The 63,658-nt window shown below is 38.4% G+C and overlaps 1 protein-coding gene across 2 annotated transcripts; it reads right to left on the bottom strand.

The window, feature by feature from the left end:
• Positions 1-6,778: 6,778 nt before the first annotated feature.
• Positions 6,779-51,336, bottom strand: LOC130888157 (zinc finger protein 431-like). Of its 2 annotated transcripts, XM_057791042.1 has the most exons (5): positions 51,233-51,336; positions 22,259-22,290; positions 12,562-12,688; positions 12,302-12,362; positions 6,779-11,141 (listed from the first exon to the last, which is right to left on the bottom strand). In XM_057791042.1, exons 3-5 carry the CDS (start codon positions 12,593-12,595, stop codon positions 9,479-9,481), a joined length of 1,758 nt encoding a protein of 585 aa, XP_057647025.1. In that variant the 5' UTR covers positions 12,596-12,688; positions 22,259-22,290; positions 51,233-51,336; the 3' UTR covers positions 6,779-9,478. The 2 variants fall into 2 exon arrangements, with proteins under 2 accessions (XP_057647025.1, XP_057647024.1); XM_057791041.1 differs by lacking the exon at positions 22,259-22,290.
• Between the last annotated feature and the right edge of the window lie 12,322 nt (positions 51,337-63,658).

Below are 63,658 nucleotides of genomic sequence, written 5' to 3'. Positions count from 1 at the left end.
TTTTCTTTGATCAGTCCGTTTATTTTCTCTATGTTGTCTTCAGAATCTGAGATTCTTTCTTCTATCTCTTGTATTCTATTGATTATGCTTGTTTCTGTAGTCTCTGCTCGTTGACCTATATTTGCCATATCCAGCTGGTCCTCAGTTTGTGTTTTCTTCCTTGCTTCCATTTCAGTTTTCAATTCTTGGACTGTTTCCATTACCTGTTTGATCGTTTTTTCTTGGCTTCCCAGGGTATCATTTACGTATTTACTCATTTCTTCAAACTTTTTGTTATACTTCTCATCCATTTCTATGAGGGCGTTTTTTACATGTTGTTTAAGGGACTCTATTGCTTTCAAAAAGTCAGTTTTTTCCTCTTCTCCTGTGATAGGGTGTTCAAGTCCTTGTGTTGTAAGATCATTGGGTTCTGGTGTTTTCATGTTGTTTTTCAGATTGTTGGGTGAATTCTTGCCTTGGCGTCTGCCCATCTCCTCTTACCGATGCTATCTATTGGGTTTGATTTAATTGTAGCGGGGCAATCTGTTCTCAGTGCAGGCTTCACTGTTTCTTGCCCGCACTATCCTGTATCCAGTGCCTCCGCCGCCCGGGCCTGCCTGCACGCCGGTGCCTCTGCCGCCCGGACTTGCCTGCGTGCTGGTGCCTCCGCTGCCCGGGCCTGTCTGTGCGCCGGTGCTTCCGCTGCCTAGGCCTGCCTGCCGGGCCTGACTGCCGATGCCTCCGCCACCCGGGCCTGCCTGCACGCCGGTGCCTCTGCCGCCAGGACTTGCCTGCGTGCTGGTGCCTCCGCTGCCCGGGCCTGCCTGCACGCCATTGCTTCCGCCGCCTAGGCCTGCCTGCCGGTGCCTCCGCCACCTGGGCCTGCCTGCGCGCCGGTGCTTCCGCCGCCTAGGCCTGCCTGCCGGGCCTGACTGCCGGTGCCTCCGCCACCCGGGCCTGCCTGCACGCCGGTGCCTCTGCCGCCCGGACTTGCCTGCGTGCTGGTGCCTCCGCTGCCCGGGCCTGCCTGCGCGCCGTTTCTTCCGCCGCCTAGGCCTGCCTGCCGGTGCGTCCGCCACCTGGGCCTGCCTGCGCGCCGGTGCCCGCCTAGGCCTGCCTGCCGGGCCTGACTGTCGGTGCCTCCGCCACCCGGGCCTGCCTGCACGCCGGTGCCTCTGCCGCCCGGACTTGCCTGCGTGCTGGTGCCTCCGCCGCCCGGAGAGTGGTTCTTTATTGAGAGAAACGATTGTGCATTTTTCATGAAAGCTTCTAAGGAAGCTAGTACACATTCAAAAGAAAAACCTATCCTTTTATCTACAGCATTTGGAAAGTAATTTAACACTCCATTCACCTCTAACAATGCCTTGAAGTGTTTGAAGAGAATGCTTCATTTTGAGAGAAACAATTGTGCATTTCTTACAAAAACTGCTAAGGAAGTAAGTACACTTTCAAAAGAAAAAGGTTATCTTTCCAACTACAGCATATAGAAAGTACTTTATCACTCCATTGACTTCTAACAATGCTTTGAAGTGTTTGAAAAGAGTACTTGTCTTTTGAAAGAAAAGATTGTGCATTCCTCACGAAAGCTTCTAAGAAGCTCAATACACTTTTAAAAGAAAGGGCTTATCTTTCCAACTACAGCCTATAGAAAGCAATTGAACATTCCTTTCATTTCTAATAATGCTTTAAAGTGTTTGAAGAGATTGCTTCTCTTTTGAGAGAAATGATTGTACATTTCTCACGAATGCTTTTAAGGAAGTAAGAACACTTTCAAAGAAAAAGCTTATCTTTTCAACTACAGCATAAAGAAAGTAATTAACAATGCATTCACGTCTAACAATGCTTTAAGTGTTTTAAGAGGTTGCTTCTCTTTTGAGAGAAACAATAGTGCTTTTCTCACAAAAGATTCTAAGAAGCTAAATACACTTTCAAAAGAAAGGGCTTAACTTACCAACTAGAGTATATAGAAAGTAATTTAACACTCAATTCTCTTGTAGCAATGCATTGAAGTGTTTGAGAGTGCTCCTCCCTTGAGAGAAATGATTACGTATTTCTCATGAAAGCTTCTAAGGAAGTAAGTACACTTTTAAAAGAAAAAGCTTATCTTTTTAACTATAGCATATAGAAAGTAATTAAACAATCCATTCACTTCTAACAATGCTTTGAAGTGTTTGAAGAGAGATAAATAATTGGATGTTTCTCACAAAAGATTCTAAGAAGCTAAATACATTTTCAAAATAAAGGGCTTTTCTTTCCAAGTACAGCATGTATAAAGTAACTTAACACTCCTTACACATTTAATAATGCTTTGAAATGTTTGAAGAGAGTGCTTCACTTTTGAGAGAAATGACTGTTCTTTTCTCTTGAATGCTTCTAAAAAGCTAATACACATTCAAAGTAAGGGCTTATCTTTCCAACTACAACATATAGAAAGCAATTGAACTTTCCTTTCACTTCAAGCAATGCTTTGAAGTATTAGAAGAGAGTGCTTCTCTTTCCCCTGAAAGCTTCTAAGAAGCTAAATTCACTTTCACAAGAAATTGCTTATCTTTTACAGTAAAGCATTTAGAAAAAAATGCAACACTCCGTTCACTTCTAACAATGCTTTGAAGTGTTTGAAGAAAGGGCTTCCCTTTGGGGGCGAACACATTTGCATTTCTCAAAAATCTACTACCAAGCTAAATACACTTTCAAAGGAAAGGGATTTTCTTTCAAATAACAGCATTTAGAAAAAAATGCAACACTCCTTTTACTTCTAACAATGTAGTGAAGTGTTTACAGAGACTGCATTTATTTTGAGGGAAACAATTGTGTTTTTCACGAAAGCATTTCAGAAACTAAATAAACGTTTAAAAGAAAGGACTTATCTTTCCAACTACAGTACATAGAACGCAACTGAACATTCCTTTCACTTTAACAATGCTTTGAAGTGTTGAAAGAGAGTGCTTCTCTTTTGAGAGAAATGGTTGTGTGTTTCTCACGAAAGCTTCTAAGAAGATAAATACACATTCAAAGAAAGGGCTTATCTTTCCAACTAGAGCATATAAAAAGTAATTGAACATCCTATCACTTTTTTTTATTGTCAATTTCTTTTTTTTATTCTTTTTTAATTAAAATTTCCAACTGCTCCCAGTTTCCCATTTCCCTCCCTCTCCTCCCACATATTGCCCCCTCCCCCCACTCCCCTCCCCCATCCCCACTCCTCTTCTCCTCCCCCCAGTCCATTCCCCCTCCCTCTCGATACTGAAGAGCAGTCCAAATTCCCTGCCCTACAGGAAGACCAAGGTCCTCCCACTTCCATCCAGGCCCAGGAAGGTGAGCATCCAATCAGGCTAAGCTCCCACAAAGCCAGTTCATGTATTAGGATCGAAACCTAGTGCCATTGTCCTTGGCTTCTCATCAGCCTTCATTGTCCGCCATGTTCAGAGAGTCCAGTTTCAACCCATGCTTATTCAGTCCCAGTCCAGCTGGCCTTGGAGAGCTCCCAATAGATCAGTTCCACTGTCACAGTGGGTGGGTGCACGCCTCGTGGTACTGATTTCCTTGCTCATGTTCTCCCTCCTTCTGCTCCTCATTTGGACCTTAAGAGCTCAGACCGTTGCTCCACTTTGGGTCTCTGTCTCTCTCTCGATCTATCGCCAGATGAAAGTTCCTGTGCCATTCTCCTTGGCCTCTCGTCAGCTCTCATTGTCCGCCACATTCAGAGAGTCCGGTTTTATCCCATGTTTTTTCAGTAGCAGTCGAGCTGGCCTTGGTGAGCTCCCAATAGATCGGCCCCACTGTCTCAGTGGTTGGGTGCACCCCTCATGGTCCTGACTTCCTTGTTCATGTTCTCTCTCCTTCTGCTCCTCATTATAACCTTGGGAGCTCAGTCCGGTGCTCCAGTGTGGGTCTCTGGCTCTATCTCCATCCATCGCTAGATGAAGGTTCTATGGCGATATGCAAGATATTCATCAGTATGATTATAGGATAGGTTCATTTCAGGTTCCCTATCCTCAGGTGCCCCAATGAACTAACTGGGGACATTGCCCTGGGCATCTGGTAGCCATTCCAAGTTCAAGTCTCTTGCCAACCCTTAGGTGGCTCCCTTAACTAAGGTATGAGTTTCCCTGCTCCCCTATCCAACCTTCCTTTATCCCCAATCACCCCGATTCCCCCAGTTCCCCTCATCTTCTCCTTCACACTTTTCTCTCCATCCTATCACTTCTAACAATGCTTTGAAGTGTTTGAAGAGAGTGCTTCTCTTTCGAGAGAAATGATTGTGCATTTTTCACAAAAGCTTCTGATAGCTAAATACACTTTCAAAAGAAAGTGTTTATCTTTCCAACTACAGCATATAGAAAGGAACTGAATATTCCTTTCACTTCTTACAAAGTTTTGAAGTGTTTGAAGAGAGTGCTTCTCTTTTGAGGGAAATAATTTTGGGTTTCTCATGAAGCTTCTAAGAAGCTAAATACACTTTCAAAGAAAGGGCTTATGTTTCCAACTAGAGCATAAAAAAAGTAATTGTGTTTGAAAAAATTTCATCTCTTTTGAAAGAAATGCATGTGCGTTTCTCAATAAAGTTTCTAAAGCAGTGGCTACACTTTCAAAAGAAAGTGCTTATCTTTCAAAATACAGCATTTGGAAAAGAATGCAACACTCCTTTCACTTCTAACAATGCTTTGAAGTCTTTGAAGATAGTGCTTCTCTTTGAGTGAAACAAATATGCATTTTCACTAAAGCTTCTAAAGAATTAAGTACACATTTAAAAGAAAGTGCTAATCTTTCAAATTACAGCATTTAGAAAGTAATGATCGTGTTCTTTCATTTCTAACAATGCTTTCAAGTGTTTGAAGAAAGTTCTTTTAGAGAAAAACATGTGTTTCTCACTGAAGAATCTAAAAGTAAGTACACTTTCAAAAGAAAGAGCTTATCTTTCAAACTACAGCATTTAGAAGGAAATGCAACACTCCTTTCCCTTCTAACAATGCTTTGAAGTGTTTGAAGTATGATCTTCTCTTTTGAGACAAACTGATGTGCGTTTCTCACATAAGCTTCTAAAGTAAGATACACTTTCAAACAAAAATGCTTATCTTTCAAAGTACAGCATTTAGAAAGAAATGCAACACTCCTTTCACTTCTATGTAGTGATGAGGTGAGTGCATTTCATCATGCCCGGCTCACGCATGGTTAGCTTAACACCCGAAATAACAACACATAAATTGTATTCATTTAAACATTGCTTGGCCCGTTAGCTTTCGCCTCTTACTGGCTAACTCTCACATCTTGCTTAACCCATATTTAGTTATCTGTGTAGCACCATGAGGTGGTGGCTTACAGGGAAAGATTCAGCATTTCTGACCTGGCAGCTGGCTCCATAGCATCTCACCAACTATGGTCTTTTGGGGTTCTTGATTCATGAAAGAGTCTGCGAGACATTCTGCAGGACACAGTAGAAAGTGACTGAACTGCCTTTGAAATTTCCTACGTCATGGAATGTCTGTTGGATACTATGGGCATGTAGGCTGAAGATGGATGCCCCAATGGTACAGAGGAACTTTGGATGGACTGTCCAGGCAGCAAGATGCCTCTGTCATTTCTAGAGTTTTGGAAGTTGCTTACTTCTTGTTTACTTAGGTAATGTTATATCCTTCTGGAGTCTTTGATGGAGTTGAAGAATGGTTAATTATAGTTATAGTTTTCCTTTGTTATTATAAAAGGTTAAATAGATATAAATATTGTAACTGTAATTATTGCTTGATAACTGTTTTGTTATATGTAATTTTACTATGTTAAAGTTAAAGCCTTTCTTTTATGTTTAAACAGAAAAAAAGGAAATGATGGAGAAGGGTCAATCTGTCTATGTGTTACTTTCATTGGTTAATAAAGAAACTGCCTTGGCCCTTTAATAGAACAGAAAATAAGGTAGGTGGAGTAGACTGAACAGAATGCTGGGAGAAAGAAGCTGAGTCAGGCAGTTGCCATGACTCTCCTCTCCAAGACAGATGCAGGTTAAGATCCTTTCCAGTAAGCCACCACCTCGTGGTTCTACACAGATTAATAGAAATAGGTTAATCAAGATGTAAGAATTAGTCAATAAGAGGCTAGAACTAATGGGCCAGGCAGTGCTTAAAAGAATACAATTTGTGTGTTGTTATTTCAGGTGTAAAGCTAGCCGGGTGGTGGGAAGCAGCCCACCACTCCTATTTCTACAGTTAATCTTAAAAACCATTAGCAAGGAACTTGGTCTAATCTAAAACTACTTGGAAGTTTCATATCAGCTAATAGTGTACAGCTATTTTGGCACCTGGGGAAATACAGCTGTTTCCATCTAACACTTGATTTGTGAAGTATTTCTTTGTATTCATTTGTATTCTTTACAACTCTGTATGAACTGTCACTGATAATATTCATTAAAAATACAGCAGAACAAGGGGTCATCTCCTTAAAAGATAAAAATGCCTAGTAGATTGGGATGTAATTGTGAGATAAACACACTAGATACAGGCAGTGGTGGACTCCCTATAGACACAAGGGAAAAATTGCAATACCACCTGTGAAATTACACACAAAAGCAAAAGATATTCTGGAGTCTCTAACATTCTGGCCTTGCTTAATAAGGCTTCTCATTAGAAAACTTCTTCCTGCTGAGTTGAAACCTTGAATATTAATTGCCATTTGCTCTTCTTATGACATGGCTTCTGACAGGATTCAATACCTTTCTACACATCTGTTAATGAACACTCCATAGTCTTCTTATTTTCAGTTAACACAGTTTTATTAATGAGTAAAGATAACAAAAGGTTTTGTTGTAACCAGTCAGAGTACAGTTGGATTATATTAGGAAAAGTTCCATAATTTGAGATGTGAGTTTTCCTTTTGGAATCTTTTTAGAGATAGAATAATTTTAAATAGTCTTGGCTATCCTGGAACTCACTATGGAGACTAAACTGTCCTCAAAGTAAGAGAGAGTGGCATCTATCTCTAAAGTGCTGGAATTGCAGGCATACAACTCTAAGTCCAGCTGAGATGTTTTACAATGACCTATATTTGAATTAGAGAATTAAATGATAAAATAAAGATTTAGAAAGGATCAATCAATATTCTAATGAACAATAATAATTCCTGAAACTATTAAACTGGTAAACCATTTCATATATTCTCAATAATTGGGCTATTTTATCAATTTCATCCATTTAAAAATGCTTCTATGTGTCTATGCATTTATCATGATGTGTATGTGGTAGTGAGAGGAAAATTTAGAGTTGTCTCTTATCTCTTTCACTATGTGAGTTCTAAAGGTGAAACTCAGGGAGATATTTGGCTACAGGTGAACTCAGTGGCACTTATTTGGTTTAAAAATTATTTATATATGTGCCTTTGTGGGAAGGAGCATATGCTATAGCCCAAGTGTAGAAAAATTAGAAAAATTTCTAGGATTAATATGGATCTCACAGAGATTTAATTCAGGTCATCAAGTCTTTTAAACAGTGCTTAGCTCTCAGAAAGAACTAAAACATTCCATAAAAAAGAAAAAGATAGCAATGTAACATTTTCATTTGTAATTTATTATTCAATTTGTCCTATTTTCATCTATCTTTCCATGGAAATATGTTTACATTCTGAAAACACAAGCTTACTGACATAACAATTCAACTAATCTTATTTGAGCATCAGCCAGAGAACACAGTGGGCAATTTCTCTGGTGTGTAAGCTCATCTTGATCACCACATGAATGGAACAAGGTAGATTTCACAAAGTTGACTTCCAATCTCCACATATGTTTCATGGCCTAAAAACCCATAATAATGTTACACACACACACACACACACACACAGAGAGAGAGAGAGAGAGAGAGAGAGAGAGAGAGAGAGACAAGCACACTTTAAAACAATATCATTATCATTACAAATGGAAAACTGATGGGGACAACAAGATGCATGAAACTTCAAATAGTATATCAATAGAATATCAAGAAATGTTGAGAGATACACTATAGGTTGCTGATTATCTCAGCTCATTACATCTCTACTAAATAGATCAAAATGCTGCTTTGGATAAACACATGAGAAATTTAATGTTTCTTATATTCTCTTCTATTAACTATTATAACATTAATATTGTTAAAATGTGTTGTATAGACAAAATAGCAAACAGTGACATTACATTATCTAACTCCTAGTTGTACTCAGGAAACTGACACATGAGGATCATGAATTTAAATACATACCTATTTACTGACATCCATGCTAGAATGGATAACAAACAACATTTCAGGAAATTTGTTTAAAAACATGAAAATTAAAACCAGGAACAACAATCCACTACCCTTTCACAGACATATTTACTTGGAAAGCATGATCACACACTGCTTGTTATTTAAATAAAAATGGTTCACTTAGGTGATGGGCATCCCATTCTATACATTGAAGAAAAGAAAATTATGGATTATGGTCAAAGTACTAACTGGAGTATTCTGTGAGGCTGGGTCATTTCATCCAGCAATTTGGAGGCTGTTCTGTATGCAAAACTCAGAGAAATTGCAAAACTGGTGCTCTAAAACACTGGATCAGTGGCCATCCATTTCCACTGGAGATTTTTTTTCGGGAGCTCTTCCTTGATCAAAGCTTATTTTCCTTAGCCTAAAATAAATTCACAGCCTCTCATTTCCTGTGAAAACAAAAACAAAACCTGTTCTCCAAAGTAACATATCTTTTGACTTAAATTGCAATGTCAAGACATTTTGAAAATATATAGGTTGTATTAATCCAAAAGCATTTATAATTGTCTTTTAGGAGCTGTTGTTCCTCCTTCCTCTGCAGCCAAACACTTGAAAGAACACAATATTATACAGTATTCAGATTATCTGTGTATTTTCCATGATTATGTAGCTTTTTTTCTCTATTTCTTTCAGTTTTACTTTTAATCTTTGGTTTATCCAGTCGGGGTTTCGCTGTACACCTTTGACTGTCCTGGATACCAGGCTGGCTTGAACTGAGATCCATAATAATGCTTGAAGAGCATGCCAATTTTTTTTTCTGCAGAATAAAGTGGCTGCTTATAAGTTACAATGGCAGAGTTCAATAAAATAACTACAACAACAACAACAACAAAAAAGAATCTTGTTTAATTGAATATAAGTGTTTTGGCTATAAATCTTACCAGATACTTAACATAGATTCCATTCAGTATGAGTTATTTTCCAATCCTCAAAGTCTAATACGTTCAAAGGCTTTAACAGACCAATTACACAAGTTTTACTCTTATACTACTACCATGACTTGCAAAACTTTGTTACACTGACTACATTTAGAGGGTTTCTTTGCAGTATGATCTTTTATGATTTTGAAAATACTGATATATGTAACAGCTTTATCATATTACATGTGTATGTTTTTTCTCCAGAATGTTCTTTTAGTACTCAGAGACTGATTTGAGACACAAAAGTCTTTCCACATTGAGTATATTCATAGGGTTTCTCTATAGTATGTGATCAATCATACCTATGAAGAGAATTCAGTGTACAAAGGCATTTGCAAATTGAGGGCACTCAAAGAGTTTCTCTTCAGTATGTGCCCTTTTATGTATTCGGAAACTGCTTTGAGATACAAAGGCTATACTACATTGATTACATTCATAGGGTTTCTCTCCATTATGTGTTCTTTCATGCCTCTGAAGATAACAATGCCGTGCAAAGCCTTTTGAACAATGAGTACATTTATAGGGTTTCTCTTCAGTGTGTGTTCTTTTATGCCTTTGAAGATAACTATGTTCTGTAAAGGCTTTTCCACACTGAACACATTTATAGGGTTTCTCTCCAGTATGGATTCTTTTATGTCTTTGTAGAACACTAGGATGTGCAAAGGCTTTTCCACACTGAGAACAATGATAGGGTTTCCCTCCAGTATGTATTCTGTTATGCCTATGTAGCACACTGGGATGTGAAAAAACTTTTCCACAATAATTACATTCATAGAGTTTCTCTTCAGTATGTATTCTTTCATGCCTTTGAAGATGACCATGTTGTGCAAAGGCTTTTCCACATCGAATACATACATAGGGTTTCTCTCCACTATGTGTTCTTCTGTGTTTTTGAAGACGACTTTGGCATACAAAAGCTTTACCACATTGAGAACATTCACAGGGTTTCTCTCCGGTATGTGCTCTTTTATGTAGTCTGAAACTACTTTGACAAACAAAGGCCTTACCACACTGATTACATTCATAGGGTTTCACTCCAGTATGTGTTTTTTCATGCCTGTGAAGTGAATTTTGATGTACAAAGGCTTTTCCACATTGAGTGCATAAATAAGATTTCTCTCCAGTATGTGTTATTTTATGCATTTGAAGATATCTGTGTTGCGAAAAGGCTTTACCACATTGATTACATTCATAGGGTTTCTCTCCAGTATGTGTTCGTTTATGCATTCGGAGACTAGTTTGATATACAAAGACTTTTCCACATTGATTACATTCATAGGGTTTCTCTCCAGTATGTATTCTTTTATGCCTTTGAAGATAACTGTGTTCTGCAAAGGCTTTTCCACATTGAGTACATTCATAGGGTTTCTCTCCAGTATGTGTTCGTTTATGCATGTGGAGACTTCTTTGTACTGCAAATACTTTGCCACATTGATTACAGTCAAAAGGTTTTTCTCCAGTATGTGTTCTTTCATGCATTTGAAGAATATTAAGACGTGCAAAGGCTTTTCCACAATGAGTACATTCATAGGGTTTCTCTCCAGTATGTGTTCTTTTATGCATTTGAAGAGTACTGTGTTGTGAAAAGGCTTTACCGCATTGAGTACATTCAAAGGGTTTCTCGCCAGTATGTGTTCTTTTATGTATTTGAAGATTACTGTGTTGTGAAAAGGCTTTTCCACATTGAGTACATTCATAGGGTTTCTCGCCAGTATGTGTTCTTTTATGTATTTGAAGACGACTGTATCGTGAAAAGGCTTTACCACACTGATCACATTCATGGCATTTTGCTGCACTATGGCTTCCTTTATGTATTTGGAAACTATTATGACATTCAAAGGCATCACCATATTGACCACCTTCATAGAGCTTCTGACCACTATGAATTCTTTCATGTCTTTGAAGATAACTGCGATATGGAAAGGCTTTAACCCACTGAGTATATTCAGAAGGTTGTTCTGAATGACTTCTTTTATGCCTGCAAGGATAATTGGCACATGTAATATCTTTACAACATTCATTACACTATTGAATCTTTATATCTGTATGAGTTAATTTTACAAATTAATTTGTTCTAACTATAAAGAGGATTCAGATCTTAAGCTTTTACCCCTTTGTTTGCACTAATGTTGTTCTCCTTCATTAAAGACTGTTTTGCATCTTTGAAGATGCCTGTGATGGAAAGAGTCTTTATTACCTTGCTCACATTTATGGCATCTTTTTTCTCTATGAGATTTTTCACTTATTATAACAGTACTGGAAGAATTCAGACCTTTACCCCAATTATTCCACTGTTAATTTTTTTATATTGTAAGTCATACTACATTTGTAAAGTCTGACAGGACAAAGAGAAGTTTATACACATTCCTATTACTCAATGGACTTTTCTGCACTATGAGTTTGTTGATGTATTCCCAAAGAAGTTGGAAAACCAATTACTTGTAAACTTGCATTATATTCAACAAGTCTACTCAACATGGGGACTACTACATATCTTCTAATTGTTTTGAGATGAAAAAGTTACTTCTTTCCACATCCCTATGATCATATGGTTTCTATCCAGACTGACATAGGATATACCTATTAAAGAAAGCAAAACAAAGGATTTCCACAATACATATACACAGCTTGAATCTCTGTTACTCAGACAGAAATGGTATACTGATTAAGGTTTCTCCACAACAAACTCCCTTAACTCTTAACTCTAACTACCCCTCTCTCACTGAATTTAGCCATCATGACAACTATATGAGTAACCCTAGTTTTACTAGGGATTAATTGCTTATTTAAAGATTTTGGATATATACTTATCACCTATTCAAAATGTATATCTTTTGTAATAAGAGTGGTTTCAAACTAAACAGATTGGAAGTTCTACAGCATAGCTCTGATGTAGCTATGATTTGAGTAGTAAGATCTGTTAAGACATTGTTTCCTTGTCCTCCTTTTAATTGTTTTAACAATTACTAGAAAACACAGTTCACTTACTTGCCATTGAGACATATGATTTTGTGAGGATTAATAATCATTAATACACTTTAAGCTGTCCTTATTTACACTGTTGCTTTTCTTTAAAACCTTCAGATATATTAAAATATCTTCAGAGGCACATTGTATCAGCTTGCACATAAAAATTACCTTCCATATCTTCGAGAACTTTGACAATACTCTTCAATATTATGATCTTCCCACCTGCAGCCTAAAAGACAGTAGCAAGAAATGTATTATATGTTATTGAAAATTGGATATATGTTACTATCTTCAGTGGACCTTAGAACTATGCCTGATTTATTCATCTTATTCTTCCTCCTTCTCAATCACAAATACTGAAGAGCATTAGTAAGCAAAACACAGCTGTTCCATTAATTTAAAATGTGAAGGAAATTTCACAGTATTACCTATAGCAGTGAGGTTCGTATAGGTCTCCAGCATCACATCTTTGTAGAGATTCTTCTGGGAAGGATCCAGCAGAGCCCACTCTTCCACACTGAAGTCAATATGCACATCACTATAGGTTACTGCATCCTAAAATATGCCATACATGTATAAAAAAGGGTAATACTGACAACGTTGTAAATGTGCAATCATATAATTCTGGTACATACTAGATGTATTCTATGGCAGGCATTATAATACAATCATTAAGACACTTTAGAAGGAAATTAAGTAGGAGATTTATCTCTATCATTCCTGAGTGGGATACTACCTGCCATGGAAAACGCTTACTAACAGACAAAGAAAGACAAGCAAACAGATCAACACAACAAAGAAATTTTATAAACAATTACTAACTACAAGAAAGGATGGGCAAGATCAGTGTATTGGCTTATGTCTTTAATTCTAGCACTAAGAAGGCAGAGGCAGGTATATCTGCCTCTGAGTTGAATGCTATTCTAATCTATGCAATCAGTTCAAGGACAGTAAGAAGTAAATATTAAAAATCCACCTCCTGGTCTACAAAACAGCTTCAACACAGCCAGAACTACGCAAACCTTGTCTCAGAAACAAACAAACAAAACAAATAAAATAATTAAGCTAGTAAAATGGTTTAGCATTAAATTGTTACACCTTATGTGATTTAGTGATACCATTAATAATGGTGATGAAGTCATGACAGCACAAAAAGCTGACTGATCAGTTTCAACTATGACACAAAAGCAATTCAAAAAATAAAATCATCATGCTACCAAAATGGCTTAGCATTGAATAGAAATTGTTTCTGCTGTGTCTTACATGATTTACATATAATATAGAATTTATAATAATGCTGAAGGCATGACAGCACAAGAAGGAAACGGGCTGATAAGTTTCAAACACAACATAGTAGATACAAAGAAAGAAAAAATGGGTTGAGGCTAGAGATACTCAAATCCCACTTCTAATGAGTTTCATCCAGAAAGGATTCTCATACTAATGGTTCCACAAGCACCCCAAAAAGAAAGCCATCAAGGATATAGAAATTTAGTCATTCAGTCAACTAGATTCTGAGCCATGTCACTATAGGTTCAACCATGGCTATCAATGAAGAAAATGCATTTAGTCACCACAATGATACTCATAGACTGCAGCAACCACTACACTGCTCAAATGTCCAAAGTCTATTTTGACACTCAAGACTGTGTTATCTTTTAAAACAAGAATAGTTATATATTTTCAATAGACAATGGCAGAGAATATTCCGAATATTCCAAAGGAGAGGAATTGAGACGTAGTAAGAAAAGACTAGTCCAAGGTAAGAATGAAACCATCAAATCCAGTAGCTCTGTGTCAGACACATCAAATGGCTAAGATGGCCCTATCCCCACAACTTTGCATATATCTTTTTCTCTTTCTTTACTCCCACTCCATATATATATATATAAATATATATATAAATAATATATATATATATATATTTCTCCATAAGATGTTTCATAGCTTAAATATCTCACTATCTTATGGTCTCAAAACACAACCCAGGCATCTTTCTCACAGTGTCTTGCAATGAATTCTAAGTCTCCTCAGTGGAGCTCAGATGCTACCAGACACCTACAAAATTGTTGAACTGAAAAAAAGAAAGAAAGAATGTATGGCCTTAAATTTTGCACCTTTTTGTTTTCAGAACCAGTACATTTCAGAACCAGTGATTCCCCCAAATTTGGCTTCTAAGATAAGAAGACAGACCCTGCCTTGCTTAGACCAGAGTTGCAGCAAGCCTCCTATAAGTTGCATCTGGAGACTAGGAATTATTTTACCTAATTCTTCCATTAACTGAGGGCACAGAAAAATAATTTTTTACATTTTGGCAGCTTGCTAGGCTATCAATGTAGACTGTGGCCTTCTCTATAATGGTGATAATTTCTCTGAAAATTTCTGCCACTCTTCAGCCCTTGACTGCCACCTGTTTTTCTCTACAACCCAGAGACATTATTTATTTATGACCCAAGTGTTGCTTTTTTTCCACTGTAGTCCTGAATGAATCATAAGTAATAACCATCCAAGAGATTTAATATTTTATCTAAGAAACCAGATCTTTGCTTTAGAGAAGCTTCTCGGTTTTAACAGGTCCCATTTATTAATTATTTCTATCAGTGTCTCTGCTACTGACATTATATTTAGGAAGTGGTCTCCTGTCCCAATGCGTTCAAACGTAGTTATTGCTTTCTCTTCTGTGAGGTTCAGTGTGGTTAGTTTCTTTGATCCATTTGGACTTGAGTTTTGTGTGTGGTGATAAATATGGATTTATTTTTATTCTCCTACATTTGATATCCAGATATGTCAGCAGCAATTATTAAATACCAGCCTGTTTTCAGTACTGTAGCTCTTCAGTAAAGTTTGAAGCCAGGGATTGTGATGCCACCAGAAGTTTCTTTATTGTAGATGATTGTTTGTGCTATCCAGGGGTTTTGTTTTTCTATATGAAGTTGAATACCGTTCTTTTGAAGTCTGTGAAAAATTGTGTTGGGACTTTGATGGGAGGTGCGTTGAATGTGTAGATTGCTTTTGGAAAGATTGCCATTTTTCCTATGTTAGTTCTACCTACCCAAGATCATGAGATCTTTACATTTTCTGGTGTCTTCAATTTCTTTCTTCAAAGATTTAAAGTTCTTGTCATACAGGTCTTCCCTTCTTTGGTTAGAATTACTCAAAGACATTATTTATTATTTGTAGCTTTTGTGAAGGTTAGCATTTCTCTAATTTCTTTCTCAGCCCATTTATCACTTGTATAAAGGAGGGCTACTATTTTTTTCTTTCTTTCTTTTCTTTTTTTACTTAATCTTGTATACTGGTACATTACTGAAGGTGTTTATGAGTTGTAGAAGTTCCTTGATAGAATTTTTGGGGTCAATTATGTAAACTATCATATCATCAGCAAACAGTGAGAGTTTGACTTCTTTTTCAATTTGTATCCCTTTGATCTCCTTTTGTTGTCTTATTTCTCTAGCTAAGAATCTCAAGTACTATATTGAATAGATATGGAGAGAGTGAACAACCTTGTCTTGTTCCTGATTTCGGTGAGATAGCTTTGAGTTTCTATCCCTTTGATCTCCTTTTGTTGTCTTATTTCTCTAGCTAAGAATCTCAAGTACTATATTGAATAGATATGGAGAGAGTGAACAACCTTGTCTTGTTCCTGATTTCGGTGAGATAGCTTTGAGTTTCTCTCCATTCAGCTTGATATAGGCTGTTGACTTACTGTATAATGGCTTTATTATGTTTAGGTAAAATGGGAGCATGGGAATCATAGAAGAAGATAAAAAGGGAGGGAGGATGAAGGGAGAGGAGTGGAGAAAATTTAAAGATCAATAAAACATTAAAAAGAAAAATTCCCTTTACCACATAATAATCAAAACACTAACCATGCCAAAAAATAAACAACATAACAGGAATTAATCATCATTATTTCTGATATCAATAGTTATAGAAAACAAAATGGTTTGTAAATGCTTCTAATGGTCTTCCTTTTCTTTAACAAAAGAATATTAAAAGCTGCAAAGTAAAAAAAAAATCAAGAAACATACAATGGCACAACTATGAGAATTACATTTGACTTCTCAGTGGAGATTCTAAAAGCCATCAGGGCTTGGACTCATGGGATGTAGGTTCTAAGAAACCATAAATGTCAGCACAGATTACTATACCCAGAAAATTTTCAATTACCATAAGTGGAAAAATATGATATTTAATGATAAAGTAAAAATTAAACAATATCCATATATAAATCCAGTTCTACAGAAGCTATTAAAAGCAAAAAGTCCAACCCAAGGAAGCTAATTACACATGTGAAAACAAAGGAAATAATCAAACATCAGGAAATTCATCTTATGATGCCACAGAATATCCATAAATTCAGGCTTTTGTATTTAAATAATCAAAGATGATTCATATCAGATGCTACTATATATGTTAAACCTGAAACAGGAGACAGTGGAAACAAAGGCTTCTGGAATTGCCCTTAACAATATAGAGATTGCACCAGGTAGACAGATTTTGAAAATTCCAATTTCAAGTATTCATTGCCTCTAGTCCCTCTGCTTCAGGACTTTGAGATCATTAAACTGAATCAGTACAGAGAACCAGTGTTGTGACAAATGTTATAAAGAGAGTTACAGACCAATTTCCCTCTTGAATATAAATTCACAGATATTCAAATACTTGCCAAGAGATTCCAAGAACACATCAAAAACTCATCTAAACTCATCAATTAGGCTACATCCCAGATAGGCAGTTGGTATGGAAGGGTCTTTTGTCTATGTGTTACTTTTATTGGTTAAATAAAGATATTGCATTGGCCTTTTGATAGGGCAGCCCTTAGGTGGGTGGAGTAGACAGAAAGAATGCTGGAAAGAAGACAGTGTGGCAGACGCCATGCTTCTCCTGCCCAAGATGGACGCTGGTTAGACTCATGACAGTAAGCCACAGTCAAGTGGTGATACACATTAATGGAAATGGGTTAAATCAATATGTGAGAGTTAGCCAATAAGAGGCTAAAACTAATGGGCCAGACAGTGTTTAAATGAATACAGTTTCCGTGTAATTATTTCGGATAAAGCTAGCTGGGCAGCCAGGAGCCGGGCGGAATGAAAAGCAGCCTGCTCGCCCCTTTTACAACAGGCAGTGAAGGTTCAACATAAAAAAAAAAAAAAAAAATGCAATCCACCATAAAAATAAATTGAAAAAAATAGAACACAGTGTCATCCCATTACATGTACAAGATGTCTTTGACAAAATCAAACATTATAAAAGTCTTGCAATTTAGGGATACGAGGTACAGACATACACATAATAAAGAAAATTTACAGCAAAACTATAGCCAACATTAAACTAAATGTAGAGAAATTCCAAATAAGTCCAATAAAATCTGGAACAAGGCAAGGCTGTGACCTCTCTATATCTACTCAATATAATACTTGAAGTTCTAATTAGAACAATAAAAGAAATTAAGGACACCAATGGGATATAACTTAGAAACAAAGAAGTCAAAGTCTTTTTATTTGTAAATGGTATGATAGATAGGTAAGTGACCCTAAAAATTGGACAAAGGAACTACAATTGATAAAACACTTTCAGCAAAGTAGCTGGATATGTAACTAAAAAATATCAGTAGCCCTCCTATAAATAATAAACTGAGAAAGAAATAAGGGAAAACACCATTCATAATAGTCTCAAATATATGTTCCGGTAACTCTAATAAAACAAGTGAAATAACTTGTGTGATAATTAAAAGACCTGGATAAATTCAGACCCCCCAACAGGAAAAAATAGAGCCAAAAATCGAAGCAGGGAGAGAAGAATCAGAAATCTAGGATTAGCCAGTTCAGTTTCAGGAACTAGCTGAAGATAAAGTTAGATTGTAATCTTGAGAAACAGGGAGTTGCCCCCTTGTGATCATCACTGGTATTTTCGGAATTTTCTGTGACGCCGCCCTCCCTGCCCCTTTCAGATTACAGGGCTGTGGTTTCTTCCTTTAAAAATCCCTTCTCCCAGTTACTCGGGGTCGAATTCCCCTGCGTGGGTTATGAGTCTCGGCCCGTGTGATTGCAGCAAGGACAGTCTCTCTGAGTTATGGGGGAGAGGGGGGGAGTGTTATCTCGAGACTTGAGATTCTCCCCACACTGGGGGTCTTTCAATAATAACTTCAAAAATTTAAAGAAAGAAATTAAAGAAGACACCAGAGAGATGGAAAGATGTGTTAAGCTCAAGGATCAGTAGGATTACCCATCCTACTAAAAGCAATCTATAGATTCAGCACAATCCTCATGGAAATTCCAACACAAGTGCTTAAAGTCAATGAAAGGGCAGTTTGCCACTTTATGTAGATAAACAAAACAAACAAACAAAAAAACATGATAGCTGGAATAATCCTGAACAATAAGAGAATATCATGGCACCAGGCAGTGGTGGTAAACATCTTTAATTCCAGAAGTCTGGAGAAAGAGGCAGGTTGATCTCTGTGAGACCAAGGCCAGCATGGTTCTCAAGCACTAGTTACAGGATAGTGAGGACTGTTACACAGAGAAACAGTATCTAGAGAAAAAAAAGCATGTCATTAGTAGTAAAGCACAATTGTTGAACATTGGAATCAAGTTAAAGACCAGACATAAATCCTGGATGCTTGATTTTTGCAAAGGAAATTCAGAAATACAAAATGGAAAAGAAAAAAAAAAAAGCACCTTTAACAAATGGTGTCTACTAAACTGAACTTTTGAGTGTAGCATAATTCAAATAGATTCACATTCATCATCCTGCACAAAACTCATATCCAAGTAGGTCAAAGACCCCCAACATAAAACCAGACACACTGAAACAGGTACAAGACCAAGTGTGGAAAACTTTGAATGCACTGGCACAGGAGACGGTGTTCTCAACACAATATCAACAGTGGAAACACTATGATGAACAATTAATAAAAGGTATCTCATGAAACTGTAAAGTGTCTGTAAGACAAAGGGACATAGTCAATCAGACAAAAAAAGCAGCTTAAGGAATGTGGATTTTAAAAACTCCACATCCAATAGATGACAAATAGCCAAAATATGTAAGGAACTCAAAAAATTAGATGTTGTATGCTATAGACTAATCCGCTATACTGTGAATAAGTAAGGTCAGAAGTTATGGTCTTTGACAATTCATTTCTTGAAAAAGTTTGGCATAGTATCATAGGCTATTTGATCCCTCCTGGATGCTCTCATATGCATTAATTGACTGGGTAGTATTGTTAATCCTTATTCTCTTTAAATGCCTCCTGTAGCAGATCCAGTAGCAGTGGGCAACCACTAAGGTGTTAATGGCTCTTAGGCATCCTTCTATCAGTCCTCAGCAGGAGGTTATGCATACCTATCTGAAATTCAACAGGTTATCACCTAGTTGCCCCATCCTGGCAGCTATCCACAAATGAATGCTTTTCCAGGGCTAGTAGTCAATGACAGGGAAGAGACTGATTGTTCAGCAGCCTACCTAGGAAAGGCCCAGTCTAGTTGCTGATCACTCCTGAGGCGGGGTCAACAATGCCTGAGCAAAGAACTCCATCCTGCTAAGCTCCCATGTAATAAATAAATAAATTAGGGTTGATATGAAGGAAGTTAAGGTCTACCAGGCTGAGAGATGAGCCAATCTGGAGTGTGCCTGGGACTATCAGAAATACTGAAGTAGGCAATGAGGGAGGAATGTGCAATATTGCCTGAGGGCATAGAAACAGACACTGTCAGAGGTCCTGATTGCCCTGAGGGGCAATCATGCAATGTCAACAAGTTGAAATGCCTGCATGCTGGGAGGCTATATAAGCTTTCCCTATTGCTAAATAACCAAATCTAATGTATCCATTTTACCAGACTCCAGGCTAATATGAATGTCCTTTTATATGTGTGTTGCTTTTACTGGTTGATGAATGAAGCTGTTTTGGCCAGTGGCTTAGCAGAGTAAAGCTAGGTGAGAAATCTGAACAGAGATATGGAGAAAGAGTAGGTGTAGTCAAGGAGACACCATGTAGTTGCTAAAGGAGGAAGATGCCAGAACATTACCAGTAAGCAACAGCCTTGTGCAATACATAGGTTAATAGAAATGAGTTAATTTAAGTCATAAGAGCAATTAGGAATATGTCTCAGTCATTGGCCAAACAGTATTGAAATTAATATAGTTTCTGTGTACTTATTTGGGTCTGAGCAGCCAGGAAATGATCACACAGGCTCCTTCTACACTAGGGTTTTGTGTTGTTGATATGGCACCTTCTCAACCCCACCCCCAAGAAAGATGTTAGAGCCCAGTTACAAATATATATTACTCTCATTGGTAAATAAAGAACTGACTGGCCTGTTAATGGGCAGGAATAGATTGAGTGGGAGAGTGAGATTAGGAGAATTTTGAGAAAAAGGATGAAATCAGAGGAGCCACAGAGAGGAAACAAGACATGCAAGGGAGGTAAATCCCACTGGCCTGAGGGTTACACATAGATTTATAGAAATTTATTAATTAAAGTTGTGTGAGCTAGTTAGTAATAAGTCTGAGCTATGAGACAAGCATTTATAATTAATATAAGTCTTCATTTATTTATTTGGGAGCTGTAATTTTGTAATAACATTGTCATTATGTCTCTTACAGACCAAACCTTTCCTGGTGCCTGCAATGTAGCCCTTGTATCTTTATCTGCCTCTTGACATCTGAAATAGTGCAATGGACAGTTTACTATGTGAACCAAATTGGTAATTTTAAAACTCTGTGTTGCTACATACCTGTAATTCAAGAATTTAGAATGTTTAGTCAAGGTGATAACAAGGGCAATGCCCTGGGGGACTACAGATAGGGTTCAAATCCACCTGAATCAGCATAGAAGATCTTAGCTCAAAACCATTTTTTGTTGTTGTTGTTTTTGCTTTTTGAGATTGAGTTTGTCTGTACCTCTTGTAGACCAGGCTGGTCTCAAAGAAGATCTGCCTGCCTCTGCCTCCTGAGTGCTGTGCCACCACTGCCCGGCTCAAAACCATTTTTAAAAAAGGCTGGAGAATAGCTGTTCTAGAATTCATATACCTTTAGGGTATACCAGAATTTAATGTTAGTTGTGACCCTTTAATGGCCCCTTAAGCAACCTAGTTGCCTGTTCACTAACAGGTGCAGTTAACATACTACTCAAATATATATGGAGTATTTGGGAGGCAACACAACCTTTGCTAAATTCTACTTAGTGTGACATAATGTCTCCTAAGATACAGTTTATTTTTATATTATCAATTATTCTGCCTCACAGTTTAGCAGTGGAATGCTACTCTACACATGAGATAATGTAAACAAGCTTGACAAAACTAACTCCAGATAAATCCTAAACCTAAATGCTCAATATTAAAAGTGCAGAGAGATCCTAGAGAGGCAAAGGCTCTCTATGTTTTGCAAATCTGCCTTCCATAACAACATTACAAGGCAGTTTAAGGTAAAAAGACCCTCAAATAAAACTAACTAGTTGTCGCTAGGACTCTCACCAGTTTCAACTTTGTCAGAGGTCAAGAAGTCAAAGTGTTGTGCGAGTTCTGACCTCTGTTGCTAAGTGATCCTTGGGGCAAGGGAGGAAAGAGAAATGTAATTTTTTTTTTAAAGGCCTGTTTAGAGAAAAAGGCTCTTAGTCAATAGAACAGAATCTCTGTCTTTCTGTCCTGGGCACAGATGTAACATATCAATGGTGACACGTAAATATCCTGGCCAAGGAACCTGGTCTGTGATACCCAAGAAATAGCAACACAGGACAATTATAGATCACCTGTAACTGATTAATTGATTGCATATTGCAGACAAAACTGGAAAAAATTAAGGCCCCCTTCTCGCCCTGTCTTTCTATACTGTGACCTACCTATAATGCATAGAAAATGAATTCACATTCCTACACAAGAGCTTCTACAATAAAAAGTTTGAGCTGCAATAGGACACTTCTTCCCTTCTTTCTTTTTCCTTCTTGATAACCAGCAAGGTCAAGCCTGGAATGACTGACACACCTGGACTTGGAGACAGGAAAGGGGATGTAGAAACAATGTAATTATCATCCAAAAAAATTATGTTAAATTGAAATAGGCTTTGTGTCCATGTTCTCAAACGATTAGGGATTTCTATTAGAACACACCAAGGAATACTCACACCACTTCTTTCAGGTCGTACAAATCTTAAACCTGGAAAAGAAGAATCCTGTTATGCAGGGTCACACCATTTTATCCAGATCTTCTATTTTGGTTGAACTGGAATAACTACAGTAATATGGTTTCACCAAAGTTCAGTTCATCATCCATATTCTTCATTGTCTGGTCTGTGGCCAGTCAAGGTACTTATTGACCATCAATCAATAAGATTGATTAATTCAGTACCTATTGCTAATGTCAACTACTGTCACAGCGGGAAAATTTTCACCCTTTTTCTGGGGGCCCTGCCCTTTCTGTGCTGTGACTACAGCTGCTAGTAAAGTTGGTTAGTGAACTCAAATATTGCACACACCCCACTTCATTTACACATTCCCAATAAAAGCCAGGGAGACTGGAGGACTCTTATTCAGTGGATGTTTTTACTTCTCACTGACCAATCAAGTCCAGACTGTCTTCCCACCCCTGGGGAGCAGAGCCAGAATTAAAAGATCAAACCAATTCCCAATTAAATAGGGAGACGCAAGCCTAAGCCACAGTACACGCTGTTCTAAACAGAAATAAGTAGCCTGAGAAAAATAGAAAGACATTCTTAATGACTGGAGAATAAAGCAAATAATACATTAACACAGTGATGCATTTAAAGAAAACCAAATTAAAAAGTGAAACCAAAAATTGTCATAGCCTAGTAAAGTGATTGCATTAGTATACTCTTCAACCTTTCCCTATATGCAGTGTTAGCTGCTGACATCTTACACGACACACATAGTTACAGCCAATGACCTATAACTCAGCTCTCTGAACTGAAATAAATGTACCAACCAAATTACACATATCTGAAAACAAGAGCTATCTACTTGGAAATTTGATGTTAATTATCCTCCCCAAGTTTTACACTCACACATCTGGTCTGTCTTCATTCACATGATGTAAATTAATATATGTGTGTGGAAATTACAAAATCACTAACACTGCCACAATTAGGTCCTTTACCATAAATGGCAACACCAGCAGCTGTATGCCTAATTTACTTCCTTAATATAACCCCAGTAGCAAAGACACTAAGAGCAACAATGAATAAATGAGACCTCCTGAAACTGAGAAGCTTCTGTAAAGCAAAGGACATCGTCAAAAATACAAAATCACAGCCTACAGAATGGGAAAAGATCTTCATCAACACCACAGAGGACATAGGACTGGTTTTCAAAATATACAGAGAACACAAGAAACTTCGCATCAAAATAACAAATAATCCAGTAAAAAAAAAAAAAAATACAGTACAGACCTAAACAGAACTCTCAACAGATGAATCTCAAATAGCTGAAAAACACCTAAGGAAATGCTCAACATTGTTTGCCATTAGGGAAATGCTGGAGAGGATGTAAAATAACTGTTCCACTCCTCCAAGGATGGTCGGAGAGCAGTCTTGTACAGCCACTTTGGAAATCAGTATGGCAGTAATCTTAGGAAACTGAGAAACAACCTATCTCAAGACCCAGCAATACCACTCTTGAGCATATACCCAAAGGATGCATATTCATACCACAAGGATGTTTGTCTGACTATGTTCATAGCAGCATTATTTGTAATAGCCAGAACTTAGAAACAACTTAGATGCCCCTCAGCTAAAGAATGGATAAAGAGGCTCAGGAACAGTTTCCCGCTCCTGCACTAAGGCTACCCACCTAGAGGGGTGAGTGCCTGCCTACCTGGCAAGCCTGAAAGTCCCCCGCAAGGGAGCGCGGGGCACCTTCGGCTTGTGCTGCAGGGTCTCCTGTGTTCTACTCGACCCCGCCCTGCTCCTCACATTAACCCTTTGTCCGCGGGTCCTTGGGCTACCAGGTCCTGTTTCAGTGCTGAGGAGTTCCATCTGGACGAGTGAGTGTGTGCTATCCTGGGGCGGCCTGTCCTGGAAGAGAGCACAACCCTCCTCCCCCAGCTCCGGCTGCAGAGGTGTCTTTCTTACACACGACACCCCCCCCCCCCCCCCCCGAGGCTGCCCTGTTGTCTGCAAGGTCCTTGGCTCAGGAACAGTTTCCCCGCTACTGCAATAAGGCTACCCACCCAGAGGGGTAAGTGCCTGCCTGCTGGGCAGGACTGAAGGTCCCTGCAGGGGAGTGGGGGCACCTTCAGCTTGTGATACAGGGTCTCCTGTGTTCTACTCAAACCCGCCCTGCCCCCCACATTCGCCCTTTTGTCCTCGGTGTCTTTGGGATACCAGGCATCCCTGTTTCAGTGCTGAGGAGTTTTATCCTGAAGGGCTATCCACCCAGAGGGGATACCAGGCATCCCTATTTCAGTGCTGAGGATCTCCATCCAGACAGGAACAGTTCCTGCTCCTACACTGAGGAGATCCACCCAGAGAGTCAATCACAGTAAAGACTGGACCAAGACACAAGGATTCTCCTGGCTCCATTTGAGGGAAGAGATGGGCAGGCGCCAATGCAAGAATTCCTCCAACAACCTGAAAGGCAACATGACATCACCAGAATCCAGGGATCCTGAAACAAGAAGAATCGAACACCATACTCCAGAAGATATAGAAGAAATCGACTTTAAACAGAACTATATGAAAATAATAGAGGACCTTAAAAAGGAGGTGAAAAACTGCAATAAAAAAATAGAGATGAAAATTAAGAAAAAAAAAAAAGAAATAGAGATGACAAACAAAAAGGTAGAGGAAATGAATAAATCTCTCAAAGATACCCAAGAAAACCAAGAGAAACAAGAAAAAGCAATCAAACAGGTAAGGGAAATGGTTCAAGACTTCAAGAATGAAATGGAGGTGATGAAGAAAACACAAACCAAGGGAAGGCTGGAGATGGAAAATCTGGGTAAATGAACAGGAACTACAGAGACAAGTATTACCAACAGAATACAAGAGATAGAAGAAAGAATCTCAGACACTGAAGATACCATAGAGAAAATAAACACACTGATCAAAGAAAATAGCAAAACCAACAAATTCTCATCACAAAATATTCAGGAAATCTGGGACACAATAAAAAGACAAAATCTGAGAATAATAGGGTTAGAAGAAGGAGAAGTACAGCTCAACGGCCCAGAAAATATATTTAATAAAATTATAGAAGAAAACTAAACTTTCCCAACCTAAAGGAAGATATTCCTATGAAGGTCCAAGAAGCATACAGAACACCGAATAGACTGGATCAAAAAAAAATAAATCTCCTTGCCATATAATAATCAAAACACAAAACATACAGAATAAAGAAATAATATTAAGAGCTGCAAATGAAAAAGATCAAGTTACCTATAAAGGTAAACCTATCAGACTTACACCTGACTTCTCTATGGAAACCATGAAAGCCAGAAGGTCCTGGAGAGATGTACTGCAGAAACTAAGAGACCATGGATGCAAGCCCAGACTACTATACCCAGCCAACCTTTTGTTCACTATAAATGGAGAAAACAAAATTTTCCAGGATAAAAACAAATTTAAACAATACGTAGCCACAAATCCAGCCTTACAGAAAGTAATAGAAGGAAAAATCACAACCCAAGGAGTCCAACAATGCCCACAATAACTCAGACATCTAATGACCCTTCCCCAGCACAACTCAAAGAAGGGAAACACACAAACTCTACTATCAAAAAAAAAAAAAAATGACCGGAGTTAACAACCACTGGTCATTAATATCACTTAATATCAATGGACTCAACTCACTTATAAAAAGGAACAGGCTAAGAAATTGGATACAAAAAAAGGATCCAACATTCTGCTGTTTACAAGAAACAAACATTAACCAAAAGGCAGTCATCTACTCAGAATAAAGGGCTGGGAAAAGGCTTATCAAGTAAATGGACCTAAGAAACAAGCAGGTGTGGCCATACAAATTTCTAACAAAATTGACTTCAAACTAAAATCAATCAGAAGAGATGGAGAGGGACAATTTACACTTATAACAGGAACAATTCATCAGGATGAAGTCTCAATCCTGAATATCTATGCCCCTAATATAAAAGTATCCACTTATGTAAAAGAAACATTACTAAAATTCAAGGCAGTCATCAAACCACACACACTAATAGTAGGAGACTTCATCACTCCTCTCTCACCAATGGACAGGTCAATCAGACAGAAACCTAATGGAGAAATAAGAAGATTAAGGGAGGTAATGAATCAAATGGACTTAACAGACATCTATAGAACATTCCACCCAAATAGGAAAGAATATACCTTCTTCTCTGCAGCTCATGGAACCTTCTCGAAAATTGACCACATACTCGGTAACAAAGCAAACTTACACAGTTACAAAAAAATAGTAGTAACCACCGGTGTCTTATCGGATCCCCATGGATTAAAGTTAGAATTCAACAACAATGCTACCCCCAGAAAGCCTACAAACTCATGGAAACTGAACAGTCAACTACAGAACTACACCTGGATCAAGACAGAAATAAAGAAAGAAATTAAAGTCTTTCTTGAATTCAATGAAAATAAAGAGACAACATACTCAAACGTATGGGACACTATGAAAGCAGTGCTAAGAAGAAAGTTCATACCACTAAGTGCCTACTTAAAGAAAATAGAGAAAGCACATTTGGAGACTTAACAGCCCACCTTAAAGCTCTAGAAAAAAAAGAATCAGACTCACCTATGAGGAGTAGAAGACTGGAAATAATCAAACTGAGGGCTGAAATCAACAAAATAGAAACACAGAAAACAATCCAAAGAATCAATGAAACAAAAAGCTGGTTCTTGGAGAAAATCAACAAGACTGATAAACCTCTATCCAAACTAATCAAATGGTGAAGAGAGAATATGCAAATTAACAAGATCAGAAATGAAAAGGGGGACATAACCACAGACACAGAGGAAATTCAGAGAATCATTACATCTTACTACAAAAGCCTGTATGCCACAAAATTGGAAAATGTAAAAGAAATGGACATTTTTTTTAGATAAGTACCACATACCAAAGTTAAACCAGGATCAAGTGAACAATCTAAATAGACCTGTTAGTCACGAAGAATTAGAAGTAGTTATCAAAAACCTCCCTTCCAAAAAAAGCCCAGGTCCAGACAGTTTCAATGCAGAATTCTACCAGAACTTCCAAGAATACCTAATACCTATACTCCTTAATGTATTTCACAATATAGAAACAGAAGAGTCATTGCCAAATTCCTTTTATGAAGCTGCAGTTACTCTGATACCAAAACCATACAAAGACTCAACCAAGAAAGAAAATTGCAGGACAATCTCACTCATGAACATCGACGAGAAAATCCTCAATAAAATACTGGCAAACCAAATCCAAGAACACATTAGAAAAATTATCCATTATGATCAAGGATTATGATTATCCGGGGATGCAGCACTGGTTCAACATACGAAAATCTATCAATGTAATGCATCATATAAATAAACTGAAGGAAAAAACCATATGATCATTTCATATGCTGAAAAAGCATTTCATATGCTGAAAAAGCATTTGACAAAATTCAACACCCCTTTATGATAAAGGTCTTAGAGAGATTAGGGATACAATGGATATACCTAAATATAATAAAAGCTATTTACAGCAAGCCAACAGCTAACATCAAATTAAAAGGAGAGAAACTCAAAGCCATCCCACTAAAATCAGGAACACGACAAGGCTGTCCACTCTCTCCATACCTCTTCAATATAGTGCTTGAAGTTCTAGCGATAGCAATAAGACAACATAAGGGGATAAAGGGGAATCTAATTGGAAAGGAAGAAGTAAAACTTTCGTTATTTGCAGATGATATGATAGTGTATATAAGCAACCCCAAAAACTCCACCAAAGAGCTCCTACAGCTGATAAACACTTTTTGTAACGTGGCAGGATACAAGATCAACTCCAAAAAACAGTTGCTCTCCTATACACAAAGGATAAGGAAGCAGAGAGGGAAATCAGAGAAGCATCACCTTTCACGATAGCCACAAATAGCATAAAATATCTTGGGGTAGCTCTAAGCAAGGAAGTGAAAGATCTATTTGACAAGAAGTAAGTCTTTGAAGAAAGAAATTGAGGAGGATACCAAAAAATGAAAGGATCTCTCTTGCTCTTGGATTGGGAGGATCAACATAGTAAAAATGGCAATTCTACCAAAGGCAATTTATAGATTCAACACAATCCCCATCAAGGTCCCATCAAAATTCTTCACAGATCTTGAGAGGACAATAATAAACTTTATATGGAAAAACAAAAAACCCAGGATAGCCAAAACAATCTTATACAATAAAGGAACTTCTGGAGGCATTACCATCCCTGACTTCAAACTCTATTACAGAGCTTCAGTATTGAAAATAGGTTGGTACTGGCATAAAAACAGAGAAGTCGATCAATGGAATCGAATAGAAGACCCAGATTTTAACCGACAAACCTATGAACACCTCATTTTCGATAAAGGAGCTAAAAGTATACAACGGAAGAAAGAAAGCATCTTCAACAAATGGTGCTGGCAGAACTGGTTGTCAACCTGTAGAAGAAGGAAAATAGACCCATATCTATCACCATGCACAAAACTCAAGTTCAAATGGATCAAAGACCTCAATATCAATCTGAACACACTGAACCTGATAGAATAAAAAGTGGGAAGTACTCTACAACACATGGGCCCAGGAGACCACTTCCTACGTATAACCTCAGCAGCACAGACATTAAAGACAGCATTGAATAAATGGGACCTCCTGAAACTGAGAAGCTTCTGTAAAGCAAAGGACACTGTCACTAAGACAAAAAGGCAACCCACTGACCGGGAGAAGATCTTCACCAACCCTGCAACAGACAAAGGTCTGATCTCCAAAATATATAAAGAACTCAAGAAACTAGACTTTAAAATGGTAATTAACCCAATTAAAAAATGGGGCACTGAACTGAACAGAGAATTCTCAACAGAAGAAGTTCAAATGGCTAAAAGACACTTAAGGTCATGCTCAACCTCCTTAGCGATAAGGGAAATGCAAATCAAAACAACTTTGAGATACCATCTTACACCTGTCAGAATGGCTAAAATAAAAAACACCAATGATAGCCTTTGCTGGAGAGGTTGTGGAGTAAGGGGTACACACTCATCCATTGCTGGTGGGAATGCAAACTTGTGCAACCACTTTGGAAATCAGTGTGGCGCTTTCTCAGGAAATTTGCTATCAACCTACCCCAGGACCCAGCAATACCACTCTTGGGAATATATCCAAGAGATGCCCTATCATCTTATAAAAGCATTATTTCAACTATGTTCATAGCAGCATTATTTGTAATAGCCAGAACCTGGAAACAACCTAGATGCCCTTCAATGGAAGAATGGATGAAGAAAGTGTGGAATACATACATATTAGAGTACTACTCAGCGGAAAAAAAAAATCTTGAATTTTGCATGCAAATGGATGGAACTAGAAAACACTATCCTGAGTCAGGCAACCCAGACCCAAAAAGATGAACATGGTATGTACTTACTCATAATTGGTTTCTAGCCATAAATAAAGGACATTGAGCCTATAATTTGTGATCCTACAGAAGCTAAATAAGAAGGTGAACCCAAAGAAAAACATATAGTCATCCTCCTGGATATGGGAAGTAGACAAGATTGCTGGGCAAAAATTGGGAACTTGGGGGTGGGTTGGGATGGGAGTAAGGGGAAATGGGGAGAGAAAAGTGAGAAGGGGAGGATGGGGGGAGCTTGGGGGAATGGGATGGTTGGGATAATGGTAGGGTAGATATGGGAGCATGGAAGTATATGTCCTAATTAAGGGAGCCATCTTAGGGTTGGCAAGAGACTTGACTCTAGAGGGGCTCGCAGGTGTCCAGGGAGATGTTCCCAGTTAGTTCCTTGGGCAACTTAGGAGAGGAAACCTGTAATGGCCCTATCCTATAGCCATACTGATGAATATCTTGCATATCACCATAGAACCTTCTTCTGGCGATGGAGCACCGGACTGAGCTCCCAAAATCCAAAATGGGGAGCAGAAGGAGGGAGAACATGAGCAAGGAAGTCAGGACTGCGAGGGGTGCACCCACCCATTGTGACAGTGGGGATGATCTATTGTGAGCTCACCAAGGCCAGCTGGACTAGGACTGAATAAGCATGGGATAAAACCAGACTCTCTGAACACGGGGGACAATGAGGGCTGATGAGAAGCCAAGGACATGGCACTGGGTTTTGATCCTACTGCATGAATTGGCTTTGTGGGAGCCTAGCCTGTTTGGATGCTCACCTTCCTGGACCTGGATGGACTGCCCACAGGGCAGGGAACCCTGACTGCTCTTCAGACTGGAGAGGGAGGAGGAAAGGAGTGGGGGGAGGGGGAGAGGAGTGAGCAGAGGGGGAGGGAAATGGGAGGTGGGGAGGAGGCAGAAATTTTTTCAAGAAAGAAAGAAAGAGAGAGAGAGAGGAAGGAAGGAAGGAAGGAAGGAAGGAAGGAAGGAAGGAAGGAAGGAAGGAAGGATAAAGAAATTGTGGCACATTTACAGAGTTTTGCTCAATACTAATTAAAAAAATGACATCTTGAAATTTGCAGGCAAATGGATGGAATTCAAAAAAAATCATCCTGAGTGAGATATCCCAGATTGATAAAGACAAGCACAGTACAAACTCAGTTATAAGTGGATATTAGACCTAAAAAAAGGGTAACTAGACTATAATCCACAACCCCTGAGAAACTATGTATCAAGGCAGACAATAAGTGAGATATGCATGGATGGCCCTGGAAAGAGAAAATAGATAGGCTCTCCTGAGTAAATTAGGAGTGCTGGGGTAGGCAAGGAAAGTATGAAGAAGAAGGGGGAGAACATGAGAGAACCAAATGGCTGAGTTAATGAAGGGAGAAAGTGAGAGCAAGGAATGAGATATGTTGACAGAGGGAGCCTTTGTAGGGTTGGAGAGAAATCTCATGCTATGGATACTCTCATGTCCACCAGGATGACTCCAGCTAAAGACTCCTAGTGATAGTGGAAAGAATGCCTGAACTGGCCTTCCCTTATAATCAGATTGATGACAACTCTAATTATCATCATAGAACCTTCACCCAGTAACAATGAAAGCAGATGCAGAGTCTATAACAAAGCACTGGGCAGTATCCAGTCAAAGAGAGACAAGAGGGTTATATGAGTAAATGGGCCAAGATTATGTTGGGGAAACCCACAGAGATAGTTGACCCAAGCTAGTGGAAGTTCAATGACTATGGACGGATAGTTGGGGAAACTGCATATGACCAAACTAGGCACTCTGAATGTGAATGACAGTTCTGTGGCTTCAACAGTCTGTGGGGCCACTGGCAGTGGGACCAAGATTTATCCTCTGTGCATGAACTGGCTTTTGGAGCCCATTCCCAATTTAGGGATGTCTTGTTCAGCCATGATACAGGGAGGATCTTGGTCCTGCCTCAAATAGATAACCCAGACTTTGTAGACTCACAATGGGAGGCCTTACCCTTTCTGAAAAGTGGATGTGGGATGGAGGGAATAGGTCAGGGGAGCTGAAGGAAGTGAGACGAGAAAATATGGTTGGTATGTAAAATTAAAAGATAATTTAAAAAAATTAAAAAAGAAAACAGACACTGTTTTTCTGTGTCTGGTTATTTTCTAATGAGAGAGAAAAAGAAGAGATGTGAATACGGATAGGAGGTGAAGATCAAATTATAATCAAAACATATTATGTGGAGATCTATTTTCATTTAAAAAGAGAAAAACAGAAAAAGAAAATAGAAGAAGCTAAAGTTCAAGCCAGTAAGTAGAGTACCTCCATGGTCTCTATTTTGTTCCCCTCTGTGCCCCTGCCTCTTTTTCTTTCCTCTTCTTCACTTCATGAGCTGCTTTTAGATTCACTGAGTTCAGTTAGTGCTAGGTATCTGCCTTGAATTCCTGACTGACTTGCCTCCATGATCAAACAAGAACTGTAAGTCAAATAAACCCTTTCTCCCCAAGTCAGTCTGAGCCACCTAAGACCTTGTCTCAAAAAGCTATAATAAAACAAAAACTAGCAATAATGTCAAACAAAGACAGGATCAAACAAAACTGAGAGACTGGAGAAAATTGAGAGCACTGGTTACATTTCTAGGGGACCTGGATTTAATTCCCAGCATCCACATAGAAGCTCACAACCACCTTTATTTCCAGTTGCAGGGAATATGACATCCACTTCTCCCCTCTATAGGTGATGGAGGAAGGTCATTGGTTAAAAAATAAAGAAACTGCTTGGCCCTCATAGGTTAGAACATAGGTAGGTGGAGTAAACAGAACAGAATGCTGGGAGGAAGAGGAAGTGAGCTCATACGCCTTAGCTCTGCTCTCTGGGGCAGATGCGATGAAGCTCCGACCCAGGATAGAAGTAGGCTAAAATCTTCCTGGTAAGCGCACCTTGGGGGTGCTACACAGATTATTAGAAATGGGCTAAATTAATACGTGAGAATTAGCCTAGAAGAGGCTAGATATAATGGGCCAGGCAGTGTTTAAAAGAATACAGTTTGTGCGTTGTTATTTTGGGGCATAAGCTAGCCAGGCAACCAGGAGCTGGGGTGGCAGGAACACAGCCCGCAGCTCCCACTACAGAATGGCGCCCGACGTGGTAGCAGAAATTTCTTGGGCCTGCTCTGCTTGCTAGAGGCAAGCAAGCGCTCTCATCTAAGAGAGGCTTCCTGACTCAGCTTTAGCTGCAAAGCTTGCAGCTCTTTTAAGAGTTCCTGCCATGAAACACTTAAATGGTATTGATAAAAGCTGACTGCATGCTTGTTTGTTTTCAGGCGTAGCAGGAAAAAAGTTGTGTTGTTTTAAAATGTGGGCTTTCTGGGCCATCCTGCCAGGGCAAACTCTGACTGTTTGAGGCAGGGGGGCCGACTACAGAGAAAGGACTTGAGTGCTGTCTGTTGCAGCTTGCTTGCTAGCAGGGACCTTGAAATGCCATAGACTTAGACTTGTGGCAATAAACATGGCTACAGCCGGTACCTCCACCATGAGGCTGGAAAGCTAAGGAATGGGCTGGATCTAGCCGGCAAAGCCACGGCTTTAATCCTACCCATATTGTTCAGTAATTTAAAGGCGCGTGTGGTCAGAAAAAGAGAGATATACAGTAAAGATAGATTCAAAGACAAAGAAAACCTTTAAATGATTTACAATGTGTTCAAAAATATATGCAGGCTAAAAGTTAAAGTTCTTAAAAGTAAAATAAGGAAGAAAGAGAGTAGTTGGGTGTGGTAATACACACCTTTAATCCCAACACTTGGGAGGCAGAGGGAGATTGACCTCTGTGACTTCAAGGTGTGGCAGTACACACCTTCAATCCCAATGCCTGGGAGGCAGAGACAGAGGGATCTCTGAGAGTTCAAGTACAGCCTGGTCTACAGAGTTATTCCAGGACAAAGATATACAGTGGACGCGTCTCAAAAAATAAAAGTGAAAATAAAAGAAATAGAGGTTAAAATAAAGCACACAAAGATGGAAAATACACAGAGAATTTTGATACTGTATGCTATTATGCTTTCTTTGAACTGTTTGAATGCTAAGAAAGGTGCAACAGATGCTAAAAGATATTTGTTTATAAATGCTGCTGAACTAATCCAAAAAAGATATTTTGAAAATACCTTGACTTTAAAATTTGGATCTAAGGACATGATGCTTTGGAAAGGAGTTTCTTCTTTTGTTTTCACAGAGGATGAAGCCCTGTTAATTGTTTCTATCCCAATATGGTATGATAGACCACGCCCTCCTGAAAGGTTGCTGTGAACACCTTCAGAAAATTACTTCATTCAACTGCCAACTGAGATGAACCTAGCACACAGGTTATACCATGAAAGACCTAAATAACAGCGCCCCCATTCAGCACGAAGCAGTTTGGAGAGAAAAAACTGCGCCCATGTTCCCATATATTGTTTATAAATGTTCTTTTACATTTAAAGGGGGATATGATATAGGTATGAATAACTTGCATTAGTATAGATTTTGCTTTATTGATAGAGATTTAAGGTCAATTTTGTTATATGTATATGTATTTCTGATCTTGATTCAGGTATTGTGATTGTGTAGTTCACTTAAAAATGTAATGTATATAGGTTGTTAATAGATAATCATAATAGTCAAGTTTGTAGTCATGTTAGTTAAGATTTTCTAGATGTACATAGATATATTTTAGGTAGGCATTCTTCATATCTTTCAAAGATTATAGAATATGGCATTTTAAATGTTTTAATAACTTAGGACTTTTCATGACAATGAGACACTCGGCTCCTGGCAGCACCAATCTACTTCAAGAAGATGGGCATTGAAGAGGATCCTTATGGAGTTTGATAGCCATTTGGGCAAGAAACTACTCTTGCCTGGACTGTTGCATAAACTGGACACAAAGAACCCGCAGAGAGAGGACTGCTGAACTTGCCTAAAGGTGAGATGATCTTTCGGGGTTCCTGATTCATGAAAGAGTCTGCGAGACATTCTGCAGGACACAGCAGATAGTGACTGAGTTGCCTTTGAAATTTCCTGCTTCATAGAAATGTCTGCTGGAAACTATGGGCCTGTAGGCCAAGGATGGATGCCCCAACGGTACAGAGAAACTTTGGGTGACTGTCAAGGCAGCGAGATGTCTCTGTCATTTCTAGAGTTTGAAAGTTGCTTATTTCTTGTTTGCTTAGGTAATATTGTATCTTTCTGGAGTCTTCGATGGAGTTGAAGAATAGTTAGTTATAGTTATAGTTTTCCTTAGTTATGATAAAGATAAAGTAGATGTAAATATTGTAATTTTTACTTGATAACTGTTTTGTTATATGTAATTTTGCTATGTTAAAGTTAAAGCCTTCCTTTTTTTTTTTTGTTTAAACTGAAAAAGGGGAAATGATGGAGGAAGGTCATTGGTTAAAAAATAAAAGAAACTGCTTGGCCCTCATAGGTTAGAACATAGGTAGGTGGAGTAAACAGAACAGAATGCTGAGAGGAAGAGGAAGTGAGCTCATATGCCTTAGCTCTGCTCTCTGGGGAAGATGCGATGAAGCTCTGACCCAGGATGGAAGTAGGCTAGAATCTTCCTGGTGCTACACAGATTATTAGAAACGGGCTAAATTAATATGTGAGAATTAGCCTAGAAGAGGCTAGATATAATGGGCCAGGCAGTGTTTAAAAGAATACAGTTTGTGTGTTGTTATTTTGGGGCATAAGCTAGCCAGGCAACCAGGAGCTGGGGTGGCAGGAACACAGCCCGCAGCTCCCACTACACATAGGTACCAAAAATACAAGTGGTATACAGACATACATATAGACAAAGTGCAAACAAAGAAAAACTTAGAAAAAAGATACTGTTTTCTAGTAGGAAATTTTCCAAGAAAAAAGCGGGGCAGGCTACAAATATAAAGAAACAATATTATAAAAATAAGCACCAGGACTACATACATATCTGTTGAATTAAAGACAAGAATACTCTTCTATTCCAGCTATACTCAGTCTCTTGCTCACCTCATTCTTAACACAGGATCCCTACATTCACAGCAAACATCAAACTGATCCTAAATCCAAGCTGGATAAGCAGGTCTAGTGTTGTGACAAACCAAGACTGAGTTTCCCTACAAGGGGAACAACCTGTTTTCATTGGCCTAAAAGAACATAGTCTGGGACTACAGAAAAACGTGATTCTTTAATTTGTAATTGTTTGGATTTTCATGGTCCATTGTTACTGTTATAGAAAAGATATAATAGCTTCACTTAACATAGACACATACATAACACTGAAAATGTATTCTTCATTTAAGTAATCCGAACTGAACTTTCAAATGAAAAAATAGGAAACACCCATCCCAATGATTATCTACTTGTCAGCAAAAGCTACATTTGTTAATAGATTTCACATTTGCAGTAATACAGAATCATTAACTTAGATATATATTACGGGGGAAAATAACTGGCGATAAATGGTATTACTGAGTACATATCTGTAATATCAGCTCTTGTAAGGCCAGATTATCCCAAGTGTAAGACCAGCTTGGTCTAGATAGGTGAACTCAAGGAAAAATACCCAGCAAAACTACCTCAAATATACCAATTAATTAATTAATTAATTAATTAAAGATTTACAGGGGCTAGACAGATGACTCAGAGTTAAGGGCACTAGGTACTCTTTCATGTATTGACTTCAATCATGATGGCTCACAACCATCTGTAATGAGATCTGGTGCCCTCTTCCAGCATGTAGGGAGAACACTGCATACAGAATAAATAAATAAATGTTTGATAAATAAATAAGTTCTTTAAAAAATTTTTAAAAGAGGGTAAATATAATTTAGCTAAAATGATTTTTAGGTTTTGTGACAAAAGTAGACATTTCCTTACATACAGTCTCAATACTATCCACAAGAAAACCATGAGTTTCATAGATAGGATACATGAAACAAAGAAAATCTTAGAAACTAAAAGAAGCACAACTGTCCTACATTGAGAAACCCCACAGATGAAGTAAAAACTAATACAAAAGAGTTACTAAGTAAAGTGCTTGATCTATTTGCTGAAATCATACCAAAAAAAATTTTCAAACATCAACAAGTAGTAAGAGAGCACCTGCTAGCATGAGCCCTGCCTGTATTTCACTCCTAACATGAAAATTATCTAGAATACTGGAGAATATAAGATATGCAAAAAAGCCATAACTGAAAAGCAAATAAGCTTTTAAAATGGAAATCTGAGTAATAATAAGGATTTAGAACTAACTCATGCAGACATGAGCAAAAAAGACAAAAATATAAATCACAGACCTAAAAGAAAATCAAGATTATTATTCAACTCTGAATGAAAACCTATGCAGTATGAACAAAGAACCAACATTTCCACATTATATGTGTTGAAATCATAAGCTGGAGAGTGGCTTGTGTGGGAGTAAGAACAAGACAAGGCCATCCTCAGGGGAATTCAATGCCACCTTAGCCAACTAAAGACCAGGTAGTGGTGTAGGAGGTCCTTCTGTATTTTGTTTATAAATGTTCTTTTACATTTAAAGGGGGATATGATATAGAAATGAATAATTTACACTAGTATAAATCTTGATTTATGGATACAAATTTAAGTTCAATTTTGTTATATGTATATATTTCTGATCTTGATTAAGGTATTGTGATTGTGTAGTTCATTTAAAAATGTAATGTATAATTAAAATATAGGTTGTTAATGGATAATCATCTATAATAGTCAAGTTTGTAGTCATGTTAGTTAGATTTTCTAGATGTACATAGATATATTTCAGACAGGCATTCTTCATATCTTTCAAAGACTACAAAACGTGACATTTAAGATGTTTTAATAACTTAGGACTTTTCGTGACAATGAGACACGTCTGCTCCTGGCAGCACCAAGCTACTTCAAGAGAAAGATGAACACCAAAGAGGCTCCTTATGGAGTTGGTTAGCCATTTGGACAAAAAAAAAAAAAACTGCTCTTACCTGGACTGTTACATAAACTGGACACGAAGATCCCACAGACAGAGGACTACTAAACTTGCCTAAAGATGAGATGATCCTTTGGAGTTCCTGTTTCATAAGAGTCTGCGAGCAATTCTTCAAAACACACACACACAAAAAAAACGTGACTAAAGTATCTTTAAAATTTCCTACTTCATGGAAATGTCTGCTGGATGCTATGGGCCTGTAGGCTAAAGATGGATGCCTCAACGGTACGAAAAAACTTTGGGTGACTGTACAGGCAGTAAGATGTCTCTGTCATTTCTAGAGTTTTAAAAGTTGTTTACTTATTGTTTACTTAAGTAATATGTCCTTCTGGAGTCTTTGATGGAGTTAAAAATAGTTATAATTATAGTTTTTCTCTGTTATGATAAAAGGTAAAATATATATAAATATTGTAACTGTAATTCTACTATGTTAAAGTAAAATCCTTTCTTTTTTAAACAAAGAAAAAGGGGGAATGGTGTAGGAAATTCTTCTGTTTATGTATTGCTTTCATTGGTAGAATAAAGGAATTGCCTTGGACTTTTGCTAGGGCAGCCCTTAGGTGGGTAGACCAGACAGAACAGAATGCTGGGAAGAAGGGAAGTGTGGCAGATGCCATGATTCTCCTGCCTGAGATAGATGCTGGTTAGAATCTTTCCCAGTAAGCCACAACCTTGTGGTGATATACAGATTGAAAGAAATGGGTTAATCAAGATATGAGAGTTAGACAATAAGACACTAAAAATAATGGGCCAAGCAGTAATTAAATTAATACAATTTCTGTGTGGTTATTTCGAGAGATAAGCTAGCCAGGCAGTGGGATGCAGCCCGCTCCTTCATACTACAAGGTAGCAACATAAGTATGGCCAGAAATTTTGAGCCCACATACGATATACTTTTTCAAAGCACAGCCAACATTAGCATTTAGTGGTCATATGAAAAAGATCTCAGATAGTTGTGGTGGCACATACTTTAATCCCAGGACTCTGGAGTCAGGGGCTAGCAGATTCCTGGGCTTGAAGCCAGTCAGCCTGCACTGCTCAAGAACTCCAGGCCCACAAAGTGGGTTTCTGTTTTTTTGTGTGAATGCAGGTACACACATCATGTGTACTGACCAATGGACAACTTTCCTTTTAGGATTTGGTTCTTTTTACCATGGTTTTCAGGAATAAGCATATTGTGCTTGTACCTGTTTTGACCTGATGAGTCATCTCAAGATCTCACAAATACATATAAATAAAATTTATAAAATAAATGCTGGCACCTAAAGTCAGTGTAAATGTAAATATACTGTCTTGTATGGTTGCTTTTCAAACATATAAGGACTAAGTCAAGTTTATTACTAAACTATTGTAGGTCAAATTCATAAATAGCAAGATTTTCATGCTTATACTAATTTTCTCTAAATCAACAGTGGCTACAACTACACAAATTCGCTTCATCCACTGGTCTATGTAGTTACTAACACTATTCTGAAACTTTTCCAAGTGTTTTTGCCATAGGACAGAGGTGGCAATTTAAGATGCATACAACTTATAAACCATCCATTAGTATATGCAGGTGACAGGGAAGTCCTTAAACATGAAAAGATATAGAGTACATGTACTAGCAAATAATCTGACTAGTGTAAATATTCCACATTATTCCAAGATGAGATTTCCTCTATCTATGAAACTTTCTAAAGCTGCAGACTATAAATACTTACATTTGGTCATTTTTATTTAAAAATCTATTTTCTAGAATACATCTCCTGCGGTGATATGGAGTACCTCAAGTGTTGCTGAGTAAGCATTTCTTGCAATCATGCCGAGCAGTCAAATTTGGTTACCATTACTCCACACTAGTTGACTTTTTGTTTTTAATTCAACATATCAACTTCTGAAAATGTGAGAATGGCACAATGAATATGAATAAATGCCCTCAGTCTCTGTAGCCTCTGTTATACAGCTCTCATTGGTGAGCCACTTTCCCATCTAATTATACAGGAAGCAGGGAACCTAGTTTTTCCAATCTGACACTAACTTTTAACTGTTCAGGAGTACAAAGCATATATCCCCAGCACTCAGAAGCTGGGAAGAAAGCTGTCATTAATCAGTGGCCAGGCTAGACCAGATAACAAAGCAACAACAACAAAATTCCATTTGGAATAGTAAGAGCAGGTCTAATAATTTCATGTCACTGAAAACCTCTTAAACCTCAGAACAGCAAGATGAACAACACTTTAACTATATCACTCTGGTTTCTGTATGGGAAAGAACTTTTATAAACTTGTACAGACACTAAAGAAATCAAAATGGCAGTTCCTCAGAAAAACTGGAAAAGATCTACTCCAAGATGCCACTATACTATTCTTGGACACATAGCAAAAGACGTTTCATTCTACCACAAGGACACTTGCACAGTTATGTTCACAGATTTATTCTTAATAGCAAAAAACTGGAAATAACTTAGATGTCCCTCAACCAAAGAATGGATAAAGAAAGTGAGGTACATTTACACAATGATTACTCAGTTATTAAAACAAAAGTATCATAAAACTTGCAGACAAATGGATGGAACTAGAAAAAAAATTATCCCGAGTAAGGTAATTGAAACCAAAAAGGAAAAACATGACATGGATATTAGCTATAAAGTAAAAGATATTCATGCAACAATCCACAGATCCAGAGAGACTAATTAGCAAGAAGGGCTGGGGAGGCGGGGATACATAGATCTCCCTGGAAAGAGGAAATAGAATAGATTTTGTGGATAGACTGGGAGCTGGTGGGACTGGGAACAGGAGAGAGCAGGCTAGGGAAAGGGATGGAAGGAGAGAGTATGAGGGAAGACTACTGGAATTAGGACTAATTTGGGAGTCAATATGGAAACCTAGTGCAGTCTCTGTTCTGGAACTTAATTGGTTGAAATACTTTTCTTTCTAACTTCAAAAGCAGTAAATCTAGCTCTTCATATACTCCTTAGATTTTATGAAAATGACCCTAGAAAATACTCCTAAAAACAGGGGGATGAGGAAACTGAAGAGTCTTCTTTAACCAGGCAAGGCTTACAGTATTGTGACTGGGACACCAACCCAGTCACAAAACCTTCAACCTATAATTAGTCCTACTCGAATGATGCTGGGTTAATTGGTGGCTCAGTACTTGTGGGAGTAGACAACCTGGCTAACTTGAGTACCAATCTATTAGAGGGGGCCCATGTGAAACACTACTTGGATGTCCAAAAACCCAAAGCTCAATGGCCTACAGATCTAGGACAAAAACAAAAAAGGTTTTAAAAACGTCAAAGAAATAATTTTTAGTGATATTCTGCTATACTCATAGAATGATACCTACTCCAACTGAATTCAGACAAGCTTAATCCAGAAACTGATGGGAACAGATGCAGAGATCCAGAGCCAACCATTAGGAGGAGCTCAGGAACTCTTGTTGATAAAGGGGAGGAAAAACTGTAGCAGCCAGGGAACAAAGCCCACAGAATCAAATAACCCAAGGTCTTAGGTGTCACACAGACAGAAGAAACAATCATGAATCCCATAAGGGTCAGTGCTAAGTTCTTTGAAATACATGTTATGATTATGTACTTTCATGCTTTTGTAAGACTACTAAAAGTGGAAATGTGTGTGTGTGGGGGGGGGAAGTCTCTGACTCATTTACCTGCTCTTGGGACCATTTTCCTCATACTAGGTTGCCTTATCCAGCCTTGATATGATGGTTTGTGCCTAGTCTTATTGTAACTTGCTGTAGTATGTATACTAGCTGATTTTGTATGTCTACTTGACAACAAGCTAGAGACATCAGAGGATTGGGGCTTGGTTGACGAAATGTCTTAATGAGGCAGTGAAGTCTTAATTACTGAAAAAATGGAGGAGGGCCCAGCCCACTGAAAGTGCTACCATCCCTGTGCTGGTGGTTCTGAGGCTCTATAAAAAGGGAAGGCTGGGCAAGTCATTAGCACTCCTTCATGGCATTTGCATCAGCTGCTGCCTCAAGAATCCTGCCTTGTTTGAGCATCTGTTCAGAATTTCTTTAATAGTGAACATCAATGTGGAATTGCAATCCAAATAAACCCTTTTCTTTCCATCTTGCTTTTTGGTCCCAGTGTTTCATCACAACAATAGAAATCCTAACTAAGACACCATGTCTAGTTGATATCTATGAGACTTCTTCATTCCTAAGTATAAAAGGAAGACTAGTGATACCTCTAGGTCACAATCCCTCCTTATAGGAGCTTAGGAAAGAAACTCAAGCTAATAACTAAAGGCAAAACATGGGGAAACATTGTTTACTGGTTTCTTCTCTTACTTAGTCACTGTCTCATACCCAGCTATCTTTCTTATCCATCCCAGACCCACTTGATTAGAGATATTGCTGACTCAATGGAAGTGCCTTCCTACATCAATCATAATCAACACAACCTCCCCCAGACACAGTAACAAGATATTCTGATTTGGCAGGCCCTCTACTGATGTTCCCTCAGATGATTCTAGTCTGTCATGTTGACAGCTAAAGCTAATTAGGATGCAAAGACAATGTATTGTTCATACCAATCACTTCAGCAGGAAAAACCCAAACTAGAAGATTGCAACAACTGGAAAATACTGATATGCCAGGAAATTGGAAGATGCAAGCCTCTTAGATCAAAAGGAGAAACTAAAACTGTCTCTCCACAGAAAGTTCCACGCAACAACAACAAATCACAGAACTCATAACAAGAAAATTTCTGTATACAATATTGGTGAAAGTCCATCATTTTCCAGAAAATAAACAAAATAATTAGATTACAATTAATAAAATCAACAATATATGTTGCACCACTGACAAAACAAGACACAAGGACAGACCTACAAATATTTTTTATGGTCCCTTAAACAAGAACTACAGGATCCTCCTAATCAAAATCAAACTCTAAGAAGTCAATGGCCATGACTCATCCTGTGCACCACAGTTCTCTCCTTTGCCAGTCACAGAGAATTGGATGAAGGAGGAGGTTGTTTCACCAAAATTGGAGAGATTAGTTTCAAGTCTTTTTAACTTTGTAGAAAATAGTTTTGAGTACTAAAAGGATTTCATTCTCTGTAATAAAGAAAAGGATGCCAGGCAGTACTGGCACACAGCTATAATCCCAGCACTCAGTAGCCAGAGAGAAGTGAATCTCTGTGAGTTTGTGGCTAGCCTGGTCTAGACAGCAAGTTCAAGAAAAGACTGCTAACCTACACAGAGAAATCTTGCCTCAAAAACAAACAACGAATGATAGATAGAAAGAAAAGGATGTCTGTTAGTATCATTTAGACATGATTTTGTTTTTTATGATTGATGATTTTCTATAAGTCTGAAGCAAAGTGAAGAAATGAAAACTCTTTTTAAAACAAAATACAAGATAATAAATTTTTAAAGAATCAGTGTGCACCTAAGTGTTAACAGAGGTTTTCTGTCCTGCCTGGTCCTGTAGCCATAAAGTCCCAATGAATCACAAAGTGGTCTGCATTAGTTGGTCCATTAGCTCAGGCTTCTTATTAACTAATTCATATAACTTACATTAGCCCACAATTCCTGTGTATGTTGGCCACGTGGCTTGGAAACTTTTTTGGTGAGGCAGTTACATCTTGCTTCCCCTGAGGCTAGGTCACAACGGTAGACTGAAACTTCCCTCTTCCCAGAATTCTCGTTGTCTTGCCCCTACTTTCAGCCTGGTCACCCTGCCTATACTTCCTGCCTGGCTACTGGCCAATCAGTGTTTTAGTAAAGTGATTTCTTTGGGACTTAACAACTGTGGGAACCACGCAGGACAGAAACCTCAGTCAACAAATGGTGCCCAACATGTGGACAGCTACATGCACATAAAGCCTAACAGAGCTTGGAAAAGAATAGAGTCAAGCATGGCTTCTTGATAGTAGCATTTTCTCAGGTGGGCTATGCTTGTTAGAGGTAAGTGCTCTCATTTAAGATAGGCTTCCTGACTTAGCTTTAGCTGCAAGACCTTGCAGCTCTTTTAAGAGGTCCTGCCATAAAACACTTAAATGGTGTTGATGAAAAGCTGACTGCATAAATTTTGGTGGTGGCAGGGACCTTGAAACACCATAGAGTTGTGGTAAAAAACATGGTTCCAGCTAGTACCTCTGCTATGAGGCTAGGCTGAGAAAGCTAAGAAATGGGGTGGATCCAGCCATCAAAGTTGCAGCTTTATTCCTAGTCATATCACTTGGCAAATTAAAGACTCATGTGGTCAGAAAAAGAGAGATATACAGTAAATAGAAATTCAAAGATGAAGAAAACCTCTAAATGGTTTACAGTGTGTTAAAAAACATATGTAGGCTTGGGAGAGAAAAGAGAAAAAAAAGGATAAAGTCCTTAAATTAAAAAAACAAAGAGAGTAGCTGGGTGTGGTGGCAGACACCTTTAATTTTAACATTTGGGGGCAGAAGCAGATGGATCTCTGTGAATTCAAGGTGTGATGGCACACACCTTTAATCCTAGCAACTTGGTAGGCAGAGACAGACAGATCTCTGTGAGTTCAAGGACAGCCTGGTCTACAGAGGGAGTTCCAGGACACCCAAAGATACACAGAGAACCTGTCTCAAAAGGCCAAAAATTGAAAATAAAAATAAAAGAAATAGAGGTTAAAATGAAGCCACGTAAAGATCAAAAATACACAGAGAGTCCAGATACTGTATGTTATTATGTCCTCTTTGAATTGTTTAAATGCTGAGGAAGGAGCAACAGTTGCTAAAAGATATTTGTTTATAAATGCAAGTTAGGTATTTTGAAAATACTTGACTTCAAAGTTGAAGTCAAAAGATATGGAGAAGAGGTTTTACTTTTGTTTCCTCAGGAAATGAGAGGCTGTGAATTCATTCCAGGTTATGAAAAATCAGGTTTGATCAAGGAAGACCTCCTAAAAAATCTCCAATAGAAGAAGATGGCCCAGATGTCTGAATTCTACATCCAGAACAAATTCAAGGCTGCTGCCTGAGATGATCAAGGCTCACAGAATTTTCCAGTCAGAATTTAAGCATGATTCTAAATTTTATTTAGGTTCCTGTAAAATTATCAGCATCCCCAATCAGCAGGAAGTAGCCTGGAAAACTATGCCTACATTCCCCAAAAATGGACTATAGATATTTTCCTTTGTTTAGAATGTTGGTTACAAGTTGTTATGGATAATGATCAGGAGAAAGGCTAAACAAAGAATATTAGATAAAGAGTTCTTTTTTTAAAAAGGGGGGGAAGTGCGGTGGGACAATGGTTTTTTACCCTTTCATTTGTATTTTAAATAAATGCTGGTTGTCCAGTAGTTCCACAGGAAGTAAAGGCAGGGCAACCAGGCAGGAAGTAGAGGTGGGACAACAAGAATTCTGGGAAGAGGGAAGTTTCAGTCTGCAGTCGTCATCCAGGCACAGAGGAAGCCAGACACCGAGCACACAAGATGTGACTGCTTCATTGAAAAAGGTACCAGGCTATGTGGCTAACACAGACAAGAATAATGGGCTAATTTTAAGATGTAAGAATTAGTTAATAAGAAGAGCCTAAGATACTAAGCCAATAAGTTTAAGATTAATGTGGAACTCTGTGTGTTTATTTGGGACTACACAGATGTGGAACCTAGTGGGACAGAAAACTTGGTTAAGACCTAAGCAACTTGTTTTGCTTTATAAGTCACAAGCACTTTTGAAAACAAGATTATTGTTATTTTTTGTGAATGTTTGCACATGAGAAAAAATATCTTCTATATGTGTACAGGTGACATACAAACGAAGGTGCCATACACACTGGATCTAGAATAGTAGATAGTTATGAGCCTCCTAACTTGAGAGTTGGTATCTGAACTCAGGTTCTCCCCAAAAAGAATATGTGCTGAGCCACCTGCCAAGACATATGACACTTTTTGGCCAATAGACCAAAAGTCTTTCAGATTAACAACAACAACAAAACCTAAATAAATGAAGAAATAAATAAATGATCCTTGAGAATATAATGCATCAATATAAGAGGCTGTGTATGGTAAATTTACACAATAAAGTAAATATAATCCAATGACAATGCCCAAAATTTAGAACAGGAAATATAATTAAAAAGCTACAGTCATAGTAGAAGCACTCAGAATGCTCAATGGGATTATGAAAAAATACTACACAGACTGACACAATACGACTTCTATACTTAACATAATGCTACCTACAACAATCAAGAATGTGTAAAATATTTGTCAAAGAATAAAGAAGATGGAGAGAAAGGGCCAAGAACAAAGGAAGGAAAATACAGTCAACTATTAATCAAAAGACCAAAGGAAACTCAGCCAGGAAAAGTGTGATTTTGACCAATGTAACCCCACTCCATACAATTCTATGTGTATAGAAGTATAATAAGCCAGGTGATGGTGGTACACGCCTTTACTCCCAGAACTCAGGAGGGAGAGACAGGCAGATTTCTGTTAGTTTGAGGACAGCCTGGTCTACAAGAGTTAGTTCCAAAGCTACAGAGAAACCCCGTCTTAGGGCAGAGGGGGAGAGAGAGAGAGAGAGAGAGAGAGAGAGAGAGAGAGAGAGAGAAAACAAGAGAGAGAGAAAACAAGAGAGAGAGAGAAAATAAACAAAGACTTCACAACTTGCACAAAATTAACTCAAATTGACCCATAAACTGTTATGCTTCTGACTTTCCAGCTACTAATTTTTTTTTTTTCAAAACACATAAGCCCCATGTTCTAAAGCTCTCTTTGCAAATGGAGGTAATCTCCAGTCATGGCTCTGCAGACACTTATGGTTACTTGTGGTTTCAGGCAAACCCAGTCCCACTGATGCCTAAACAATATGAAAGAATAATTTAAAATCTGCTTCCTGCCACATAGATTATGGCACGAAATATAAAATCTACCCTATATAACTGCACAACACCAAGGACTCCTGAGAAATCTCTCTACATAAGAAATTCCCTTCTTCCCCTGGAACTGGACTAAATCACACCATGGTAGCTAGTGGCAGCAGAAAGTTAAAAGCATTCTATTTATGTATTGCTAAAGGCTGATCCACATCACCTCTTTCTACAAGTTCCTAAACTTTCTGTAATATTTATAACTCAAACCTGAAAGTGGAATGCAATATTCAGAACTTCTAGAAACTAGATCTTCACTTTTCCAATTCATTTTCCCACCATGCACCACAAAAGCAATGCTTATGTCTGTTCACTGGACAAGCATCATATCCTTACATCCCAAGGCTGGAAAGCCTTCCCTTCCCCAGGAAATTACACACAGGGAGGCTCCAAAGACAAGGGCTACTGCCCAGGTCACCACATGAAACATCAGAATCACAGTCTAATAAATGGTCCATCCAAGTCCCAGCAGAAATGACAATGCAACAGACCTGCTATGAATAACCCACACTCACCATGACATGGCTTGCGGTCTTCCTTACAACTCCCTACAGCAGAAGTATCCTGGAAAGAACCTGCTAGCTAGTTATTGCTATTGATATGCCTTGCAAAAGTCCCTCACGAGCTAGGGTCACACAGCTATTAGCAGATCCCCTATTGGATGATCAGCGATCAAATTACTCAGACAGCATGGTCCTCCCAACCTCTGCCCTTCCAGCTCAAAAGACAGGACCCTGGTCTGGAAAGATGTATTTTAGTAGACATTCTTCCACTCTCCCAGAGCACTTTCTGTTCCTCATCCAAGGCACAGGGTCCTTTGTATGCCCATTCCATTACACATTCAACTTCCAGTGTAGCCAACCATATGCTTCTTAGCTGGGAAGTCCTGCAGCCAAACACAGGTCACAGTAAACAGTGACTGTTGTTAAAGTATAAAAGACATCATGAATTAGAAAATAACGAGGAGTCATAGTAGGGCATGGAGTCAAGAAAAAGACTTTGGATACGATGTATCTCAAATAATTATTTTGAAAGGTAAAACTGGCTTTAGGACCAAGTGCTCCAGAGACTAGGGATTAGTATAAGAGCACATCAAGGATTACTCACACCTTTTATCTCAGACTGTACATAATAAATCTGAAAAATAACAGGCCTGTTAGGCAGGGTCAGAAATGTTTACACAGATCTTCTATATTGGTTAAACTAGTGTAACTGCAGTGATTTGGTTACATGATAAGGTCAGTACTTTATTCCAAATCATGATTGCCCTGATCTGTGGGCCTCAAGAAATGGCCAGTCAGGAAATTTATGGCGCCTCTAAAATTCATTACCTGACTCCTCTTTGTTAATAACAATCATTGCCAAAGCAGAAAAGCTCTCACCCTCCTTTCGGTCCCTCCCTTTCTACGCTCTGACTACATCACTTTCGAAGTTGGTCAGTGAACTCAATTCTTGCTCTGGTCCTTCTTCATTTGTAACTCCCAGTAAAAGTCAGAGAGACTGGAGGATATGGAGGTCTCATATCCTCACCAGTCAAGGCCCAGCCTGAAAGGAGCTGCAAGACTGACTTCCCACCACTGGGCAGCAGAGGCATTTCTCAAAGCATTTCTCAATTTCATGGCTCCAGGCAAGTCTGGGCTACAGGAAGTTTTGCTCACAAGAGAAACAAATAAATCAATTGCACTTGAGAAAAAAGGAATGATTTTTTTTTTTTCTTTTCGAGACGGTTTCTTTGAGCTGCTCTGGAACTACCACTTGTAGACCAGGCTGGCTTTGAACTCACAGAAATCCATCTGCCTCTGCCTCCCGAGTGCTGGAATTAGAGGATTCACCACCACCTCCCAGATGAAATGAAATTCCTTATTTTTTTTTTTTTGTTTGTTTGTTTTTCGAGACATGGTTTCTCTGTAGCTTTGGAGCCTGCCCTGAAACTTGCTCTATAGACCAGGCTGGCCTTGAACTCAGAGAGATCCACCTGTATCTGCCTCAGTGCTATAATTAAAGTCATGCACCACCAACTGTCTTGTAATGAAATTCTTAATGACCAGGAAACGATGGAGAACAGGAACAAATAAATAACATTAATGAAACCAGTAAGTGACTTTTTATAATTATAAAAATCATGTATTTTTTAGATTAAAATCCTTAGCTATGTTGACTTTGTAGAAGAGTAGGCCCTTCCCTAGTAGAGAGAAAGACATTAATAAGAGACTGATTGATCTTCCCTATAGGCACATTGGCTGCTGACGTCTGTAACTTGACACACTGAGTTACAATGGCCTGTTTCTCAAACTTCGAAGATGACTTAAATGTGTCAAGCAGGACTGAGTATATCTACACAGGAGAATTCAATATTCATTGACACAAGATAACTTTCTCAAATTGTACAACCACCAATGTGGTCTGTGTTCATTCACATGGCATGAAATAACGCATACTGGGAAATTATAAATTAATTCCCTCTGCCACAATTAGGTCCTTTTTCATAGTAGTGATTCCAGAATTTGACTGCCTGTCCTGTTTCCCCTGCAGTGTACACAATAAACTATTCTTCCTATTCTAGTCTGGAGGCAGACGCCATGCTCACATGCAAACCCTTTTCCTCTAACTCCAATGGACAGTCAGCTACAGGACTCAAACGGGTAATTTTTAAACTCTGAGGTGGTATGGGCATTTAGTTCAAGAATTGTGGAGGTGTCAAAAAAAGAATTTTTGAGGTGAAATATGGAGAACCACAAGGTCGTTACCCCGGGAGTGCAAGAGTCGGAGGTCAAGGCCACCTGAGTCAGCAGAGGAGAGCTTGTCTCAGAAGCACTTCTAAAAGGCTGGAAATGCAGCTGTCCTAGAATTCATACGCCTTTCCAAGGAGAAAAAAAACTCCACATATTTAGGCAATTAATAAAGGAAAATCTCTTTAATAAGAGCAAGCAACTATCTCTGGCTAATGCTCATAGAAGAGCCAGCCTAGACATATTTTTCATTCAACATATGCTGTCATCCTTACATTTCTGTTAGGGTCATGCTCCAGGTTACACTGCACAATTTAAATAGGGACAGGAGACTGCATGTCTATACATTTAGGCAGATGGGAGACTTACACTCAAAGAGATTCCCAGAATTGTTTCTAAAGTATACATACCAGTGATCTGATAAAGCAGAACATTTTTCAGTGACTGAGTCCAGAGGTAAAGGTGCCAGGGAATGAGAACGACAGGAAAAGTAGAAAGTAGACAAGATAAACACTGGCTGGCTTGGGGAGGATTTTGCACAAGCTATGTCTTATACCAAGATACCAAGTAAGTTCTTTTTGTTGTTGTTTTGTTTTTTGGATTTTTTTTTTTTACTTTGTTTTTCAAGACAGGGTTTCTCTGTAGCTTTGGAACCTGTTCTGGAATTATCTCTTGTAGACCAGGTTGACCTCGAACTCGACCTCGAACTCAGAGATTCGCTTGCAGCTGCCCCCCTAGGTAATGGGATTAACATGCTGGGATTAAAGGTGTGTGCCACCACCGCCCAGTTGCCAAGTAAATTCTTAAGAAGAATAGCTTCTTCTATACTACTTTTAGGGGGGAAAATGGGAAAATTCCATGAAGCCAGCTGAATCTATGATACAATGGAATAAACTCAGGAGCAGGTTAATCAAATAATGTTGCACAAGGGGAATACAGGGTATCTCAAGAATATTACTACCGTGGCTTTGGAACTGATAACAATAGTTCCATATAGTGGGAAGAGTTGGGTTCTTGGGATCTGGAGCAACCAGTCCACAAAGGCCGTGGCCCCAGACCGTTACTAGTTCTATATTCCTGGTTTTAGTGAAGGAGCTCTGCTTTATTCTCAATGCATCAAGTCTTGAGGCAAACACTCAAGGCCTAGGCCCCAGGCTGTTACTAGCTCTCCCAAGAATGTGCTTGCTCCCTGCCTTGCTAAATGAAAGCCTTGCTTTACCAAGTCAGTTCCTAACACAACAATACTTTACTTTTCACATAGTTGTCCCCTGGTGTCACATTGCCCATCTCTCAGAACTAGGGTGTTTCTCAATAGAAAACTTTAAGGCAGACCAGGCCTTAAGGAGGTTTTGACCTTCTTGAGTAGCTAGGGAGATGCCTGTTTTTTGATGTACAGATAAGGCTAGTGACTGCTTCTAAATCAGGGATATCTCCTTTGTAACAGTTTGGAGTCAAATGCCTGGCCAATCCTGGTTTAAAAAAAAAAAAATGTGTATCATAACACCCTTATCTCTACCAGGCCTCATTCGGTTATACTTATCTTTGGAGTGTTTCAGAAGCAGCCCTCCCTTATCTATATTCTTTGTGAGACTTACTTTCTACTAAACCTTAATTTACTTTTGTAATAACCAATTCTACGCTTCGACATCACAGCTAAGTAGTGGAGTGCTACCCAACGCAAGAAATGACTTTTACAACCTCCACAAAATTAACTGTGAACGGATCTTACATGAAATGTTAATGCAAAGTGCTGAACGTCTAAGCAGATACTGGAGAAATTCGATCTGTTCAAGTTTGACAACCTAAAGCATTCTTGTTGACTCCAAATGCACACAGCTCTCCGCACAGAAGTTAGGCAGAGCCCTGTGCCTGGGTCCAGGAAGTTGTTCGGATTGCTAGGAGACTCCACCCGGGCCCTGGTAGGACCCGCCACACAGGCTCTCGAAACTCCTCATCCGCTCTTCCCCATAGGAGGACAGCAGCTCCTCACTCACCATGTCGGGGCTTCCCAGCTCACCCATAGCCCCTTCACAGCTCCCTGCAGCAGCACAGCAAGCGGAAAAGAAACGGCGGCAGCTCTTCCGCAAAGCCAAGCCGGCAGCTGGGCTCCCGGAAGGGCCCTGCACCGGTTCTGACTGGCAGTTTTTTTTACCGGAGGTCCTGATTGGCTAATAAGGCATGAGTGACAAGAGCACCTCCCTTAAGGTTACAGTGCCCTTAAAGACACAGCACAAGGGTTTCTGACACCCCCCCCCCCCACACACACACACACCCGCCTTCTATTGAGGAGGAAGACCTACTTCAGAACTGTATAGATGTGCATTTTAATAGCGTTTGCCCCTGGCTTGACTTGGAGACTGTGCTGTATTCCTGCCTTCTATAAGCACTTCCCATTTTTTCCTCCTGAATATCAAGTGACTAGCTCGCAGAGTCCTTTACTCATTGAGGAGTGTTGTGATTCCCTGACCCACAGGTGGAAGGGTGCCCAGAAACAATATTATATTATGTTATGTTATATTATATTATATTTATTATTTATTAACAATTTTAAAGAGAGATTTAAGAACAGAAAAGGAGAGGTTTGATCTGTGTCTTTTCAATGGAATGTACTTTTCACTGAATGTACTTACTTGCTAGTCACAAGCACTTAAGGGAACCAGGACAGAAACACAGGAAGTATATAAAATAATGATAATAATAATGATGATGATGATGATGATGATGATGATGATGATAAATCTCCCTTGCACCAGAAGCCAGGATGATGAAAGGAAAATTGCTTTCTTCTAGAGTTCAAGGCAAACTCTTGACAAATGAGTAATAATAAACAGAGTAATCGTCACGGTAAGTTGAATATTTAGAGAATATTGAACCTTGGAAGAATGTCTTTATGAGCACTACTGTGTGCCAGGACATCTTCCTCAGACAGAAAAAAAAAATGGCTGCATTATTCATGGTTCTCGACATGAGCAGGGCTGGTAAGAATCAATCTCTTCATATATGTGAATTGATTAGAAAGATTCATAAGTTGTAGTCCACCTAACCCAACAATTGCTGTCTACCAATGGAGATGTTAAGAATCAGTAGTTGTTCAAACCATGAGTCTGGTTGTCTCAGCTGGTTTTCTGAACCTATGGCAGGTTTATTTTTTACCACGAAGTCTTTATTTAAAATCAAGTAAATGACACTGTCAAAGAATACTGCTTTGTAGCCTATACCACATAATAACCTTGATATTTGATCTAAATGATAGCTGTGCCAATGGCACAATTCTCACAGATAAAAAAGACAGACCATAACTACAAAAAGCAGCAAAGGAAAAGGCACCTAACAGCACTGTATACTCTACTCTTACATGAAGGGTTATGATGAGCTCCATTAACATAAGGAAAAAGCTGCTTTTGGCTCTCACTAACCTAGGAAGGAGGCTACATGCTCTTCCATGTAATACCAGAAGGAGCTCATTTTAACTACCCTGGCTGCTGTTTGTCTCTGGCCTGTGAAATCACTGTACAAAATTCTCTTCTTTCCTTTTTCATTTTTCTTTCTAATTGTTATGTGGGTGTTTTGCCTGAACAGTACTGACTGAGGTCAAAAGAAGGCAAGAGATGCCTGGATTAAAGTTACAACAAATGATTATCTATCATGGTGGTTCTGGGAATGGAACCTGGATACTCTGTAACAGTACCCAGTGAGCTTAACAGATGAACCCTCTTCCTAGCTCCTCTTTTTTTATTAATTTTCTATACATTTTAATTAAAACATATTACACCAATTTCCCTTTTTTGTCTGTCCTCTATTCTTTTCCACATGCTTCCATTCAAACTTCTTCCAAGCCAAGTGTATAAAAAAAGTATATTGAAATATGTGAATACACCCTGTTGAGTCCATTTTTGTCATTTGTATGCTTATGGTATAAGGGCTGACCATGTTGTGCTTAGGGAGCCCGTCCCAGCCTGAGGATAATTCTCTCACCTAAAGGAGAATTCCACTTTTTAATCAGGTGTCTGACCCAAACTAGGCTGCTTTGTACAGGAAATACAACCAAGAACAGAAAATTTGCATTGGAAAATCCTTTAGCAGTTAAAAGTAATGAAGAATCTTCCACAACACCCAGCTTCCCTTTCCAGTATGTAAAGACGCTTACTGCACTCTGCAACTCCAGTTCCAGAGGTTCTGACACCATCTCCTGGCCTCCATGCTTACCAGGCATGAGTGAGGTACAAAGACATGCAAACAGAAAAAAAAAAAAAAAAAAAAAAACATGCACATTAAATAATGTCTGAAATTAAATTTGAAAAATAAAGCCGCAACAACAACAAAAAACATAATAAAAGATAAGTTGCACCACAAAACTTATGTTTAAAGCTGTGGTGGTGCATTTTTTAAATACAGAACTCCAGACACAGAGGCAGGAAGTTAACTGTGAGTTTAAAGGCCTGAGCTACAGAGACAACATCAACCCACCAATAATTTATACCACAATGTTTAAAAAATAACAAAATTGAATAACAAACAACACAGGGGTTTCAGGACAATATCTCTTAAAGTTATTTTAGGTGTTAGGCCCTTTAAATTCTTCTCAGAAATATATATATCTGAGCATAGTAGCAGAGTCAAGCCAAGCCTGCATAGCCTACATAGTGAGTATGATAATAAGACATATCTAAATAACCCAGAATAACACAGACACCCCATATGCATGCCCATATATTTGAATGTAATTTTGTTTTGTTGTTTGAGCCAGGACGTTATTAGAAAGTTATTAGAAAGCTCCAGCTAGCTTGGAACTCATTGTGTATAGTTTAATGAATAGTATTCATATTGAACTTTTGAAACAAATTCTGGTAAATATTTTATTCTATATTACTGATTGGCTCATTATTCAAAGCATGACAGCTTTCTATACAAGAGGGAGCTTGCAAACAATTTTCTTCATATTTTCTTGTATTTGAAGAGACTGAAAGTAGTGGAAATTTTACACTGCTTACATGCTTTTAGATTGTCTTCTTTCATTCAATCACTATGAAATCAATAACAATCTTTTCTTGATATCATTCTATTTTAGAAATATTTTAACTATTTTAATTTCTCTATTAATTTATTATTAAAAATAAATTTGTAAATTGAGCTATTTGAATATGTTGTGTTAATACTAAGACTCCACTTATGGAAGCTGAAACATTGCCTACTAGAGTAAATATATATACTAGCTACCAGTAAACCAGTGAATTTTTAGGAATGTTTTCCTAACTGATGCAGAGATCCACAGCCCAGCACTTAGCTGAGCTTTCAGGAGTTTCATGGAGAAGAGTAAGAAAGGATTGTGCAAGCAAGGGGGAGTCAACGTCATGAGAGTGGAACACCTGACTTGGGCTTGTGAGAGCTCAAGGATTCTGTACCAACAGCTAGGGAGCCTGAATAAGGACCGACCTACGACCTCTGCATGTGTGTGACTGCTGTGTAACTTGATGTGTTTGTGGTGCTCCTAGCAGTGGGATCAGTACCTGTCCCTGGTGCTTTAGCTCTCTTTTGGGAACCTATTGCCCATGCCGGGTTCCTTCTCCCAGTTTTGATGTAGGGGGAGGAGAATAATGGTCGGTTAACTTATTCTCTAATTCTTGTTAAATAAATAACATTAAATGAAAAATAGCTGTTCCTGACTGAAGACCAGCAGCTGTGAACATCCAGGAGGTTTGGAAGCGTACCGCGATCATCCAGGCCAGCCAAATAAGGCTCGTGTTGACAGGGTGCAGTCCACTGTAAAGATAGAACATGATAAAGGTCGTGAGAAAACAGGGGTATAGCAGGAGAGGGGCAGAGGGATGTAAAATGCACAAGGAAGGTTCCCTTAGGAGAAGAATATCAGCAACTCTTTCTGGCCCAGGGAGGATGAGGAAGGGCTCTTTCTGACAGGAAAATTTTTTCTTACAGTCTTCTCACTGATGGAATGTGTACCTGGGGTTTCCTGAAGCATGTTAGCCTCAGTGAGAACCATGGAAATCATTTGTTGCAAGACTCCCCGAGTGAGTTCTACTCAAGCACTCATGGCTCTGAGTAGTAAACAAATAAAGATTTAATAGAGTACGTTGCATACTGGTCCCTCTCTTGAGTGCTCATTGTATCTAGTTCTAGTTCATTGCATCATTCCTGTTATCACAGCACAGCTCAGCAAGGATGGCAGTGCTGATTAAGCTTGCCTGGGCATAATTGAGAAAATTCTCCTGGGGGGGGGGGTTGTGTGATAAATCCCTTTTGATATTAAGAAATTGAGTTTCCTTTCAACAGTGTCAAGGAAATGGTAGATCACAGACTGTGGATCTAATTTGCAACAAAGGCCATGATTTGGTTGATAGTGTTTCTGTGCTATTGACTGGATTGAAGAAAACAAACGACAGCAGACAAGTTTCAGAAAATCGTATATAAGGATGTAGCCTGAAATTAAGATACCCAGCACTGCTTAATACATAGCCCTATATATCTGTTCATTAGGAGGAAGAAATGGCTATACTTTGAAAAATCAAATAATTTAAGTAGATAAACATTTGTTAAGCATACTAAAAGTATAATGAAAATGCAAATATACACAGAAGTCTGAAATATTTAATATGAAACAGGAGAGAAAATAGCTTAGAAATCCCTGAGGCAACTCTACAGTCTGTTTATATCTCTTGACATACAGTGTCAACGGTGTTTCATTTTAGTTATGTGATATATTTCTTTGAAATGTATAAAGCAATGTCTTTTTTAGGCTTCAACATGCATTTATTACATAATTTCTAATTCTATTTTTGCTTATACACTTACCACTTGCTTATCTAACAGGTCTGTTTATTTCCAGTCAATTACTCTCTGATTTGTCATTATGCTTTACTTTATTACAAGAAATAAACCAAAATAGTCAATTGCATGATTTTTAACATCACAAAACAGTTCTCAAACAATGAGCTGTGCATTTTTCACCTGTTTGGTCTAGTAGTATCATTGCTGCCTTTCTAGAATAACTCCATTTTAACTCCCATTATGTACACATATGTATATGTATATAAGGATTTGTGTGTGTGTGTGTGTGTGTGTGTGCTTTATCTGTTTTTTTTTTCTAATAGATATCTAGCCAGGGATATCTGGCTAAGCATATCTGTGTTGATTTTATCTATCAGTATAGGCACTAAAGACAATTAGAAACTGAGGTAGAACTCATTTTATGATTTTGATATGAATGTGATGGGTAATGAGACTATAGATTTTAGTCCTGGGGAATGAACTCTTTTTAATTTATCCTAATATGCTGGTTGTTATGCACACATTGTTTATAATGCTAATGATTTAATCATGAGGCTTAAACTTGTCATACATATATCACTAGGGGAGATTATACAAGTGAGAGAGTGCATTTTCTCAGAATAAAATTTACCTCAGTTGTAAAGATAGTCCAAAGATAAGTTTTCAAAGTAAATTACTAGATTCTAAGAGTTTGTTTACTTTAATTTGTATAAACAAATTTACATGTGTGCCTGATTGTCTGCATATGGACCATGTGTGTTCTGGAGCACTTGGAGGCCTGAATCAGACAACACATCCCTTTGAATTGGAATTACAGGTAGTCACATGTTACTATGTGGGTGCTAAGAAGTAAATTCAGGTCCTCTCGAACGAATAGTAAATGCTTTATATTCTGAGCTATCTATCTCTTCAGATCTTTCTTTTTTAAAAATGAGGTCTATAATGTATAAAGTTTAAAGATTTTCTGCCTTATAAAATATTTCTAGATGGTTAGGCCAAATATTAAAAAAAAGATACAATCCTTTTTAGTGGAAAATTTAGATGTGATTGATGTGGAATGATAAATGAACCAGGTCATGTACACATTTCATGAGAATAAAGAGAGGGATATAATACATCTGACAGCAATGTATAACCTATTCAAGTACAATCACTACATGATTAATGGGAATATGATTAGAGTAGAAATGGAGTACAGGATTTTTTATAGTGTTGGCTTCCAACCCAGTTTCATGCTGGAAGTCTAATACTGAGCAACAACTACTCTCCTGATGGAGAAAAATGGTAACAGAGCAGAATAACAGCCAGAGAACTATTAGAATGCAGTAAAGAACAATGTCTTCAGGTAGTTCCCTAAAGTCTGAAACACCCAGAGTACTTTCAAGACAAAGTTCAGTAAATGCATGAGGAAAAGATAAATATAGCTTTAAATGCAAATGCATATGGTTTCCAAAAGATATGCTTGCAAGATACACTGAACATAACTGAAAATTTGTACATATGTGTACATGCCAGAGAAGGCCAAGCATAACCCCCCCTCCACGTGCGGTTCCTGAGATGCAGGAAGCAATTCTCTCCAGGCAACCTAGTGGTAGCTAAATGAGAGTGTTACTTGAGGGCCAAGAAGGAAACACCTACGTGCCCCAAGGACCACTTCTATGGTGTCTGCATATACATTTGGCAATGTTACAGATGATTCTGGTTATAGCAATTCTACTAGTGCACTTGTTCTCCATGTTCTTTTTCTCCTTCCACACCAGTGGCTTCTGAAAATATTGATGTGCTGTATGATAATTTTAGTCTTCCTGGTCTAATACAGCTGGCAGGTATTGAGGCTGTAAAACAAGTTATTGGAAAAACCTGACTAATAATAAGTAATAAAAGAATTGGGAAAATTTGAAGAAAAAATGCAGAAAGTGTTTTTTACCTGATTATAAAACTTGCCAAAAGAATTATACTGAAACAGAAAAGAATTTGGCTATGATGAATAAAGTTAATGAGGAACCTAGGGCCTTTAGGGATGACTGTCTATGGCCTTGTAAATCAAAATTAAAATAGTGAGGAAGAACAATGGGAGAGGTAAGACAATGAAGTAAAACCCACTGACCCATGCTTCTGTAAACTGCAAGTAGTGAACCTCTGAGGTGAAAGGCTCTGAAGTTGTTTTATGATTAACTCAGCTAAGAATTATGAATATAGTGGCTGGAATGGGGCTTGGGAACTGGGAAAATGTCATGTTGAATGATGATGTGCTGATTTCAAAGAATCTTTGTTCTTCTTGTGAACTGCTTTTCCCAGATAATGATTAACCTGTGACAAGAAAAATTATTTTTCTTTTGTAAAATTTATAATAAAAGACTGAGGTTTGAAGCTCCGGACACAAGAAAGAAGAAGAAGTAGAAGAACTTGCCAGCTTGCAACAGAGTGCTGTGTTCGTGTATTCCTTTCATCTTCCAGACATCCCAGATTCAAGACCCATTTCTCTGCTGAGGCTGGTCCCCAGCATACACACACACACACACACACACACACACACACACACACACGACACAGACACATGAAAATATTATTAAATATGTATAATAATAAAAATATGGTACCAACATGAAGACATCCATCAGTGGAATAGAATTTAGGGACCCACATACAATCCTACAATCCACAGCCATACAGTCACCTGATATTTGACAAAGAGGACAGAAACACACCTTGATGAAAGACAGCATTGTTGTGGAATATTTCTTTACAGCTGTGATTGTCTTAATAAGCATTAAACTAGCTTCTAATCACTTATCAATCTCTTTTATTAAGCACATAGATTACTGTCTTTACTAACCCTCATCAGAGAAACTTATTTTTGTAGTAGATGGTGATAGACAGATACTGACAAATGGTCTTTGCAGAATGTTCAATCCTAAATGAAAGACCTATTTTATACCCTCACCTAAGGCTAAGGTATCATTGCAGAAGATGGGACAGAAAGACCATAAGAGCTAGAATTCATGGATAACTACAAGGAAGTAGTGTTCAGGGCAGTTGCACATATGAACTCCATAGTAGTTGTAATAGCATGTGTAAAACCTAGGCAATCTCAAGTCACAGAAAAACCCTGAATGAGCCGGGCGGTGGTGGCGCACGCCTTTAATCCCAGCACTTGGGAGGCAGAGGCAGGCGGATCCCTGTGAGTTCAAGACCAGCCTGGTCTACAAGAGCTAGTGCCAGGACAGGCTCCAAAACCACAGAGAAACCCTGTCTCGAAAAACCAAAAAAAAAAAAAAAAAAAAAAAGAAAAACCCTGAATGGAGAGGGGAGGTGAACCTGAAGTTCCACCATTACTGAAAAGTTATTAGCAATAATTGCTTCTAGGAGAGGGAGAGGTAGTTATCTTTAATGGTCTACATAGGCCCTGGTATGTGGACCATGCTCCACTAGGTGGCAACACAAATCTGACTCCATGAAATGTAGAAAAGAACCTGAGGATACAAAATGATGAGATGAGAGAAGGGGGATGTAATCAGTTAGGAACTATGGGATGAATGAGTTCAAAATACATTGTGTGAAATTCTCTATGAACTGAAAAAAGTAATGCAAATCTATACAAAGTTCTGAAACAAAGTAAAAAGAGGATAGAGAAAAACCTAAGAATTAAATTGTGTTCAGTCATATAATTTTAACTATAGAAACATGGTGTCCTTTTATTTCAATAAAATAAATTAATTTCTTTGAAGTGCATTAATGACTATACTTTGGCTTTACTAGAAACCTAAACAGGCATATATTTAATAGCAAATTTCCAATTGCTTGTAGTTTGGTTTTTCTACATCAAATATCCTTTCAACTGTAACAACTACCTGTTCCCTCCCTACTACTGTTGTGATTATTTGCATTTATTTTTGTGTAAGTGCTAGAATTCCCATTTGTGTTTAAACTATTTCAGGTTTAAGATTTATTATTTTCACAGTTTAAGTTATTTGCATGTAATGCTCGGGTGATTACTAACAAGAGTATTCCTGTGACTAAGAAAACAAGGAGGTGGTAGGTCATGTTCAAGGCTGGATTCTTTTGAATGGAAACTCTCTGAAGAACCACAGAGAGAACTTATACATTGTTCTTTACACTCATCATGAAATAGAGCACTTTTAAAATTAGGGGGAGCTCCCAGAGTGTGTTTTTCCTCCAAAGGGACTAGGTAGTGGTTCTTTATCAGAAGCATCAGAATCAGAGTATTCAGTATCTTCTCTTATCTTCTCCTCTAACCTTTCCCTGATGTACTAGTCTAAAAACTCAATACTGTGTTGCAAGTACCTGGACCCATTGTTCTTTATTTCAGTCTTCAGAGGGAGACTGAATCCTTAGAGGGAGGCTGGAAATGGACAATGGTATATTTAGTGTCACATTTAGATTTTTCTTGGTCTTGAGTTCCTTTCTGCATATAGAAAAGGTAGAATATACAATTGTTTGGTTAAACACTCGTTTTTCCTTTTGTTTTATAGTGCATATCTTCAAACCATTCCTTTTCTGTTAGTAGTAACCAGATATTGACCCAGAAAAAAAATTGGACACTACTGATCATTGAATGATTACATCTACTCATGAATGTTTAGCTAAAACATTATTGGCCTATCACTGAGAAGTGAAAATAGGGGGTTAGAGAGATGGTTCGGTGGTTAAGAACACTGACTGTTCTTCCAGAGGCCCTGGGTTTAATTCCCAGCACCCACATGGCAGTTCACAACTGCCTATAATTCCAGTTCTAGGGTACCCAACAATAAATGGTCCAAAAACCACTATCTTCTACATAAAATAAAATAGAATAAGTGAAAATAGCCACATGCATACCCACAGCTAGCATCTCAATACCCAGAGATCTACCATGTACCCACATGTTCTGATTTTAGCTGGTGAGTTCCTCCATTACTCCCACCCACCTGCTCTGCCATATTCATACCCATAGGCATAGCTAGAGACTATGGGTCATATTGGCTTTGCTGGTGCAAGTCCAGAAAAGCAACTCATAAACCAGCTTAACATGGCCTTTTTAACCTAGTTCAGGCCATGTAGTTCTGACATTGGCCCAATCTAAGGCAGAGTAGAATATGATATTAAACACACAACCAAAGAAAGAAGTCCACCTGCCTAAAGATTAATGAAATAGAAGCAAATAAAACAATAAAAGGAAACAATGAATTTAAGGACTGGATCTTTTGTTTTTTGGTTTGTTTTGGGACAGGGTTTCTTTGTGTAACAACCCTGGCTTTCCTGGAACTCATATTGTAGAACAGTCTGGCCTTGAACTCACAGAGATCCACCTGCCTCTGCCTCTTGAGTACTGGGATTAAAGGTGTGTATCACCTCTACCAGTCTCAAGGACTGGTTCTTTAAGAAGATAAATAAACAGACCTTTGCCCAACAAGCTAAAAGAAGAGGTAGACATGGAATCTTTACTCTGGACACCAAGAAATTTAAAACATAATAAAAGGATGCTTTCAAAGCCTTTGTTCTGTGGATGGAGAGGTGGCTTAGAAGTTAAGAACACTGATTGTTCTTCCTGAAGATCTGAGGCTCAATTCCCAGCCTCTGCATAGTGGCTCAAACCAGTCTGTGACCACAGTCATAGCGAATTCAGTGCCCTCTTGGGGCCTCCAAGGGCATGGTATGAACACGGTGCACAAACAAGCAAAAGATCAATACACATAAAAGTAACAAAGAATAACGTATTAAATGAATGCATCACTGAAGCACAATTAATAAAAGCTCAGTGTCAGAAATTGGGTTTAACATGAAGATCTGAAAAGCAAAACAGCCAGCCACTGTCCCTTACCTTGACCTCAGTCTGAAATGGCAATTCTGCCTTCTGGGAGCTCAGAATGAGACTGTGTCTGAGAGCTGTCTCACCCCGTATTATATTTCTCTTTAGGGCTAGGATTAAAAGTGTGTACCACTGGGATTAAAGGTATACACCACCTGGTTTTTGTGGCAACTAGTGTGGCTACTGAGATTAAAGGTGTGTGTTACAATAATCTGGTCTGTAAGTCTGACCAGTGCAATTATTTTACTCTCAGATCTGTTTTTAAATTTTTTTAAAGATTTATTTATTTGTTATGTACACAGGGTTCAGCTTCCATGTACACCTGCAGGCCAGAAGAGGGCAATAGCTCTCATTACAGATGGTTGTGAGCCACAATGTGGTTGCTGGGAATTGAACTCAGGACCTCCGGAGGAGCAGTCAGTGCTCTTAACCTCTGAGCCATCTGTCCAACCCTACTCTCAGATCTTTATGCAATCTTTATTTATTAAAATACAATCAAAATGCCATTACACAACACCAAACACAGTTTTAAAAATAAGTATCAAATGCAGACATCTCTTTATTTTTTTTTTTGTTATGGCTTCTTTTTTTTACAAATGTAACATTGGTTTTTATTTACATATCTGTGTTTTGTATGTTTGCTTTGTATATATATCTTTGTACCCATATCAGACCCGATGAGCGTGAAGGCCAGGAATTGGTGTCAGAACATCTGGAACTGGAGTTAGAGAGTGCAGTGAACGTCTTTAAATACTAGGAATGGAAGGTAGGTGCTCTAGAAGACTCCTTATTACTTTTAACTGAAAAGCCAGAAAATTTTCCATTTCTGTGCTGGTGTGGAACAATTGTCTATAGTCTGTCAATTATGTTTTAACAAAACGCTGATTGGCCAATAGCCAGGCAGGAAGTATAGGCAGGACAACCAGACAGGAAGTAGAGGTAGTGCAATGAGAAGAGGAGAATTCTGAGAAGGAGGAAGCCCATTTCTCCCCAGTCCTGTCCAGACACCAAAGAAGCAGGATGTGGCCCGCCCCACTGAAAAAAGTACCAAGCCATGTGGCTTACATCAATAAGAATAATGGTTAATATAAGTTATAAGAGCTAATACAAAGCCTGAGCTAATGGGCCAATCAGTTTGTAATTAATATAGAACTCAGTGTAATTTTCTTTGGGGGTTACCAGCTGTGGGAATGTGGGTGCAGTTTTCCAGGCTACTTCCTGCTGGTTGGGGGTGCTGATAATTTTATGGGGACCTAAAGAAAATTTTGAATTATGATCAAGTCCTAACTGGAATATCCTGTGAGTCTTGATCATCTCAGGCAGCAGTCTTGAATCTGTTTTGGATGTAGAACTCAAATATCTGGGCCATCACTTCCTACTGAAGATTTCTCAGGTGGTCTTCCTTGATCATACCTAATTTTTCTTAGCTCAGAATGAATCCATAGCCTCTCATTTTCTATGGAAACAAAAGCAAAACCTCTTGCCAAAGTTGCATGCTTTTGACTTCAATTTTGAAGTCAAGGTAATTTCAAAAATACCTATCTTGGATTAATTCAGCAGCATTTATAAGCAAATATCTTTTAGCAGCTGTTGCTCCTTTCTCAGCATTCAAACAATTCAAAGAGAGCATAATAGCATACGGTATCCAGATTCTCTGTGTATTTTCCATCTTTATGTGGCTTTACATTAACCTGTATTTCTTTTATTTTTACTTTTACTTTTTGAGACAGGTTTTCTGTATATCTTTGGCTGTCCTGGAACTCTCTCTGTAGACCAGGCTTTCTTTGAACTCACAGAGATCCACCTGTCTCTGCCTCCCAAGTGCTGG

Source organism: Chionomys nivalis, chromosome 16 (assembly GCF_950005125.1).
Source record: "Chionomys nivalis chromosome 16, mChiNiv1.1, whole genome shotgun sequence".
Classification (NCBI taxonomy): Eukaryota; Metazoa; Chordata; class Mammalia; order Rodentia; family Cricetidae; genus Chionomys; species Chionomys nivalis.
This window is presented reverse-complemented; position numbering and strand designations above follow the sequence as displayed.

Coding starts and splice junctions, on each gene's coding strand:
- LOC130888157 (XM_057791041.1), bottom strand. CDS start 51,259: ATGGGTGAGCTGGGAAGCCCCGACATG. Junction 12,363..12,561: donor TACGAACCTCACTGCTATAG/GTAATACTGTGA, acceptor ACTGTCTTTTAG/GCTGCAGGTGGGAAGATCAT. Junction 11,142..12,301: donor AGTTCTCGAAGATATGGAAG/GTAATTTTTATG, acceptor TTATCCTTGCAG/GCATAAAAGAAGTCATTCAG.